Source organism: Solanum tuberosum, unplaced genomic scaffold, assembly GCF_000226075.1.
Source record: "Solanum tuberosum cultivar DM 1-3 516 R44 unplaced genomic scaffold, SolTub_3.0 scf00525, whole genome shotgun sequence".
NCBI lineage: Eukaryota > Viridiplantae > Streptophyta > Magnoliopsida > Solanales > Solanaceae > Solanum > Solanum tuberosum.
The window spans coordinates 48,925-121,013 of NW_006239456.1; the positions used below are offsets into that span (position 1 = coordinate 48,925).

The 72,089-nt window shown below is 36.9% G+C and overlaps 2 protein-coding genes across 2 annotated transcripts; both read left to right on the forward strand.

Moving 5' to 3' along the window:
- Positions 1–24,848: 24,848 nt before the first annotated feature.
- On the forward strand, positions 24,849–25,160 carry LOC107058520 (uncharacterized). The gene has a single exon (XM_015304331.1). The coding sequence runs from the start codon at positions 24,849–24,851 to the stop codon at positions 25,158–25,160; it is 312 nt and encodes a 103-aa protein (XP_015159817.1).
- Positions 25,161–48,556: 23,396 nt separating this feature from the next.
- On the forward strand, positions 48,557–49,153 carry LOC107058521 (uncharacterized). The gene has a single exon (XM_015304332.1). The coding sequence runs from the start codon at positions 48,557–48,559 to the stop codon at positions 49,151–49,153; it is 597 nt and encodes a 198-aa protein (XP_015159818.1).
- The last annotated feature ends 22,936 nt before the right edge of the window (positions 49,154–72,089 follow it).

Below are 72,089 nucleotides of genomic sequence, written 5' to 3' on the forward strand. Positions count from 1 at the left end.
ATAGGAATACCATACCTGGGTCAATATAACTGCTAGCTTTTCAGCTTAGCAACACTCCTCAACTATTCTCTTCTTTCCTAATCACCATACCTCATTGGCTGCAACTCATAGTTCCCACAAGGGTACGTGACTTATCTTACCAAGGTCTAAGTCTAACGACACACTCTTACTGTATTCAAGCTTAACCCAAATCCTAGTGTTCAGGTTCTATACCTCTCTATAGGGAATCTCATGCCAAGAATATTTCTCTTTTCCAGCTCATTTACTCAATGGTGGGATCATATCAAGAACCACATAATGTTTAACAATACCACATTCAAGCTTACTACTCTAACAACTCCATGGACTCCTATTAACTAGTTCCTTAAGAAGTTTTCATTCTCTCATCATCTTTGTCATACCTACTAGGATTTCCAGCAATACTACTCGGAACCAACTAAGGGCTCTCATTGAACTATTTCTCATACTACAACCTGATCCTCATTTTCCTCCCCATTTATAACCTTATATGAAATTATCAAACCATCATTATTACGATAAGATCATTAACCTTCTCCTAGTAACATCACTTCAGTACTAAAATGACCTCTAAAAACATATCTCCCGTACTCTTTTGAACTCATTAGTATCTTATTCTCAACACTTGCTTGACTTGATTTCTAATCTTATCATCTCCCCCTTAGGTCTAAAGCTGACACTTGAAAGCTATGGACCTATTCCATAATCTCTAAACTGGTTTGCATCCCCCTTTACTATAACACTCGGGAAATATTTATTTGATGACCGCCGAACTCTCCATAACAAGTTACTAATACATTTTTCTAAGATGTTTCTCTTGACCTCTTCTCATTGGCTCCTAAGTCTGCTTTATCTAACTCTTTAGGAAAATTACACTCGCACCAGCCTATCCCTCATTGACAACTCAATTATTCTATCTAGGCTCACATGGAAAATCATTAACTTAATTGGAACCTCATCTGGTAACATACCATCTTGGTACACCTCTTAATGGTCATGTTACTCTTATAACTTAGTGACAGTTCACTGCCTTCATCTAAAGGTTAGGGTCTCTCACTTGTACCACTCATATTTATTTTAGCTAACATCTCAATTCCTCACCTTCTCTATGTCAAGTCTACCAGATCAAATCTCAAGACTAAAATCATCAATCTTATGTTGCCATTCTTTTGATCATAACACTCATCTCAAGTTCAAGCTTAGTGTATAGTACTAAAAATGGTATCAATATGATTGCTCACACCTTATACTACTTGCGACTACCAGAAAAGGCAAGAAACACTCACCCACTAAGATCTCATGACAAGTAGGAAATCTTTAGCTCTTTGTCTACCTACCTTTAGATTACCTTCACCTTTCATTTCACAACTTAAGTACTATTTACTCACTTACTACGCATTACCTCTCAAATAGTTCTATTGTCTCTTTAATACCACGGGCTTTCCCCCTTAAAAGTTCATAAGCCTAGCTTAGGTTTATCACCTCATGAATACTCTACTCTCTTATTTCACATGTATATTTAGTCTTCTCTAACATGATGGCACATCGACATCAACGCTATTATGGTTAAAAGTATACTTTATATCATCCCGACGAGAATCTATTCCTCTTCCTTCTATCAAGAACTCTATACAACATTATTATTCTTTTTTTCTACTCATAAAGGAACTCATCACTTATAATTGACTGGGTGCATGATTGCAATAACATAATTTTCCCTATCACTGTCTCTCTTTCATAGATTTCTATACCTCTGCATGATTTTTTCTAACTTAAGGGCACTCTTACTACTACTGCTCGTAATCTCCAAGATCTACAACACACTTCCTCATAAGGATCTCAACTGAAACAAGGTTTACAGAAGAGAGTACATCTCACTTTTAGATCAAACCCACGATGCATAAAATTATGAATGCATTCTTTCGAACTTAATAGTTACCTCACTCATAGGATCCTCTCTAGGCCTTCTACTGTCTCATGACTTCCCAAGATTTTTGCTAAGAACAATTCATTGATAAAGTACTGACTTTGCTTTTTATTCACCTCTAGTGTGAGGGGTAGTTGAATGGATATGAGAACGCACTATTTAGAGTAAATTCCTTATGTGTGTAGTCCCTCATTTATAGAAGTGGGGCCCTCACAACCATTAACAAGACCCTACTGACACTGCTTCATTGACACCCTTTGGACACTTGAACTTTGTGATCTGATACAAAGTTTTTCACACCCCAAGTCTACACCTTGGACGTAACTAGCACTCGAGAACCATTGTTGGCCCTGAGAGAACCTTTTGCCTAGTTCAACTCCCAGCGGAAGACTTACTCAACATAAGATGAACTCAAATATAAAGCTTTAACTTAAATGTCTCAAATGATTAACTAAGTATATAATATAATATTCAACAAGCCAGATATAGACAACTCAATTATTTAAAACATTTAACAAATTAAATGAAATAGACTTCTTAAACTCTATTGTCTATCTATGAAGCCTCTAAATGACAAAGATGGAAGTCGACACAAGATCCATGACATCCTAACAAAAAAAATTAAATGGAATCTTGAGGAAGCAAGGAGGCTCACCAAAGCTAACTCGAACTGCAGGTAGTATTAACGAAGTGCCTATTGATGACCCTAAATACCTGTATCTGCATCATAAAAGATGGAGGCCAAATGGCGTCAGTACAAGGAATGTATGAGCATGTAATGGGAATTATAAAGCATAAACATAATCTTCAACTCATACAAAAGAAACATACTCACCTCTTCTCAAACTCACTCAACTCAGCTCAAAATCCCGTCAAGAATAGGATACTCAACTCAAGGATAAGATACTCACCTCGAAGGTAAGATACTCGGCTCAAGATACTCAACTCAAAGATAAGATACTCAACTAAAAGGTAAGATACTCAACTCAAGATACTCAAGAATAAAGCAACAATAAAAGATGCAATATATGAAAACCTTTTAAAAACAGTAGAGAATAACTCAATTACATGTAAAATACAATAATAACTCAATTGTATGTAAAAATACAATAATAATTCTTGTTTGGGAGATTCTCGAACCAATAACAATCACCATGAGCTATGTGATGATACATCGTCTCGCCCACGCTGCCAGAACTGTCATATACCTTGTCGGAGTATAAGACATCCTCAACTAAGTTGATCCACTAAGCTATGTTTTAAAAACAATAAGGAATCATCTTAAAAGTATGACCCTTTTTACCCATATTGGCATACATGGGTTATGAGGACTTTGAGTTTTCTGAACTCGTCCCCATATTGGTGCTCAATAATACTCCCAATAATATAACTCATGCTCATATATTTAAAAACATTTCCTCATCCTCAAACTTTGAGATTATTACTCAAAAGGTTCTTGTAAAAGAGATAGTGCTCTAAACTCTTCATGAACTAATTTGGAAATCAAAGTTTCCTCTCATCTTAAATGTAAAAACATTTATTATTGGGAATACTTAGTTCCCATATATTCATTTTGAAAAATGAAACTCACCTCTCCTTGTCATTCCCCGAAGCTACCCCTAAGGAGCGGACATGAAACCTAGGATCAGGAGTGACACCAAGCTAACCCTTCTGGCATATCGTAAACATACTTAAAGTTAATTTGAATCAATAAATATTGTGCGGAAGCTAATCATGAGATAATCTGAAATGATGGAGAAAACCCAAACTAAATCTGAATATATAAATACTGACAATTTAACAACAACTGAAAAGTCAAAATCAAATACTAAAGCTGATTCTAACTATGTTTGAAATAAGGCATCTACTGACTAAAAATGTTGGGACATACCCCATCTAGATCTAGTAAATACTGAAAACTAAAGACTAAAAGCAAGGAAAGATAATCATGGCAATCGTCCTCGAGGAATGAGGACTCACCACTGATGTTGCTGAACTGGAGATCGGGAATCGGTCTATGCATGATCTGGAAGCTGAGAACGTGCACCTACATAATGAGAAGATGTAGCACAGAGTATGCGTCAGTACTTGAAAGGTACTGAGCATGAAGGATAGAGTAACACTGAACAATAAACATAACTGAACCAAAGCATATATCTGAGCAATGATAAGAGATAAACATGATACTAAACTGAGAATACTAAACATGAACTAACTGAATGCAATGACAAAGTTTATAACATGCTAAGACTGAAATCTGACTATAACTGATAACATGGTCAATGCAATAGAATCTGACTGTAAGGGAGCTAATAATAACTGACATAAAACCACATGAGCTAAATATGGAGTCTGATGTATACACCCCATCGAGAGGACCCAATATACCCTACCAGAGATATAGAAGCATGAATGGTGTGATCACTAAAATGATGCCTACAGAAGGGACTTAAAACCTATAGTGCCCGTATTTCAGGGACTATTCGGGTACGCTGAACCCTAGTCCACTCGGTATTAAGCTACTCCCAATTGATTATGTGATTAACAATTTATGACTGAATTTCTGTAATACTAGATAACTCAAGATACTGACATGCTAATTGAAAATGCAACATTACTGTACTAATAATTAAACATTCAAATCTGAGGCATGTATATATGAAATAATTAACCTAGCATGTCTAATTTATGAACTAAAAGAACTACATAGCTAGGGATCTGAGTTTATGAAAGGATCTATGCAAAATAATACTAAAATTATAATAATTTGATTATGAATGTTATTGTAACTGATACATAATGATCTACTGAAATTATAGAAACCCTAGGTCTAGATAGTATTAAGGGAATCAAGAATCTCACTGAATTCTAGGGACCTAATGGGTGAAAGGAATCCACTAGTGAAATCCCACATACCTGGTGACGAATTCAACGAAAAAATCATTCGATTTTGGGCTTGAAACTAATGAAAAACTATTGCGTTCTTGTACTAGGGCTTGGTCGACCCTTTCTCATTATTTTCGTTCAACTTGATGAATTTTTGGACAATGAGTTGACTAGGGTAAGTTCTAATTAAGTTGCTAGGCTAAAACTGATAAAAACTACGCAATTTAGGGGTTAAACGGCGTAGTCTAGGGTTCCAACGCATAGGGAAAATACCAAACGACCCCTGACTTAAAAGCTTTCGGGGGTCACCGACGGAACAGGCCGACGGCCCGTAGATGGACTAACGGTCCGTGCTGGTAAATCGTCAATGGGCTTTAGAAAGTTTCAATCTAGCGTCCGACCTATGGCCCTGGAGGACGGACCGTGGTCTGACCAATGGTCCGTAGGTCCTGGTGTGGGTCAGAACTTAGAATAATTTTTCTTGGCCTTTTTAGAGAGGGTTGCAGTTGGTGAACCACGGACCACCAGAATGGACCGTGGGTCTCCTTACGGTCCGTGGGTGGAAACCGTGGGTTGCACCTGCAACTTCTGAAAAGCCTGCATTTTTGTAGTTCTAGCATACGGGGTGTTACATTATCTCTCCCTTGGGAACATTCGTCCTCGAATGAAGACTAAACTAGCTGGAGATGGAGGGAAAGAGCTGCAAACCCTACCACTAAATACTGGAAATTCATTTATGACTGAACTAAGCTCCAAAAACATGCAAATACGCTGAAAATGCAAGTACAAACTGAAGGAACATGATACTAAGACTGAATCTGCGCATGAATGACTGAAAACTAAAGAGGAACTATTACCTCAAGCTGCAATGGAATCGGAAGGAAAGAGATGAAGATACTTGGCCTTCATGGATCCTTCTGCTTCCCAAGAACCTCCCTCTACTAACTAACTCCTCCACAAAAGCTTAACTGAAGCGACTTCTTTGTTTCTCAACCTTCGAACCTGACGATCAAAGATTTCAACTGGCACATCCTCATAAGTGAGACTATCTCTCACAACCACACTTTCTAAAGGTACTATAGATGTTGGATCACCCACACACTTCTTCAACAACGAAATGTGAAAGACCGAATGCATTGATGCTAGTTCTGCTGGCAACTCGAACACATAAGACACTTTACCAACTCTTTTCAAGATCTTGTAAGGGCCTACATATCTAGGACTGAGCTTCCCTTTCTTGCCAAATCTCATAACCCCTTTTCCTTTCTATCCAAATTTCATCACCCACTTCATAGGTTACACTCTCAGAAAAACCCAATCATCAACTTGGAACCCTAAGTCCCTTCTCCTTACATCTGCATAGGACTTCTGGTGACTCTAGCTAGGTTGTCTTAAGTCTATTTCTAATGAGCTGCACTTTTTCCATGGCATCATAAACTGAATCTGGCCCTATCAAGGCTTCTTCACCTACTTCAAACCAACCAACTGGAGATCTACATCTACGTCCATACAATGCCTCATAAGGAGCCATCTGAATGCTGGAATAGTAACTATTATTGTATGCGAACTCTATAAGAGGAAGGTGATCATCCCAACAACCCTTGAAATTGATCACACAAGCTCTCACCATGTCCTTAAAGGTCTGAATGGTACGCTCTGCCTAACCATCCGTCTGTGGATGAAATGTTTTTCTAAGATTAACCTGAGTACCAAGACCTTTCTGTAAACACTTCCAGAAATGAGAGGTAAATTGAGGACCTCAATCTGAGATGATAGAAAAAGAAACCCCATGCAACCTAACTATCTCATTAATGTAAAGCGGTGTAGTTCTCCACCGAATGTGTAGTCTTAACAACCAAAAAGCGCGCAGACTTAGTCACTCTATCAACTATCACCCAAATTGAGTCAAGTTGTCTACGAGTTCGAGGTAACCCTTTAATAAAGTTCATGTTGATCACATCCCACTTCCAAGCAGGAATGTTGATCTCTTGATTCATCCTTCCTGGTTTCTAATGTTCTACCTTCACTTGCTGGCAACTAGGGAACTTAGCCACAAAATTCGCTATATCCCTTTTCATACTATTCCACCAAAAGACTTCCCGCAGATCACGGTACATCTTAGTGGCGCCTAGATTAATAGAATATCTGGAGTTATGGCTTCTACAAGAATCTTCTGTCTCAACTCTCCCACCTTAGCAACACATAATCGACCCTGGTAGCAAAGCACACCATCTCCTCCTTGGGAGAAATCCTCAACTCTCTACTTATGGACTGCACCTTTTAGTTGAAGCAATATCGAATCACTGTCTTGATTTTCCTTAACCTCCGCTACAAATGAAGATTTTGCCCCATTCTGAATTGTTACACCACCATCTTCTATGCTCATAAGGCGAACTCCCAAGCGAGCAAGCCTATGAACATCTTTTTCTAGTTCCTTTCTTTCTTTCTCAACGTATGCTACATTACCCATAGATAGTCTACTAAGGGCATTATCTTCTATATTGACCTTACCAGGATGGTAATGCACACTCATATCATAAGCTTTGAGGAACTCAAGCCATCTCCTCTGGCGAAGATCCATCTATTTCTGGGTGAACACCTACTGAAGGCTTTTATGGTCTGTGAACAGATCTACTTGAACACCATACAAGTAATCTCTCCAAATCTTAAGTGCAAACACCACTGCTGCAAGCTCGAGGTCATGAGTTGGATAATTCTTCTCATGTACCGAAGCATAATCTATAACCTTAATTCGATGCATCAACACACAACCTAGGTCGACTCTGGATGCATTACAATAGATCACATAACCATCTGAACCCTCTGGTAGATTCAAAACTAGAGCTTAGTCAACCTAGTTTCTAGTTCTGCAAAGATTTTCTCACAATCATATGAACACTGAAACTTGACCTTTTTCTTAGTCAACTTAGTCAATAGAGAGGCTATGGATGAAAATCCTTCCATCAACCTTCTGTAATGACCAACCAAACCCAAGAAACTTCTGATATCTGTAGCAGAGGTAGGTCTGGGAGGCCATTGTTTCACTGCTTCTATTTTTTTAGAATCCCCTCGGATCCATTCAGTAGACATAATATTCCCAAGTAAAGCAACATATTGCAACCAAAACTCACATTTGCTAAACTTAGCGAATAACTGGCGATCTTTGAGAGTTTGTGGGACAACCCTCAAATTATTCGCATGTTCTTCCTCATTCCTTGAGTAAATGAGGATATCATCAATAAAGACGATAACGAACAAGTCCAAATATTGCTTGAATACTCTGCTCATCGAATCCATGAAAGTTGCAGGAGCATTGGTTAGTCCAAATGACATAACTACAAATTCATAATGACCATACCGAATTATGAAGGTTGTTTTCGAGATATCACTATCTCTGACTCTTGATGATAATAAGATCTGAGGTATATCTTTGAGAAATGACTAGCACCCTGAAGTTGGTTAAACAAGTCATCAATCCTGAGCATAAGGTACTTATTCTTGATTGTGTCTTTGTTCAACTGCCTATAGTCAATGCATATTCTTAGAGAACCATCTTTCTTTTTCACGAACAACACTCGTGCACCTCATGGGGAAATACTAGGTCTGATGAAGCCCTTATCCAAAAGGTCTTTCAACTTCTTTTTCAATCCCTTAAGCTCAGCTCGAGCCATTCTGTAAGGAGGAATAGAAACAGGTTGAGTATGTGGAAGGAGATCAATTCCAAAGTTGATTTTCTTTTTGGGAGGAACTCTGAAATGATCTTCTCAAAACACTTTTGGGAACTCGTTAACTACTCAAACTGATTCAAGAATTGGGGTTTCGGAGATTGAATCCTTAGCCCGTACTATATGATAGAGATAACCCTTAGAGATCATCGTCTGGCCTTAATGTAAGAAATTAATCGACCCATAGGCGTTAAGCTACTACCCTTCCATTCTAAGATTGGTTCATCTGGAAACTGAAAATGAACAATCCTAGTTCTACAATCTACTGAGGCATAAAATGAATGTAACCAATCCATGCCTAGAATAATATCAAAGTCTACCATTTATAACTCTACAAGATCTGCTGAGGTGACTTGCTGAGAGACTGTGACAGGGCAATTTCTGTATACCCATCTAGCTATAACTGGGTCATCGTATGGAGTAGAGACAGAGAGGGGTTCTGAAAGTGTTTCTGGACTAACATTGAAGTTGACTGTTATATAGGGAGTTACAAAGGAAAGAGTACCCCCTGGATCTAACAAAGCATAAACATCTACGTTAAAGACTCGTAATGTACGAGTAACTACATCAGGAAAATCTTCCTGATCCTGGCGAGCCTAGAGAACATACAACCTATTTTGGCGCTGACTGCCACCTGTTCCAAATAGGTTACCCTGCTGAGTCGGGCAACTTGCTGGTGTTGCTGAAGTTGTGGACTAAGCTCTACCATTATTGCCCCCTTGACCCTATTTAGAAGAAGGACAATCTCTCAACGTGTGACCAGACTTACCACGCCCAAAGAACCCTTCCATTCCTACAAAACACTTGCCCATATTGTTCTTACCACACTTTGGACAAGTTGGGTAGGTTATGGTGCCGGAAATACTACCTTGAGAATTAGAGCTTGATGCCCTACCTTTCTGATCATTTTGGAACTTAAAGGATGGAACACTAGCTGATGAAGGTGCTAGAGCTCAGGACTTTTGCAGAAACTGCGAGTGATTTCCACCACCCAATTTCTGTTGAGAATAATCTAATTGCCTATTCTAGCCTTCTTATTCTCCTTAGCATGTTCCCTGAAGAAGGAGACGAAGAAGGACAAGAAGAAGAAGAAGAAGGAGAAGAAGAAGGAGAAGGAGAAGAAGAAGGAGAAGAAGGAGGAGAACAAGGAGGAGAAGAAGAAGAAGAAGAAGAAGAAGAAGAAGAAGAGGAAGAAGAAGGAGAAGAAGAAGGACAAGAAGAAGGAGAAGAAGAAAAAGAAGGATAAGAAGGAGAAGAAGGAGAAGAAGGAGGAGAAGGAGAAGGAGAAGGAGAAGGAGGAGAAGGAGAAGAAGAAGGAAAATAAGAAGGAGAAGGAGAAGGAGAAGGAGAATAAGGAGAAGAAGGAGAAGAAATAGGAGAAGGAGGATAAAGAGGAGAAGGAGGAGAATGAGGAGAATGAGGAGGAGGAGGAGGAGGATAAGGAGAAGGAGAAGGAGAAGAAAAAGCAGAAGAATAAGGATAAGGATAAGGAGAAGGAGAAGGTGGAGGAGGAGGAGGAGGAGAAGGAGAAGGAGGAGAAGTATAAGGAGGAGAAGGAGGAGGAGGAGAAGTAGGAGGAGGAGCAGGAGGAGAAGGAGAAGAAGAAAAAGGAGAATAAGAAGAAGAAAAAGAAGAAGTAGAAGGAGAAGGAGAAGAAGAATAAGAATGAGGAGGAGAAGGAGAAGAAGAAGAAGGAGAAGGAGAAGAAGAAGGAGAAGGAGAAGAAGAATAAGAATGAGGAGGAGAAGGAGAAGAAGAATAAGAATGAGGAGGAGAAGGAGAAGAAGAAGAATAAGAAGAACAAGAAGAAAAAGAAGAAGAAGAATAATAAGAATAAGAAGAAGAATAAGAAGAAGAAGAAGAAAAAGAAGAATAAGAAGAAGAAGGAGAAGGAGAAGAAGAAGGAGAAGAAGAAGGAGAAGAAGAAGGGGAAGAAGTTGGGGCAGAAGTTAGGGCCGATTTTCCTCTATTATTTCAAGATAGATTAGGGCTTTTAATTAAGGTATGTTAGCTTATTCACATATGGGTTCTTCCACCCATAGAGCCCCCTTAGATTTCCCCCATTTGTGAAGTCAAAAACCCAATTCTAGCTAGGGTTCTTCTTACATTGTGGGTAGTGTTTGAGTATGATTCCAACCTAGTGGATAATACCTAATTATGATTGTATTAGCATTGAATTATTATATTATGATGAATTCATGTGATTTCTATGGTTAACCCTTGTCTATTTGATGAATGTGATATTTTGTGGGTTTATGCCATTAGAGGTGAAATTGAAGGTTCATAGGTGATCTCCTTAAATCAATTTTGTGTGTAGTAATTGTTCATGGTGAGGATCATATAATCATGAATTTAAATATACTTTATTGAATATGAAGGATCATAACTAATAAAGTTGAATTTGAACCTTTATGATCAATTATGACTAGAATCGCCTATTAAAGAAAGATGTGATTAAAATACCTTGAAATCTAGGTTTAATGATGAGATGAAGAAATAAATCTTAAGAGTAAGGCTTGTGAGCATAATTAGTTAGGGCTTTAGAGTGAAGCTAATATGATTAACTAATGATGTTAAGGCATTGAAAGTAAAGTCTAACAAGTCTAAATGAGAATAGAAGCTTGATAAATAGAGTAATGGTGGAAGATCTTTACCTACCTAACCTACCTTATAAATTCTTGAAAGTTTAAAGTGATAGAATCACTTGAACATGGATTGATTATCAAGGACATCCTTCCATGAGACATGATGCTTGGCCTCAAGTGGATCTTGACAATGAGATGGAGTGTCACACATGATAGGGTCCGGGCTCCAAGTAGAAAGGAGAACCACACCTAGTTGATGTAAGGACTATCCAAGCTAAAGGGGGAACTCTTACATAGTAGAGTGTGGGTTTTCCCAAAGTTAGGTCGCATGAGATGTGAGCCTTCACATGGTTGAGTTAAGGTTTCTAGTAGCAATCTCCATATCCAATTAACTAAGACATGCTTGAAGAAGCATCTCAAAGTGTTCAAAAGCATAAATGAACTAAGACTTACTTAATGAAGTACCTCAAAGTGTTCAAGAGAGTAAATGGACTTAGACATGCTTAAGGTACTAATTCATAAGGTCCAAGTTAATAATGAACTTAGACATACTAAGGGAAGTATCTCATATGGTTCAACCTAATAATGAACTAAGATGTGCTTAAGAGAGTACCTCATAGTGTTCTAAAGTTAAAGAGAGGAACTAGGTTCCAAACCAAGAAGTATTAGTATGAGGACCTAAAAGTGGTACTTAGCATGAATATTATTATGGGATGCTATTCATGCATTGCACATGTATCACTTAAGGTTATTAAAGAATGTATTCTCTTGTATGATGTACCTTAAGATATGATTGTTTCCGCAGTTGCCTTTCAAGATGTGTTTGAACTAAAGGTGATAGTTCCCTTGTCTACATTAAGTAAGCCAATAGTGAGACCAAAGGGGGGTGAATATCACTAGGATGACTTCAAGGCTATGCTTGGTGTGAAGGGTAGTATGAGATGCCTTTCATGCATTGCAAAATTATGCTTTGAGGTTAATTAGAAGTATGGTACCCTTATGGTAGAAAGGCTTAAGACTTGACCATGCATATATACTATGATTAAGATGACCAAAAATGGATACTTGGCTTGGGTGGTATTATGTGATGTTATTCTTGCATTGCACATGTATGCTTTTAGGTTACTTGAGAGTAGTACTATTATGGTAGAGATGACTAAGAGTCAAAGAATGCTTATATGATGCTTATGTTGGAGACTTTGCTTATTATGATGATATTGTCTCTTATGCTTATTATTGATGTTTCATGAAGTATTTCATATGATTTTGGATTATGTCTTAAATTGATTAACCTTTGTCTTATGCTCTTATGATTATGCTAGCTAACATATTTCGTACATTTTGTACTAATGTATACTTTGCATACATTCTAATCAAATGTAGGGTTTGGAGATCATTTCTAAGGAGCTAAGGAGTTGAAGATCTTGGTGAGTCCTCATAGTTTCGAGGACAAAACCCACCATTTCCTTTATGTGTTTATTTTCATGTTGAGACTATTTTATGGATTGTGTCCCAAGAGTTTTATTCTAAAGTTGTATTAGATAGTTTGAGACAAAGTATAGAAAGAATTTCACTTGTTTTATGAAAATGACTTCGATTGTAAAAAGTTTTAAATTTTTCCGTACTTTTCTATTATCCTATCTTCATGATTTGCTAAGGGCTTGTATGAGGCTTTTCGGAGTCTTGTACACCGTGTTACATCTAGGGGGTACTCCTGGGTCGTAACAGTAGGCTAGCTTTCCCTGGAGACTTTTTAACTCATGAATATTTTGATGCTCAGGCATCTTTGATATTGCATAAATTTTGGCTTGATCAATTTCAATTCCTCGATGTCTCACAATAAAGCCAAGGAACTTGCCAGAAGTAACTCCGAAGGCACATTTCAATGGATTCATCCTTAGTTGATATCTTCAGAGCAACTTAAACACCATTCTTAAGTCTTTCAAATGATCAGCCCTCTTTCTCGACTTTACCACCAAGTCATCAACTTAGCATTCAACATTTTTATGGAGAAATTCATCAAATATATTTTGCATAGCCCTTTGATATGTGGCACCAATATTCTTTAAGCCAAATGGCATCACTTTGTAGCAATAAATACCCTTAGGTGTGCGAAATGTGGTGAGTTCTTCATCCTATTGTGCCATGCAGATTTGATTATAGCCAGAAGAACCGTACATGAACGACATCAACTCATACCTAGTGGTTGCATCAATCATCAGCTCCAGAATGGGAAGAGGAAAATCATCTTTAGGGCATGTATTATTGAGATCTCTAAAGTCACTACAAACTCGAATTTGACCATTTTTCTTCCTCACATGAACACTACTTGAAATCCATGTAGGATATTTGACCTCACTAATAAAACCTACCTCTATGAGTTTGTCAACTTCATTTTCTATCAACGAAACCAAGTATGGCCTAAAACGTCTTTGAGCTTGCTTAACAGGACGAGAACCACTTTTGACTGCCAACTGATGGACCGCTACTTTAGGATTCAATCCAGGTATTTCTTTATAACTCTAAGCGAAGACATCCATATATTCTTTGAGTATATTCATATAAGCGATATCTTCAGCAACTTCTAGAAAGGCACTCAAGTAAGTTGGCCTTGGGTCTTCATCAGTGCCAAGGTTAACTTCCTTCAAAGGATCTATTGTGGTCTTTACTCCTTCTTCAAGTTCAGGTGGAGCATCTCCAACATCTTCCTCTTCTAAAAGATCATTGTCATTGATAGATATATGACAACACCAGACAATATCTTCCAACTCTTCATCAAACTTCATTTGAGGCAAATAATCTTGATCATTTTGGATTGTAACATGATATGAGGAGCCTACACTTTCTTCATCTTCTTCGCGCTCCTTGGTGTAAACCACAGTGTGAGCGTTTGCCTTGGGTTCCTCTTTACATGAAACCACAAGTTCCACTCGTCGCCTTGTTCTAGAAGGAACAAACTTTTGAAATCCTTTCGAATCAAATGTGAAGTAGACGTTGTAACTTCTAAATAACTTCTCAGTTTTTTGTTATTCTTCTTCAATGGACCTAACCTATCAAACAAAGAAGTTCTTGTAGTCGATTCTAGAAGTCGATCAAAGATAGAAGGATTTTTATTGGGAGTAGTGACCTCATATTCAAAAGTTATATGGTTATTCCTTGCCCTTCTTATGGAAATGCGAATTGGCGGCAGTTGGTTATAGCCTAGGCCTTCACCTGCTTTCCTAGTTGTATCTTCTCATGGGAGTTTCCCTAACATTGATGGATCATTAGGTTTGTATCCAACTTTCACAAGTAACTTGTAAGCATTGTGATAAAAACCTTCTCTTGTGCGCTTTTTAGGAATTGCCTCATCTCGCACTTGATTTTGAGAGATTGACTTTCCTGGCAGTTTCGAAGACAAGTTTACTGCATCGATCCGTGTGATAGGAAGAGTTAGCCCTCTCAATACATTTTCTTGAAGGTAAGATGATTGACCTTCTTCTTTCTTCACTTTTGAGACATAGCGAAGTCCCGAAGTCAACTTCTTCTTTGAAGACATGATCTTCCCTTCATTAAGAATTGGAAAAAGTTGTTTAGTGTCAACTTTTACCTTTCCGATAACCACGTTGATTCTTTTTATTGTGATCTTATTAGACTTGATTGATTTGACATCATTAGATTTTGTCCCTTTAACAACATAACTCTTTAAATAGAATTTTTCATCGGCAAAGTGCGTCTCAACTTCGGTGAAAGGATTATCATCTGCAATTATCTTCCTTTCAATCCCACCTTCAAGATACTTCAAACATTGATAGTAAGAAGATGAGACAATTCTATTCTCGTGTCCCCAAGGCCTGCCAAATAATATATTGTATGAAGTCTTTGCATTGATCACATGCATCCATATGCTTGATCGCAAATCTTCCATGTGGATCTCTAATTTAATAGAGCTTATGGACCTCTATTCTCCTTGATTGAATCCATGTATCAACAAACGACTTTCACTAAGTTCTTCAGTCGTGATGCCGAGTTCATTTAATGTGTGGATAGGCAGAATGTTGATTCCAGATCCTTCATCTATTAAGATTTTATTTATCTTCTTCTCTAGTACGTGACCCACCATATACAAAGGACGATTGTGTAGTGTTTCACCAAATAGAAGATCATTATATGTAAATGTGATTTTTATATCACATGCATGTGCTTCTTGGGAAGAAGATTCAATAGATTTATCAAAAGATGAAGAAGACATCATTGATGAGATTTTCCTTGTTGCTTTTTCTTCATCACTAGGAGACACTTTTGGTGAGGATTCACTCGTTATTCCTTCTTTTTGTCAGTACGGGATACTCTTGTTGTTTCTTCTTTATCAGTATTGAAACATAATGCCCCGACATTTTCTTCAATAGACTTTGTGCAGAACGAACTTGGTAAGAATTCCTCTAGAGTTACAGGACGTCGGGGTTTCTGGTAGTGATGCACCTCTACCTTTACCATCTGTGGGCACTTGATTGATTTCTGCTTCTCCAATTTCCTCACCATCTTCCTTCTAATCGGTTGCTCGAATGATTCTTTTCGTAAGCTTGACTTGTTGCGTCTTCGCCTAGTCACAAGAATCCAACCTTTATTACCATCTATATCAACTTGCTGCTCCAATGACTCTTCTTCATGCTTTTTAGAGATATATATTTGGACCGTATCGAGTGAGCCGAACATGATAGAGATCTGGTTATAACTAGTTTTCTCATCATCAAGAACAATTTTTTTTCCGTTAACTAATCGCATCACTCTATCTTTGAAGACAAAACATATTTCAAGAAGATGACTCACAAGTCTATTATACTTGCAATAATTTGGGTCATCAGCTTTTGGAACTTCATCGGGTCGCTTCATCTCTTGTTAGTTAATGAGCTTTAACTCGAGCAACTCATCAAAAATCTCAGAAACGTCAGAATCCAAGAACGGATATTTTTTCCTTGCATCTCCCTTAGTGTCGACTTTTGATTTGAATGTGCTTGGAAAGTCGTTCTCACATTTTGCTTCATGATCTCATTCGTGGTGAACTTCGTAGGCGACACATTAACATTCATTGATTCTTTGTTGTCATTTCTGGGAAAAAATTTGCTCCATCTCTTGGGTTCCTGCTTGTGTCTTCTTTTGCGAGGATCATAGAGAAACGTCATATCTTTTCCGGCAGAGGAAATGCTCAACTCCATATCATGAGCACGAGTAGCTACATCTTCAAAGGATTTTGGTTTTTTTCCTTGTAAGATGTAAATAAGCTCCCAGTGCATTCCTTGGATACACATTTCTATTGCAGAAGCTTCACTAAGCCTATCCTTGCAATTTAGGCTCGTGTTCCTCCATCGATTTATGAAATCTATAACCGGTTCATCCTTTCTTTGGTGAGTATTCTTGAGTTCTACCATGCTCACTGTATGCCTCGTGCTATAAAAATAATTGAGAAAATCGTGCTCTAGTTGCTTCCAACTGTCAATAGAATTGGGCTCAAGATTTGTGTACCAATGAAAGGCATTTCCTTTTAGAGAGCGAACAAATTGTTTGACAAGATGGTCTTCATAGGTTCCAACATTATTACATGTCTCCACAAAGTGTGCAACATGTTGCTTCGGATTTCCTTTACTCTCAAATTGTTGAAATTTGGGAGGTTTATAACCAACAGGCATTTTAAATTTATCAATTCTCGTAGTGTATGTCTTGGAATACATATGAGAAGACTTAGTGGAGACTTCACACTTATCTTTGATAGTGCCTTCAATAAACTCCTTCAAGCAATCGAGTGGGATCATTCCTTCAGAAAAAAGTGGCATCTCATTAACAAGCAGTGCTTTCTTCGCAGGATCTCCGATCTCTTGAACTTCAATACCCTTTCCAGGCACATGAATCACTTCTCCATCTAAAAGTCCTTCCATCCTATCCATCAACTTATCAATTCGAGACTTTTGGTGTTGTACATGCTTTTTCAATCCTTCAACCAACTTCGTGAGATTTGCGAGGACTCACGTTATGCGATACATGTGGAGGACTCGTGTAAGTTAATCTTAAGAGGAATCACGTTACGCGATGCATGTGGAGATTATTCATTAGTTGAATCATAGTTCTCCCTTGTGGTAGAGTTCTTGGAACGAGATTGCTCAAGTAGAGCCAACGTCTTCTTGATCTTTTCAGCAACAGTGCTTCCTCCTAAAGCATTTGTGGAGGAACTTTCTCCTTTTAGAGTTGAAGACCCAAAAAACAGGAGTTGATGGAGACGACACTTAAAGTGTTTGTTGTCCTAGCGTAGCAACCTTGCTTCTCGTAACAGCTCTGAAACATCCAAAGGTAACACCAAGAATGCCTTAAGCTTCAGTAGAGAACTTGGAGCTAGTGGCCTTAGAGCCAGTTAATCGAGAGTTTCTTCATGGAAGTCATCTCGATATTCTTTGATGCTTGAAAAGTTGAGATGAGAGGTAGAGATTTTCCCACTGGGCGTGCCAGAATTTGTAGACAATAAAATTCGCGTTGACAAAACAATAATCAAGAACAGAAAATATCGCAACAATCGTATTTATTATTTCAAGTGCGAGTGTTACAATCTCTATGATTCCTCTAAATTCGCCTTTTCAAATATAAATTTAAGGGCTCTTGAGCTTGATCTTGAATTTGTCATGAACTTGATCTTGGACTTAAACTGAACTTTATCTTGATCTTGACTTTTACTTGCCATATAGAGAATTTTATGGCGTTTGTACCACGGATTTTCTCTAGCTTCTTGTTTAGAATTTTCAGTCGCTTTTTTGAATTATGAGGACCCCTATTTATAATTTAGAATAGAGGAGTTGCGATTGGAACATGATTCCCTTCGGCTAATCAGATTTAAGTCACATAGCATATGAGCTTTATGGAGCAGGCTTGCCATTTTTTACACATGTCATGATCCTATTGGCTTCTTGTTTGACTTGGCATGCCACATCATTTGCCCACATAGCACCAAAATGGGCCTCTAGAATGGGATGAAATTGGGTTTAGCAAATTGGGCTCATCTATTGTAGTCTAACTCAATTAATTTAGATTTTATTTAAATCCAGGTTTATTGGACTTAAATATTTAACCCAATATTATTAACTCATAATATTTATTTGGATTAATATATTTATAAATTTAATATAGTCCGAATCATTTTATAAATTTATATTTAATAATTTTTAAATGATTACACACCCCTATTATCAAAGTTATATGATATACTAACTTGCTTTTGAGTATTAATTTTGATACTTATATATTAATTAATATATTTATGATAATTATATAAATTATTGAATTTTGCTAATTGAATTTGATCATGAACATTAATTTTATCTCAAACAAATGTATACAAATTTGTTGATGAATATGATTCAATATATAATGATGTAAAATAATAAAAATAGTAATGCAAATAGATCTGTACCTATTTATTAGACGAGTAATGCCCAATGTATATCAATGAATATCAATCTCAATTTAAATAAATATATAGAAATTTTGTTAAGTAAATATGAAAAAATGAATATCAATTTCGATTTAAACAAATGCATATAAATTTGTTGGATCAGTACATACCAATGCATACCTACATAAAATTAGAAAGATACTAATGAAAACAAATGAATACAAATTTATTAATATATACAGACGAATGTATCCAACACAAATGTATATCAATATATAAGATGAAAATGGATCAATGAATACAAATGCAAATAAATGTACAGTTATTTATTAAGTAAATATAGATTGAGTTTCTCACCATAACTTATAGCAATCAGTTGAAAAAATAATTTGTAGATGGTGGATTAGTAGGAATACCCTTTAAAATAAGCTATAGTCATAATTAAATATCTTTTGCTAATTTTATGGAGGGATATACTTTTAAATAACCTTTTGAGAATTCTAAGGAGAAATAGTTGGAAGTTAAAAGAGAGATGATGATAAATATCTTTTACTATTTTAAATGATAAATAATTTAAAAAGAGAGATAGGTATGAATAGAAATTATCACTCCTATTTTTGTGCAGAATACAACGTACTAATATTAAATGTTAAATATTTTTATGCATTTATTTTCTAAATATAAAAATACAATAAAAATACTCTTCACTCTTAATTGGGAGATTCTCTAACCGACAACCATCACTATGACCAATGTGATGATACAACGTCTCGCCCACGCTGCCAGAACTGTCTTATACCTTGTTGGGGTATAAGACACCTCAACTAATTGGATCCACTAAACTATGCTTAAAAGCAATAAAGAATTATCTAAAAAGGTATGATTCTTTACCCATGTTGGCATACATGGTTATGAGGATTTTGAGTTTTCTAAACTTATCCCCATATCGATACTCAATACTACTCCCAATAATATATATAACTCATGCTCATATGTTTAGAAACATAACTCTTCCTCAATTTGAGATAATTTGTAACATCTCACAAATTGAAAGAACTAGAAAGGGCTAGAATTAGAAAGAGTAATTTTTGGAAATAATAAAAATCTGGAAAATTGGTTAAGTTAAGTTTGAGTTTTTGGTCAACTTCAAATGACCATAACTCCTATTTATGTTTGTTTCCAGATATCGTAGGAAATATCTTGAAATAATCTTTCCAACGCCACCGAGTTTGCACGATTCCGAGTTCATATGAGTGAGTTATGCCCATTGGAAGTTGGGTTGTTCAAATAAGGAAGTCCAACCCGAAATTTAGAAGGGCATTACGGTCTTTTCACCACCCAATTAATTAAATTCATTTTTGGTAATGAAGTTGGGGTCTAAACTGATTGGATTCAGTTTACGCTTTTGAGAAACAAGTTAGGGTTTTGTGAGAAGAGAAAAGAAGAGGAGAAGGAGCAAGGAATGGTCAAGTTCTTGAAGCTAGGATTGTGGATTTCGTCAAGGGTGATCCCTATGAGGTATGTGAGTCTTTAATAGCATTGGGTTAGTTTAGCCACGCGCCAATCCTGTTTATTACAACGATGTTCGTTCTAGAAAGTTAAAAGTTGATGAATCTTGAATGGTGTTCTTGAATTTACTTTCGTTCTTGAATTGGGATGAGATTGAGGAGTTTCTTGAGAATGTAGAGTTGATTATTAGAGTTATTTGAGTTAGATTCTTGTGTATATGTTATGGGTACCTGGATCTAAAGAGATATTGAGAAAAAAAATCGAATTTAGGCGAATTGGGGTTGAAAAACAAAGAAAGGAAAAGTCAGGTAAATCTGGTGCCCCAGGCCGCGTCGCGGACCTGCCCCCTAGTTTCGCAAAATTCATCCTCGCGTCACAGAGTGGTCACAGATCGTTCTGCCTCAAAAAGCATTTTCCCAACGAAAAATTTAAATACACCTCTGCGTCGCGGAGTAGTTTCCAAGCAGTGATTTATTGATCATTTCTCATGTTTAGCTATCTAAAATCATTCCTAAACATCATGAGATATTTCCTATCACAAATCACAATCCTTGCATCCATAATTCAATTCAAGGAAAGTTAAGAGTCAAGTCAAGAGAAGTTAAGAGTCAAGTCAAGAGAAGTCAAGAGTCAAGTTAAGAGAAGTTCATAACGTTTTCCGAAAGTCTTTTACAAATGTTTTAACTTTAATTTAAGACTTGAGTTTTGAGTTGAGTAAAGAGTAAATTTTGAAGTTCATTTCTTCAAAAGAGTATATCGGGACTATGTATTCCCAAAGAGTAAATGTTTTCACATTTAAAGAAGAAAGGAAACCTTGATTTCCAAAAGAGCTTTGAGCTAGTTTTCAATAAAGAGTAAGAGTAAAGTTCATTCTTCAAATATTATACGGGAACTAAGTATTCCTAAGAGTTAAAATGTTTTCACATTTGAGCAAGAAAGGAAACTGAATTTCCAAGAAATCTTTTAAGCTAAGTTTGAGTAATTATCTCAAACCAAATACAAAGTTTTGTTTTTACAAACATATGAGCTAAGTATATTTTGGGAGTAGTATTGAACACCGATATGGGGACGAGTTTGAGTTCAGATAACTCACGTCTCCATAAACCATGTAGCCATCATGGGTAGTAAAAGATCATACTTTTTAGATGACTCCTCAAGATGCTTTTAGCATAGACTAGTGGATCCACTTAGTTAAGGCGTTCTATATGACAACAAAGTATAGGACAGTTCTAGCAGCGTAGGCAAGATGTTGGATCACCACGTAGGCTCATAGTGGTGGTTGTCGGTTAGAGAATCTCCCACAGAAACTATATTACTTTATTATATGAGTAAAGTTGAGTTTGTTATTGCATTTTCTTTAACGAACTAAGTTGTTTTCTACTGTTTTAAAGGCTTTCTATATATTGCATGTGTTTTATTTCTTTAAATTGAGTTAAGTTATTCAGGAGTTGAGTAAAGCCAAGGTAAGTGTTTCTTTTAGATTCTTTTCGAGCCTATGCTATGATTAGCTTTCCAACTCGCATACACGTACATTCAATGTACTGATGCCAGTTGACCTGCATCGTCTTATAATGCAGACGCAGGTAACCAAGATCAACATACAGCACCTCGTTGATCCAGTTGAGCACTTAGAGTCAGTTGGTGAGCCTCCTAGCTTTCCAGGGGATCCTTTTAATTGCTTTCAGTATTTTAGTTCATTAGGATGTCGTAGGTATTGTCTCGTCGTCCATCTTAGTTGTTTAGAGGCTTCATAGACAGAGTTAGTGATGTTAGTTCATGAGTCTTTACTTTCCCTTTTCAGTTAAGTTGAGACTTGAGTTCCCACTTTGGTAATGAATGTTATTTATTACATTTTAAGTTGTTTATTGAGCAATTTAGTTTTTCTTTTAAAGTATATTTATCTTGAGTAAAGTCTTCCGCTGAGTAAGTAAGTCAGGCCAAGGGTTCGCTTGGAGCCAACAATGGTTCTCGAGTGCCAGCCACGTCCGGGGTGTAGGCTCGGGGCATGACATAATTATTCAAACTGTTTTGAACTGCTTTGAAATATCTTTTGTACTCATAAACTCTTTTTAGAAATCAAAGTTTCTCTTTTCTTAGTGTATAAAATGATACATTTGGGAATACTTAGTTCCCTTAAACTTTTCCTCAAAACTCAGTTTAAAACACAATAATCAACTTTCAAAGGCTCCCAAGACTTATAACTCAAAATAGGGTTCATTTTAAGGATGAAATTTTCATTTCAAAGGCTGAAATATAGACTTACTATCATTGTTTTCTCCTTTTGTTTGATATTAACAATATTTTAAGTAAGTGTTACCAGTAATTTAATCTTAATTTATACAGAGATAGTCTCTCACAAGAGGTCTTTGAAGCATAGATGTAAGTATGATATGATTAGATGTTGTACTTCAAAAAAAAGCTTTGGAAAAGAACATATTTGAGGATCTCCAATTTTGGATGGCCTTGGTTGGGGTTGGAGATTGTTGAAGATCTGGAATGATTTGTGAGTAATCCAACATAATAACTAGGTTGTATGTAGCATGAAATTATTCTGATTAATTTGTGATGAATTTAATTCTTTTTTCCCCTTGTACCTTTATTATTTGTGAATAATCAAACAAAATGAGTACGTTGAATATAATATGAAGTTGTACGAATATGTCATGACTTACATGTCATAATTCATTAGTTTTGATGTGATGAATTAAAAAAATTCATTCAATTAATTCAAAATTATTTTCTCAAATAATTTGATTAATCATCAAAATTTTAACCTATTCAACTTCTGTTTACTTTATATACCAGAGGAATGTGCGAGAAAATATAGGAAAGTAAATACATACCTAATCAAAGAAAAAGACCGCTATTTTCACAAGTTGTCTTACCATATCCAAAAGGGACTCTTTTTCAATATTTTACTTAATAGAGTTCTTTTTCATATCCCAAATTAACCTTATTACTTGATTAATCGGGTCAATTTGAGATACAGTAGATAACTTTGTTCAGTAAAATATTGAAAAAAAAATCTTTTTTAGATACGGTAAGACAAATTTATGAAAATATTAATAGTTTTTTTCTTTGATTAGATATGTCGTATGTATTTACTTTCCTATACTTTCTCTTACATTTTTCTTGTGTATAAAGTGAAGAGAAAATGATTTGGTTAAAGTTTAGTGTGTGATCAAAATATTTTAATTTGGTTTACTCTGAAATGGAACGTGAGTCGATAGAAAAAAAACATTCAAATCCAACTAGGTTTAGAGAAAAGAACGTAGACTATGCAACCTAATACATGTATTAGTCAATTTGGTAAGTTGCAATATATGGAGTATTTCTTTCCCAATTCGGGAGGCTTTGCGTACAAAAACTTTCGCTGTTTTTTCACCGACCTCCAAGAGATTTTAATTCTATTCCTACTAGTACAAATTAGGAAATAGTTATTGTAACTTACCTAGACTTCTATTACTTAAAGTACAAAATTTCCTCTAAAACCTACATATACATATTCCTTTTGTTTTTCTTATCTGTTTGTAGCATTACACTTTTTTGCATATCAGTATGATGAAAAAAATATATCATAAAATGTTAGTCAACGCTTTTATAATTTGACTCTAAAAATGAAAAGTATGACAATTAATAGTGGATGGAGATAGTAATACTAAATATTTTCCACTCAAAATTATTTTCTCATTTATTTTTTCAAAAATAATTTGATTAATCACCAAACTTTAACCAAATCAATTTCTCTTTACTTTATATACCAAAGGAATGTGGGAGAACATATAAGAAAGTAAATCCATACATAATTAAACGAAAAGACCACCTAGGGATGACAATGGGGCGGGGTGGGTGTGGAGCGGAGCGGGCTTAGGACTATGCGGGGCGGGTTGAAATGGATTTTTTCCAATTCTTAGCAGGGCGGGGTAGGTGCGGGTTTACAGCGCAAGTGTTGATGTTCTAGCCTAATCGCTCTAGCCTATACTTTACTGTGTAACTGCTGATTTTTTTTAAACTTTTTGTTAAATTGCAGCTTATGTTAAATTTTTAATTGTGTTTCATAATTTTAATTTATTAATTGAATATTCAAAAAAAATTATAGTTGAATGTTAAAGCTAAATAATTAAGTGAAAAATAATAATAAGAAAACTTATTCGGGGCGGGTTTATGCGGGGCGGGTTAATGTGGGGCAGGTGGGGCGGGTGGAAAAGGTAAATTAGTCTATGTGGGGCGGATTAACTTCCTCACGGATTTATGCGGGTTTGCCCCCGCAACCGCCCCGCCCCGCTCCATTGTCATCCCTAAGACCACTAATATTTCACAAGATTGTCTTACCAAATCTAGAAAGAACTCTCATTTAATATTTTACTTAATAAAGTTATGTACCATATTCCAAATAAACTCGATTTATTAAGTTGTATTTGGATGGTTTTACCTGGGTAGGTTCCAAAAAAAAGAAAGCATCCCACTAAGCTTGACGTACACGATCTAACCCAGCTGTCAATAAACTTGGGAAGTTACAATTACTATTTTTCTATATTATATTTCTTTCCCAATTCGGGACACTTACATACCAAAACTTTTAGCAGATTTTTGACCAAACCTACCAAGAGCATTCGATTCTCTTTCCTATTCAAATTAGGAATACTAATTATAATTTAAATAGTCAACTTGTATTTCCGAAGGTAAAAAATTCCCCCAAAACACCTATATATAGGTACTCATTCTTCTCAGGACTCTTCATCGAATCAAGATATGGCAGGAAAGAATGCATAAAGAGGAAATCAATGGAACTTGCAACTCTCTGCGATACCAAGGTTTGTGCTGTTATTACTGGTCCTAATGGGGAACTCCAAACTTGGCCTGACAATTTGGATGCCTGTAAAGATGTTTTTGATCTCTACTCTCAAAATCTGAAACCCAAAAAGAAGCACAAGGAATCATCAACACCAGTACCAGAACTAGAAGAAGAACAAAGAGAGAAAGATCTCCTAACGCTAGTTGAATCAAATATTGCTAATGTCAACAGTAGAATTTGTTTCGTGGAGAACAAGAATGTTGTTGTTGCTGATAATGGGAAAAGAAAGAGAATTGAGTGATTTATTTGTATGGGTTTTTTATTTTTGGTATATTTTCTGAATGTTTTAAATATTGGGATCGTGTGTTTTTTTCTTGTTTTTTCGAGGATTTACAGCAGCTGAAAGATTTATCTTTGATCTGCAGATCCTTTTTTCCTTTGTAGTGTTTGTTTTATCAACAGTTGGTCCAATTATGAATACAACCCATATTTTACCCTTTTTATTCTTATGTATGTATTGAATTGAATGCTAGATTAATCCCTCTAGTAGAATGAAATACCCAAATGATTTTAATTAAAATGCAATACTTACATGAAAAATTAATGTCAGATATTAGGTAGGGTAGGGTTAGGGTTTTCTAGTCCTGGGTGCCATGTACCATAAGACAATAACTTCATAGAAAGTTAAAAATTAACAAGAATGTTTTTATTGCACTAAGAAGAAACAAGGAATGAGCAGAAAGGAGCTCTTCCATCAAAGCTTACATTAGAAGGGAATGAGAAATTGGAAAATGTCACAAAGGGAAACTGATGAATTTAATCATTCCGAACATACAAAGACATGAGATAGCATGTTGGATTTAACCACCTCAGGTGAGTCAACTGCGACAAATGCTTTTCTTTAGCATTGATCACCAGGTGCACATAAAAGCTTAACAAGTCTTGATGTAAAAGACACATGTTGTAACAAGAACTAGAATCAATTAGACAGAATGAGAACAAACCCGTTGGAGGTGAGCACATTAAGGTCATCCAGATACAGTGGAAAAGAGTACTACTACTCACCCCCACCCCCCAAGAAACTTTGACCTTAGTTAGATTGTCCATCTTAAAAAGGAGATCATAAGGGATCAAGTCACAGCAAGCAGCATCATTTAAACTAACAAATACAATTTTATTTCAGTGCTTAGAGCCTAAGACAACCTTAATAATGAAGAGTACATTTATTCCTTTTGAAGTGATATAAAACATTTCAAATAATTATAGTAGAAAGGGGTCACAGGGAAGACAATTCTAGTTTTCCAAACAACTGGAAAATAAGGAAATTTATCATATTTATTGGTTCAAAGAAATTTAAGATTATCAGCAAGATCATTGCATTTCTAAAAAGCCGCAGTGTCTGGGCCACCTTCCGCGCACACCCTCTTTATTTCATCAGGTACTTGCTACCTCCCACCAGTTTAAGTACCAAAGAAATCAGCTAGCACTTTGTCTCTGCTGGAATTTTCACCCTGGTTTTCATTCACCGCTAGGCCACAATACTTGGCTACAACAAGATCATTCTATTTTCTTACCAAGAATTGATGTATTTGGGATGACCAGTGATGGAATGTATGCGTCCACTAACTACGATAGGACCTAGTCCTTTACACAGTTAAAGCACAGAAATAGAAATGCTAGAAATAGAAAGAACACACAATACTTTACGTGAAAACCTCCTTGCTCAAGTGAGTAAAATCACGACCTGTCTCACAGGATTTTCAAACTGTTTTTACTAATCTTCTCAAGCAAAAGTAAAATACCGTTTACACAACAAAATGAGATTAACCTCCTAATCTCAACACTAAGTAATACAACCTATTACTTAACGAGCCTAAGCAATGCCTGCATTGCCCACTATACTAATCCTCACTGATTAATATAGACTTTGACCGTAAGACACAAAGTTACCCTTAATTATGTTCTTACAATGATTAACAGAAGTTTTGAAACATTTCTATCACAAATGAAATGAATCCTACAAGTTAAGCACAAATACAAGCAATCAAAATAACAACAGCTTCAGGAAGCAAGTCTTCGGTCTATGAGGTCCCTTGTTGTTTTGTTGAAGCTTGAATTTTCTCTCTTTGAATGAATGAATGATTTGAATTTTATTGGATTAAAATACATACAAAATTTGAATTAAATCCATACTCATTTGGGATGAATGATTAATTTGGGCTTTACAAATAAATAAATAAATCCATTTTATTAAATTCAAATCCAAGATCCATTTCACTTTGACGCCAAAACCCATGCCATGTGTCATAGTTACTAGGCATACAAGACCAACAAGGTGACACCACGTGTCCAAATGATGTGGTAGTCACAGTCTAATGCAAGAACCAATCACAACATGCCAAGTGTCAAAATGACATCCTTTGGCCAATCATATGCAACCTTGTCCACCCCATACAACTATAAATAGGGGATGGACATAACATTCTGGGGACATCAAGAAAACTCTTCAACAAGCATTCCGCAACTGGAGAAAGCTACATCAACTACATAGCTCTTCGAAGGAGTGATCAACAAAGTTCTTCCCGGAGATCAACTTGAAATGACGAACTGCTTTCCGACGTTCCTAGAGATCAACAACATCTCAAGGAGGTCTAGATCATCCAATAATTCGAGAAGTACGCTACTGAAGGATCTCGAATCTTGGAGAAGCTTCGGAGAGAGAATCAAGAGAACAACAAAATTGTACTCTCACAACGATTCATCAATAAAAAACACATTTTTTTCCTTTATTTATTTTACTTGCTGTTGATTTTCAGCGCTTACGGAAATTTTTTGTGAACAAATTTGGCACGCCCAGTGGGACCGATTCTGCTCTTCAACTCTTTCTCTTGCAAACCAGAAACTACAAAGCCAACTACTGCAATGGCCTTCAGAAAGAGTAGTGATGTTTCATACAAAGGCTCTACTGGTGTCGTATCTACTCATCTCAGTCATGTTGCCCTGATTAGTCGACGTAATTTCAAGAACAATGGGCTAGATGGATCTGAATAATTCACTTATTTGGAGATGATGAAAAACAACAAATCTTATACGATGGTCGTAACTGCAACACCTAGGGGCAATCTTGCATCCGTGTTCTTTGGAGAATTTTCTCAAATTGGCTCCAACTTTGGCAAATCTGAAGATTCAATGGATTTTCCAACTTCAATGAATGTCAATGCTTTGATGGATAACTCAACTGACATTGAAGAGAAACTTACGATGATGGAGCAAACTATTAAGGCCTTGAAGAAATCCGTTGATGACAAAAATCTTCATATTGCTCAACTTAGGAATAAGTTGGAGGCCTTCTCACTTGGATAGTCAAGTCATGTCCCAACTTGTTCACCTGGGTTTGATCAACGAAACAAGGACGTTGAGTAATCTCTAGTGAAGTCAAAATTTCAAAATGAGAAACATTCTGCTTCGGTTGCATCGTTATCTGTCCAACATTTGCAAGACATGATAACAAACACTATCAGGGCTCAATATGGCGGTACACCACAAAGTTCCTTGTATTACTCCAAGCCATATACCAGACGGATTGATTGTCTATCAATGCCGATAAACTATCAACCACCAAAGCTACAACAATTTGATGGCAAGGGAAACCCGAGGCAACATATTGCCCACTTTGTTAAAACTTGTAGCAATGCTGGAACACATGGTGACCTTTTGGTAAAACAATTTGTTTGTTCGCTGACAGGAAATACATTCGACTGATATATCAACCTGGAACACGAATCCATCGATAGTTGGGAGCAACTTAAGAAGGAATTCCTCAATCGTTTTTACAGTACCCGTCGAACCGTAAGCATGGTAGAGTTGACTGCCACTAAGCAAAGAAAGGACGATCCTTTGGTGGATTGCATCAATCATTGGAGATCACTGAGTTTGGACTGCAAAGATCGTCTTTCAGAAATATCTATTGTAGAAATGTGCATTCAAGGTATGCATTGAGTACTTCTATACATACTACAAGGAATCAAACGTGAACTTTTGAGGAACTTTCTATACGAGCGCATGACATGGAGTTGAGCATCACGAGTCATGGGAAGGCGTCCCCTTTTGCTGATCTGACAAAAGAAAAGAATGATTTCAGAAAAGGTATGACCTCAAAGAGCCAAACTAAGGAATCTATGGCGGTGAAAGCAAGTTCTGTAAAGGTCACCACCAAGAGTGAACTAAAAGGGGAGGAAGCCCCGAGTCAATATCCAAACGAGGACAGGCGGCGTCCAACCTTGAAGGAGTTAGATGCAAAGGTCTACCCATTTCCAGATTCAGATGTACCTATGATTCTTGATGAATTCCTAGCTAAGAAAGTTACCGATCTTCCTGCATCAAAGAGGCCCGAAGAAATCAATAAAGTTGGTAATCCTAGATACTGCAAATTCCATCGTGTCCTTGGCCACCCGACAAGTAAATCTTATATCTTGTAGGAGAAAATCATGATGTTAGTAAGTGAAGGAAAAATCATCACTGATCAGGATGAAACAACGGAGGAAAATCATTCTAGTGTAGAACCAAATCAAAAGAAGTGCTCAAGGTCCACTTTCTTGCAATTTGGAAGTTTAACTCCTATTGAAGTTGATTTTCCAAGGAAAACTCTTGAAGGTTCACTAGAGATAGACAACAACGAGGAAAATGAAGTTGACGGTTGGACTTTGGTTACTCATAAGAAGTGGAGACATCAAGCAGTTCTTAGGATACGACTTCCCAAGACAAGGGCAGAAGGAGTGACGTAAATCAACTACAACCATAAAAAAGCGTCAAGCCTTGCACTAGACAAAAGATCAAAGGTTCTTTATCGCAGAAGGTACGAAAGCCCATTACATTAAATGAATTCTTTCCTGAAAAATTCTTTTGCGGTAGTCAAATTGGTGCAACAAATGTTATTTCCATCTCAGACGAAATAAAAGAAAGCAAAGGTGAGCATAATCCAACAATAACACAAGAACATCAAACTGATGAAAAAGATGCCCCATGTTGTGCTACAATTGCCTTCACAGATGATGACTTGATGTTAGGGTCTAAGCTACATAACATACATTTGTTTGTTGTAGGATCTATTCGGGAACATCTCAATCGCATACAACTCGATGCTGGTTTGACCGTCAATATCATGCCAAAATTTGTTTTGAAAAAACTTGGGATCTCTATTGATGAATTGTCCAAAAGTAACCTAACGATCCAAGGTTTCAATCAAGGAGGACAACGATCCATAGGGAAGATTCGCGTAGGATTTCCATTGGCGACGTGAAATCAAACACTTTGACTCATGTTACAGATGCCAAAACATTATACAACTTGTTGCTCGGACATCCTTGGGTTCATGAAAATGGAGTGGTGCCATCTACTTTGCATCAATGCATGAAGTATATGAAAGATGGTGAGGTAGTCAAAATTGATGCAGACATCAATCCTTTCACTGAGGCGGAGTCATATTTTTCAGATGGAAAATTCTATTTAGATTCTGGAAGATCAAATATGGAGGCATATGTAGAAGCCGACTCAATTGATCTCGAAGATAGTAAAGTTCAATGGTCCGGTATCAAGATGTCTAAGAAGAGAACAGAAGAGGTTTCCATTAAGCTTTCACCATCTAAAGGAGACATGCAGAACAATATTGGTAATGAGCAACCAATTTGTCGCTACATTCCACGTGAGCGTCAAAAAAAGGGACAATCGATGCTAGAGGAATGTACTCGCCAATTCCACCCACCTAGGAAGGAATTTACTCACATAGCATTCCATGATTTGAAGGAGAAAATTATTGTCCTAGTTCCACAAGTCCCTTCTATCGCTTTGGAGCACTCCAAAGGCAATACACAAATTGGTAAGATAAAAGGGAACTTTGATCAAAAGGTCTTCACATTGTTTGAAAAACCAAGTTACGAATTCTCAAATCCAGCGAAGTTAGGAGAACTCAGGGATGAAGTCACTAGTGAAATGATACACGGGCTTACAAAGTCTCAAATGCAGTTGAGAAAGAAAGGATATCATGTCGCTACACCTACGTTTGGGTTAGGATTTAGCTTGCCGGAGCCGGTTCGGATTTCATCTAAGAAGGGAAAGGAAATAGCTTCATCCCACAAGACCACTATATAAAAAACAAGGGAATCTAAGGAAGGTAAAACACCACGACGGACTTTGGTGTTTGAATGCATTGGAAGATTGACACCCCGTGTCTCTTCATTTGAAATATTGGGCCGCAAGGATAAAAGGGAATCCTTTAAACAAGTGGACGGATATGCCACCACCTCAAAGACCTTTGTATTTCATTGCTCAGAACTAAAAGGAAGTCATCATCAGAATGGAGGTTGTTGGAGCATTAAAATTAAGATTTCTTTTATGTAACCGATGACAAAGAGATCTATAGTGTTTTCCCATCACGCATGAAGAGAAAGTCTATATTGTCAATTACTACCGATGGTTCATTGAAGGTAAAAAGAAACACAATTGTTGTCACCAACCAATGTCATGGAGAAAATAAGAAGGAGGAAGATGAAGCCGTCACAATCTTCGTAGGAAGTCAGAAGGAAGATTCAAACTTGATACAATCATCGTAGTACATAACAGTGGAAGAAGGTCCGTACATTGATGATACAGATGATAATTTCCAAAAGGCTACCCCTCAACTGGAGGATGTAATACAATCAACCATAGACAACCTCAAGGAACTAAATCTAAGCTCTTTGGAAGATCCACGCCAAACCTTCATTAGTGCACTTCTTACACCAGAAGAAGAGAGGACATATTTGATGTTATTGGTTGAGTACAAAGAAGTTTTTGCTTGGTCGTATGAAGAAATGACGGGCCTTAGTCTTAGGATAACTATTCATTATTTGGGGATAAAAATAGGAACATATCCTATAAAGCAGTCACAACGAGTGTTTCGGCCTGAGTTGGTAACACAAATTGAAGCGGAGGTCAACAAGCTCATAGAAGATGGATTTATCCGAGAAGTGAAGTACACATTGTAGATCTCAAGGATTGTACCTGTTAAGAAGAAGAATGGTCAAATATGGTCTGCGTTCATTTTAGATATTTGAATAACCCATGTCCGAAAGATGATTTCCCTCTGCCAATGATTGATGCTACAACTGGAATGAAGCTATGTCATTTATGGATGGTTCCTCTGGATATAATCAAATCAGAATGTCTCCAAAAGATGAAGAATACACTGCTTTCTGCACTCCAAAAGGGATTTATTGTTACAAAGTGAAGCCCTTTGGTCTAAAGAATGTTGGTGCCACATACCAACGTGCAATGAAAAACATATTTGATGACATGCTTTATGAGAGGGGGGAATGTTACGTCGATGAATTGGTGGTGAAAACGAAGCAAAGGGAACACCATCTTGAAGACCTTCGAATTGTTTTTGAGAGGTTAAGGAAATTTGACTTGAAGATGAATCCACTCAAATGTGCATTTGGGGTTACCTCAGGAAAGTTTCTTGGCTTCATTATGCGTCACCGTGGAATTGAAGTTGATCCCGCAAAGATTGATGCCATTTAAAAAACGACTTAGCGAAAGAACTTGAGAAACCTCCGCAATCTACAAGGAAATTTGACATTCATTCGAAGATTCATTACTAACCTGGCTGGACGATGTCAACCCTTCAACCATTTAATATAGAAAGATGCTCCTTTCCACTAGGACCAATCAGGTCGAAATGCTTTTGAAAGCATTAAAAGATACTTGTTGAATTCACCTATATTAGGGGCACCAACTCCTGGAAATCCATTGATAATATACATTGCATCACAAGAACGATCACTTGGGGCACTTCTTGCTCAAAAGAATGAAGCTAAGAAGAAACAAGCATTATACTATCTGAGTCGGACCTTGTTAGGAGCTTAGTTGAATTATACGCCCATTGAGAAGATGTGCTTAGCATTGCTTTATGCGATAAAAAAATTGAGACATTATTTGTAAGCAAACACTATTAAGATAATTTCTCGGGTTGATCCCGTGAAGTTCGTAATGATTTGACCAGTTCTCTCAGGACGTCTAGTAAGATGGTCTATATTGTTTAATCAATATGAGATCATATACACACCTCAAAAAGCTATGAAGGGGTAAGCACTTGCTAACTTCCTTGCTGATCACACTCTTTCGGGAAAATCCAAAACTTCATATGAGTTTCTTGATGAAGATGCATTTTTTACCGAAGAACTCCCGGCATGGACAATTTTCTTTGATGGATCTACACGTCGAGATGGTGCAGGGGTGGGAGTCATGTTGATATCTCCAGAACGACTAATCTTACCATTTTCATTTGTTTTAGGTGAAACATGTTCCAACAACGCCGCAGAGTACCAAGCTTTGATTATGGGCCTTGAAATGACATCAGATATGAAGATCCCTCAATCGGATATCTACGGTGATTCTCAATTAACCATCAATCAACTCTTAGGGAATTATGAGGTAAAGAAGGAAGATCTTTTGTCATATCACCAATATGCTACTTTTTTACCTGAAAGGTTTGATCAAGTGTTCATGAGTCACGTCCCAACTAAAGAAAATCGCATGGTGATGCTCTAGCTAACTTGGCCACAACAATGGCACTCGGAGAAAATGAGATAACAAAGGTACGCGTATGTCATTGATGGTTATTCCTGGTTATCTTGATCTTCAAATCAACGATAGCCACGATATATCCGTTCAAGTGGTTGAAAAAGAGGATTGGAGAACACCACTGATTGATTATCTTGAACATGGAAGGCTTCCTGAGGATCCATGAGTAAGAGCAGACATTAAGAGAAGGGCACCGCGATTCATCTTTCACGAGGGAATATTGTTTTGGTGTTCTTATGAGGGACTATTCATTCGGTGTCTTGACAAAGATGATGCTCAACAAACAATGGAGGAGGCACATTCTGGCACATGTGGATCACACCAATCAGGGCCTAAACTTCATTTCCGCATCAAGAGGATGGGCTACAATTGGCCAACAATGGTATGGGCTGCTTAGAGCATGCCAAAAAGTGTCAAGTGTGTCAATTCCATGCTAGTTACATCCATCAATCTCCAGAGACTCTGCATCCAACTGTAGCCTCATGGCCCTTCGATGCATGGGGACTAGATGTTGTTGGACCTCTTCCAAAGTCGTCAAAAGGACAAATGTATATCTTGGTTTCCACTAACTATTTCTCTAGATGGGCTGAAGTTATACCATTGAAAGAGGTAAAGAAGGAAAATGTTGTTGATTTTATAAAATCAAAACATAATTTTTAGATATGGCATACCAAGATGTATAGTCACTGATAATGGAACACCTTTCAACAATAAACTCATCAGTAGTTTGTGCGAAAAGTTCAGTTTTAAGAAACATAAGTCTTCAATATACAATGCACCTGCCAATGGTCTTGCTGAAGCTTGTAAGAAGACACTTGGTAAACTATTGAAGAAAGTAGTTGCAAAGATTAAAAAGGACTGGCATGAGAGAGTTGGTGAAGCTTTGTGGGCATATCGTATAACCTTTAGAAGGTTATACAAGCGACTCCGTTTTCGTTGGTGTATGGCGTAGAAGCAGTCCTTCCATTGGAAAAGTAAATTCGATCATTGTGAATAGCAGTCCAAGAGGGACTTACAACTGAAATCAATGCTAAACTTCGTCTAGCGGAGTTGGAGGCATTGGATAAGCAAAGATTGGAAGCACAACAAAGACTGGAGTGTTATCGAGCTTGACTTGCGAGAGCGTTCAACAAGAAGGTGCGACCTCGATCATTTCAAGTGGGAGACTTGGTCTTAGCAGTCTGGAGACCAATAATCCTCAACAAACGCATCGGTGACAAGTTTACATCAAAATGGGATGGGTCGTATGTTGTGAAGGAAGCATATTCAAGTAGCGCTTATAAAATTGTAGACCAAGATAGTGTAAGAGTTGTTCCAATCAACGTAATGTTTCTGAAGCAATACTTCCCATGAAGGTTGTCTACGCTCCTTAAGGTATGAGCATAAACTGCATGTTACTCCTGGCCCGCAAGACTATAAACTGTGTACGGCCCAAAAAAATTTGAAATAAAATAAATAAAATGCATCATCTTGAACTACGATATGACTTAATCCTCTTCACCGAGGTACGTATGCGCTTGGAGTAATCAGTCTAAGCTCAGTCAAATGAGTAAAAAAAAGATTTGGTGGCATTTCGTGATCATCACACTAGCTCTTTAAAATCATGTAGCGAGCACATGAGTTCAAATGCGTCACAAATGAGCAAAGAAGAAGATTCTTGAAGCCCTCTCCACAACAAAAGAAGATGCTCGTAAAAAAAAACTCCTACATCGAGTCATGGATCTTCAACTATGATCGTTCAAAGTTGCATATAAAAAATGCTAGATTTGTAAGTCAACATCGGGTATTAATCTAATCAATTCAAAAGGAATTTTGATTTGAATTTTTGATATGCGGTAGGCTGATGAATTCCATTGGTATTGGATCAAGCGACCTGCGATTCAACTTGAGTTTTTTTCTTGCTTGCGGTAGAGATAATTTTGTGTAATTCACTGATACTTCAGTAAGTTACTCAAAACTAGGGGCATCTTTACGTACAACGTCAAATCAGGATATCCTTTGGATCAAAGCTCTATGTTAAAGTGGTGTACCCGCAAAGGTTATGATGTGAACACTCCAAGTTCAAGAGACAATTTTTTGTTGTTGTCAAGAGCGCACAAAGTTGAGGAATTATCATTCCAGGCGAATAGTCATGTCGAAAAATTTATTCTCATCAAATTGGAGTGAATCTTGTTGTAACCTCTACAAATAGTGTTGTTCTTGATACGCTCGTCGCAATGACATAATAATCTCATAGTTTCATCACTCTTACATCGAATTTTGGATTTCACACCAAAAACGTGTTCCTCACATTGAAACAAGAATCTCATAGTTTCAGAATTTGAGCTAAATTTAAAAAATACATCTGTACTAATCTGGAAAGCTTTTGGCTGCGATTTTTACATATGTTGTACGTCTGTGAGTTATGCTTCCAATGGAACAAGAATCACATCATTTCAAGGTTCCTACGCCGAGTTATCGATTTTTTCCCAAAGTTGCTCAAAGCTGAAAAGTTGTGCGAGAGAGAATTTGAGCTAACTCTAAAAATACATCTGTACTAATATGGAAAGTTTTTTACCGTGATTTTTCATATGTTGTACGTCTATGAGTTATACTTCCAACGGAGCAAGAATCACATCATTTCAAGGCTCCTATGCCGAGGTATTGATTTTCTCCCAAAATTGCTCAAAGCTGAAGAGTTCAGGGAGACAGAATTCAAGCTAACTTTGAAAATATATCTGTACTAATCTGGAAAGCTTTAGGCCGTGATTTTAATATATGTAGTACGTCTATGAGTTATGCTCCCAATGGAATAAGAATCATTTTGGGGCTCCTACGCCGAGTTATTGATTTTCTCCTAAAGTGGCTCAAAGCTGAAGAGTTTAGCGAGGCAGAATTTAAGCTGACTTTAAAAAATACATCTGTACTAATATTGAGTTCTTTTAGCCATGATTTTTTACATATGTTGTATTTCTATGAGTTATGCTTCCAATTAAAGAAGAATCATGTTATTTCGATGCTCCCGCATCGAGTTATTGGTTTTCTACGGCAGGTACTCAAAGCTGAAAAGTCGATCAAGGCAGCATTGGAGCTAACTTTGGAATAATAGTCGTACTAAATTGGAAATCTTTCGGTCATGAGTTTCACATATATTGTATTTGTGTGAGTTATCTTTCCAATGAAATGATACACTCATTGTTTGAATGTTCCTACTACGAGTTACTGAATTTCAAACATAGGAGCTCAAAGCTGAAATCTTGGGGAAAGTTGTCCGGCATGTAGAGCAAGTTACAAATTACACGACAAGCATTTGAAATAGAGAAATAAAAAAAGGCATTTGAGAAGAAGAAGACAACACTTTTATTCATTCAAGGACTACAAAAAAAAAACACAATAGAACAAAAAAAATGAAAGAGAATGTCCTTATGCAGGATAAAAGACTAAGGAAAAAGCTTATGGCTAAGGATTTGGTGGCAACTTGTCTCGGCATCCTCCTTTAGCTTAGCTAGTTCTTTTAATTCTGATTCCGACAAGGGAATGATTTTCTCAATGGCATGAATTTCATCTTCATGCTTAGTGGTAGTCTCTTGATTTTCAGACACCCTCTGTTGATGATCCTCAATAAGGGAGGTGGTTTTCTTCTTCTTTGAAGTCCACACTTTTTATCTCTTTTTCAGCTCTTGTAAGGACTTTTCGAAGCTCTTCCAACTGTTTTTCCATACTGATTCTTTCCTCATTTACGGTATCAAGACATTGTTGTGCAGGGGAAAGCAACTCTTGATGAGAATCTCTTGTTATCTTTTGAGAAGTGGTCAGCCTCGCAACATCGTAATCTCTATGTTTCTTGAAAAACTCTTCAAGAAGAACTTCCAAAGGAGAAAGATTGATGATGTTAACTTCTCGAAGCCCTTTATGAATTAAGGCAACACCTGCCTCCAACTCTTTAGGTTTTTCGAAGATTCAACAGAGAATTGATTAACACACTCACATAAGTTACGTCACATTCCAGAAATGTAAGATAATTTGAAGCTTCAAATAGTCTTTTGTGGTTCAAAATTCGAGGCAATCCCCAACAAAGGATGGATCAAATCCTTGGAGACATTTGAACATCCAATTTGATGTGGTCCAACCCCCACATTAGTAGTTGAGATATTTTGAGAAGTTTCAACCTTTTCAGAAAAAGGGACTGTCAACTTTGTCACTTGAATCTCATTTGCAGCTTGACTCTTAACTTCAACAAGTGGGAGGTGAGAACTCTTCGCCACATTGAGGGATTTAGAACTTGTGATACAATCTTCAAATACATCTACATCGCTAGGGATGTCCCCAAGACTCAAAACAAAATTAGTATCCAATGAGAAAAAAAGGCAAGTTTAGAGAAATATTCAAGAGGTGACTTTTACCTGATGTGCCAATTCTGACAAGGGAATGGTAGAACCAGCATCACCATCTTCAAAGATTGCAGTATCAATACTAATGGAATCCAACTCAGTGAACCGCATTGTTGATTGTTCAACTCCTTAGGCTTTTTCTTCAAACGCTTCCAATGTAGCTCTTGGCTAACACTGCTCTCGTTAGAGCTAGAGGCTGCACTATTACAGATGCCAATCTCATGGAGTGAAATGTATGTTTTGGAGGTGTTGCTACGAGATGGTGCAATGTCGAGTGAGTTTTCAACACTTTTGTCCGATGAGCTGGAAGGTTTCTTCCTCTTGAGAGTTACGTCAATCACCTCATTACCAGTGATGTTGGCTTCCTTGGGAGTCTTTAAAGGACTCTTAACTCCATTATCCACTTGTGTAGCCTTGCTCTTCAAAGTTTTAGACTTGGAAACAACTTTGACAGATTGCGGAGGGATATTTTCCGTCACCTTGGACTTTAAAGAGTGAGGAAGCTTTTCTTGAAGTTGTTCTCCTTTGGTTGGTAAAGAATCATCATCCTTTTTCGGACCTCTCAAAATTATGTGGGTAATTCATCTCAGCAGAATATCTCGAGGAGATGGCCACCATTTTGAATACTCATGAGTCATTAATGACCCCTTATTGGATGGACACTTTGGTATGATGATCTTCGAAGAGCTTCCAAGATGAACACATGAATCCCATAGTTGCACCAAAGCCAGCAGTGAACCATCAGAATGGTGATCTATGAGTGCACCAGGAACATCTTGACAATATCCAAATTGTCGACTGAATCAGTGAGGGCTATAAGGCTCCACAATCAGTTCATCATCCTCCCTCAAAGTGACAAAACTTGAAAAAAGGCCTATAAGGAAATCGCTCCAGGAAGTGGAAAATTTTCCACTATCATCAATATGCAGCTCTTTTCCTTGAAGCATGGCCAGATTGTGGAGGTTATACACATTCACTTGTTGAAATAACTTGCGAGCGTCAACAAGGTCAAAATGTTTTACCATCTTTTCTCCAGAAATCTGCCACATTCGCACTCCTCGTTGGGGGCGGGTAACACGGTAGTAGGTCTCAAAATACTCACATATCCATCCATATACATAATTAATGGGAAGTAGTGTGTTGCAAGCACCCAAGTTTGAAGAAGTGGATATATCCTGGAGGCCGTGATAGATGCTTGCAAGGACCAGAACCGCCAAAGAAAATATTTCTCCATGAACCATCAAGCTTGCAACTTTGAAGACACTAGCATGAATACAATCAGCTTTCTTGTTAGGAAGAACAAACTTGCAAAGCCAACATGCAAGAAAAGCCGCTAGCTAAGTCTCATCTCTGAATGATTCTTCTACGCCTAGCTCAACAAAAGGAGTATTCTCTTCTTCGGTTCGAGGTAAGAAGCTCATGCTAGTGTTTCCTGAAGGATCATGATTCATCCTTTGTTTCATACGATTCTTAGATGTCCGTGGTGAAGGCTCAACATATTTTCTCCGTCCCCTAAACCAAAACTTTGTCCATTCTCGAAAGGAGACTTCGTCAACGGCACCTTTGGTAAGTCGGTAGAACGTCGAAAACAAGAAGGAGTAGCTTCTTGGGAGAAAAGACTTCCCTTGATCATCTACATGTGTCAACTCCTTAGCCAAGGGTATAACATCATCGTAAAAGTAACCATGAACAGGAAGGCCTCTAATGGTTCTCAAATCCCATAAAGAAATAGATAACTCTCCGACGAAGGTAGAGACCGTGTTGGTGGATGGACGCCAGTTCTCACAAAAGGCCTGGAGAACATTTTCGTTATGGTCGTATGTGAACATTGAAGCAATGATATCATCATAAGTCTTGATGTTATCCAAAGTCTCCTTGCAGCAGGCAAGCACATCTTCTACCCACTCCCAATAGCCAGACATATAGAGAACCTCACCAAACCTAGAAGAAGGAACACGCCAACTGTTAAGATGTTCATCACGACGAGGAGGGATGGCAACAACAACATTTTGATGAGTGGAAGACTTCAAGAGGAGAACTTTCACAGTTGTGACATTGCCGGAGAAATTTTCTGCAACATCCTTCATTTTGGTTGACGACCACTATGGGAGATGATGAGATGTGTCCAGCATCTTTCTAACAAGTGGGAAGGCGCCGATCACCGGAGGATGAACTTTGTAGGTGAGAACTTTGGCGCGCGAATGTTGCTTATTCTCCATGATCTCAAGGCAAGGGTATGGCGCATTTTGGTCACTAAAGTCCATTGGCGCTTCTGGAAATCAAGATTGCACAACGTGGCTCTGGAAAAAAAAAAGGTTACACTGGCGAAAACACAATTGGAGTAATCAAAAGACAAAAAGATCTGACCATCAGAAATGAGTTCAACCTTGAAAATTAAAACTGTAGAAATTTAAAAGAAATTTGGCTACAAATATTTTATGTCTTAGTTCCATGTTTCTAGTTTCGGAAAGACCAAACGTCTTGCGATTTCGATTTTTCTACAATTAGATATGAATTTAACACTACAGACACACAAATCATTCAATCAGAAACGGGTTCAACATTGAAGATCAAAACTGTAGCAATTGAAGAGTAATTTGGCAACAAATATTTTATATGTCGTAGTTCCATGTCTCTAGTTTCGGAAAACCAAACGGCTTGGGATTTCAATTTTTCTAAAATTAGAAATGAATTTTATACTACGGATGCACAAATCTGTCAATCAGAAGTAGGTTCAACATTGAAGATAAAAACTGTAGAAATGGAATAAAATTTTTGCTGCAATTTTTTTCTATGTTATAGACCCGTGTTTCTAGTTTCGGAAAAATCAAACGACTTGTAGTTCATGCCAAGTGTCAAAATGACATCCTTTGCCCAATCATATGGAACCTTGTCCATCCCTTACAACTATAAATAGTGGATGGACATAACATTCTGGGGGCATCAAGAAAACTCTTTAACAAGCATTCAGCAGTTGGAGAAAGCTAAACCAACTACATAGATCTTCGAAGGAGTGATCAACGGAGTTCTTCCCGAAGATCGACTTGAAACGACGAAGTGCTTTTCGACGTTCCCGGAGATCAACATCTCAAAGAGGTCTACATCATCCAACAATTCGAGAAGTACGCTACTGAAGGCCCTCGAATCTTGAAGAAGCTTAGGAGAGAGAATCAAGAGAACAACAGAATTGTACTCACAACGATTCATCAATAAAAATCACATTTTTTTCTTTTATTTATTTTGCTTGCAGTCGATTTTCAGTGCTTATGGAAATTTGTTGCTTATCCCTCTCAAGAGAGAGTCCTCCATATCGTCCCTCGAGTGAATTAAAATAACAAAAGTCCTTAAGAGCACATCAAAATGGAGTTGCACATGACCTTCCTATGCAACTTGTTTCATTGCAAGAAACGAAGTCAAGCAAATGTCTTAAGAGTGGTATCGTTGGACTCATGAAGACTTCAACTCACTTTGTCAAATTCGGCAAACCTACACATTGACAAGTCTCAAAAAAGACAAACACATTCCTGAAGACCAAAACTCGTCGTTAAATTCGGGAAGCCTACACGTTGACAAGTCTCAAAAAAGAGGAAACCAAATTCATGAAGACTTCAACTCTCATCGTCAAATTCGGCAAGCCTACACGTTGACAAGTCTCAAAAATTGAAAATAGATTCATGAATACTTCAAGTCTTGTTGCCAAACTTCGGCAAGCCTACACATCGACAAGTCTCGAAGCAAGGGGAATTTGTAGAAACATAAATTGTATAGGATCAAATTCATACAAAATTTGAATTAAATCCATGTTTATTTGGGCTGAATGATTAATTTGGGCTTTACAAATAAATAAGTCCATCTTATTAATTTCAAATTTAAGGTCCATTTCACCTTGAAGCCCAAAACTCATGCCACGTGTCACAACAACTAGGGATCCAAGACCAACAAGGTGACGCCACTTGTCCAAATAAGGTGGTAGTCCCAGACAAATGCAAGAACCAATCACAATCCGTTAACTATCAAAATGACATCCTTTGGTCAATCACAAGCAACCTTGTCCACCCCCTACAACTATAAATAGGGGACAGACATAACCTTCTAGGGCATTAAGAAAACTCTTCAACAAGCATTCAGGAATTGGAGAGAGCTACATCAACTACAGAGCTCTTCGAAGGAGTGATCAACAGAGTTCTTCCCGGAGATCGACTTGAAACGACGAAGCATTTTTCGACGTTCCCAGAGATCAATAACATCTGAAGGAGGCCATCATTATACAATTTGAGAAGTACGCTAGTGAAGTCCCTTGAATCTTGGAGAAGCTTAGGAGAGAGAATGTAGAGAACAACATAATTGTACTCACAACAATTCATCAATAAAATTAACATTTTATTTTATTTATTTTTCTTGCAGTCAATATTCAATGATTAAGGAAATTTGTTGCGAACAAATTTGGCATGCCCAGTGGGACCGATTCTGCTCTTCATCTCTTTCGCTTGCAAACCAGAAACTACAAAGTCAACTACTGCGATGGCCTTCAGAAAGAGTAGGGATTTTTCATACAAAGACTCTACTGGTGTCGTATCTGCTGATCTCAGTCATGTTGGCCCGATTACTTGACGTAAGTTCAAGAACAAGGGGCTAGATGGATCTGAATACTTTACTTCTTTGGAGACGATGAAGAAAATAATTCTCATACGATAGTCAAAACTGCAACACCTAGGGGCAATCTTGCATCTGTGTTCTTTGGAGAATTTCTCAAATTGGTTCCAACTTTGGTGAATCTGAAGATTCAATGGATTCTCCAACTTCAATGAATGTCAATGCTTTAATGGTTGACTCAACTGACATGGACGAAAAGTTTGCAAAGATGGAGCAAACCATTGAGGCCTTGAAGAAATCTATTGATGACAAAAATCTTCATACTGCTCAACTTATGAACAAGTTGGAGGCCTTCACACTTGGAGAGTCAAGTCATGTCCCCACTTGTCCACCTGATTTTTATAAACGAAACAAGGACGTTGAGGAATCTCTAGCAAAGTCAAGATTTCAAAATGAGAAACAATATGCTTTAGTTGCAGTGCTATCTGTCCATCAGTTGCAAGGCATGATAACAAACACTATCAGGGCTCAATATGGCGGTACACCACAAAGTTCCTTATATTACTCCAAGAAATATACCAGACGGATTGATTGTCTATTAATGTCGACAAACTATTAACCACCAAAGCTACAACAATTTGATGGCAAGGGAAACCCGAGGCAACATATCGCCCACTTTGTTGAAACTTGTAGCAATGCTGGAACACATGGTGACCTTTAGGTAAAAAAGTTTGTTCGTTCACTGAAGAGGAATGTATTAGACTGGTTTATGGACCTAGAACACGAGTACATCGATAGTTGAGAGCAACTCGAGAAGGAATTCCTCAATCATTTAAATAGTAGTCACCGAACCATAAGAATGATAGAGTTGATTGACACTAAGAAAAGAAAGGATGAGACTGTGATGGATTACATTAATCATTGGAGATCATTAAGTCTAGATTGTAAGGATCGTCTTTCTGAAATATATGTTGTGGAAATGTGCATTCAATGTATGCATTGGGGACTTCTATACATACTACAATGAATCAAACCGCGAACTTTTGACGAACTTGCTACACGAGCTCATGATATGGAGTTGAGCATCACAAGTCTTAGGAAGGCATCTCATTTTGCTGATCTGACAATGGAAAAGAAGGAGTTCAAGAAAGGTATGACCTCAAAGATCTAGACTAAGGAATCTATGGTGGTAAAAGCAACTTCTATAAAGTTCACCACCAAGAAGAAACTAAAAGAGGAGGAAGCCCCAAGTCAATATCCAAACGAGGAGAGGCGACGTCCAACCTTGAAGGAGTTAGAGGCAACAGTCTATCCATTTCCAAATTCAGATGTACCTTTGATTCTTGATGAATTGCTAGCTAAGAAAATTATTGATCTTCATGAATCAAAGAGGCACGAAGAAAACAATAAGGTCGGTAATCCTAGATACTGCAAGTTCCATTGCGTCTTTCTCCCCCCGACAAGTAAATGCTTTATCTTAAAGGAGAAAATCATTGACCAGGATGAAACAGCGGAGGCAAATCATGCTAGTGTAGCACCAAATCAAAAGAAGTGCTCAAGGTCCAATTTCTTGCAATTCGGAAGTTTAACTCCTATTGAAGTTGATTTTCCAAGGAAAACTCTTGAAGGTTCACTAGAGAGAGACAACCACGAAGAAAATGAAGTTGAAGCTTGAACTTTGGTTACTTAAAAGAAGCGAAGACACCAAGCAGTTCTTAGGATACGACATCCTAAGACAAGAGCAATAAGGAGTGATATGAATCAACTACAGCCACCAAAAAGCGTTAAGCCTTGTACTAGCCAAAAGATCAATGGTTCTTTATCGCAGAAGGTTCGAAGGCCCATTACATTAAAAGAATTCTATCCTGAAAAATTCTTTTGCGGTAGTTAAATTGGTGCAACACACGTTATTTCCAGCACAGACGAAACAAAGGAAAGCAAAGGCAAGCATAATCCAGCAATAACACAAGACCATCAAACTGATGAAAAAGTTTCCCTATGTTGTTCTGGAACTGCCTTTATAGATGATGACTTATTGGTAGGGTCTAAGCTATATAACAAACCTTTGTTTGTTGTAGGATATATTCGGGAACAACATCTCATCGCATACTAATCGATGGTGGTTCGGTAGTCAATATCATGCCAAAAGTTATTCTGAAAAAACTTGGGATCTCTATTGTTGAATTGTCCAAAAGTAACCTAACGATCCAAAGTTTCAATCAAGGAGGACAACGATCAATAGGAAAGATTCGCATAGGGTTGTCCATTGGTGACGTGAAATCAAGCACTTTGATTCATGTCACAAATGCCAAAACATCATACAACTTGTTGCTCGGACGTCCTTGGGTTCATGAAAATGGAGTGGTGTCATCTACTTTGCATCAATGCATGAAGTATATGAAAGATGGTGAAGTACTCAAAATTGATGCAGACATCAATCCTTTCATTAAGACAGAGTCATATTTTGCAAATGCAAAATTCTATTTAGATTCTGGAATATCAAATATGGAGAAACATGCGGAAGCCAACTCGATCGATCTAGAAGATAGTAAAGTTCAATGGGCTGCTCTCAAGATGTCTAAGAAGAGAACGGAAGAGGTTTCCATTAAGCTTTCACCTTCTAAAGGAGACATGAAGACCAATATTGATGATGAGCAACCAATATTTTGTTATATCTCACGTGAACATCGAAAAAAGGGACAACCACAGCTAGAGGAATGTACTCCACAAGTTCACCCACCGAGGAATGAATTGTGTCACACAATATTTCATGATTTGAAGGAGAAAATGATTGTCCCAGTTGCACAAGTCCCGTCTTTCACTTTGGATCCTTCCAAAGGAAATACCCAAGTTGGTCAGATAAAAGGGAACTTTATTCAAAAGGTCTTCATATTATTTGAAAAATCAGGTTACCACTTCTCAAATCCAGCAAAGTTAGGTGAATTCACGGAGGAAGTTACCGGTGAAAAGATACATGGGCTTACAAAGTCTCAAATGCGGTTGAGAAAACAAGGATAATATGTCTCTACTCTTAAGTTTGGGTTAGGACTCAGCTTGTCGGAGCCTCTTTGTATTTCATCTAACAAGGGGAAAGAAATAACTTCATCCCCCTACACCTCTATAGAAAAGACAAAGGAATCTAAGGAGGGTAAAACACCACGACGATCTTCGGTGTTTGAACGCATTGGAAGATTGACACCCCGTGTCTTTGCATTTGAAAGATTGGGTCGCAAGGATGAAAGAGGATCCTCTAAATAAGTGGCCGAATATGCCACCACCTTAGAGACTTTTGTATTTAATCACTTGTGAACCAACAGAAAGTCATTATCCGAAAGGAGGTTGTTGGAGCATGAAAATCAAGATCCTTGTGATGTAACTGATGACAAAGAGATTCATAGTGTTTTCCCATCACGTATGAAGAGAAATGATGTAGTTTCAATCACTACTGATGGTTCTTTGAAGGTGAAAAGAAGCACAATTGTTGTCACCTACTAGTTTCATGGAGAAACTAAGAAAGAGGAAAATGAAGACATCAAAGTCTTCGTGGGAAGCTAGATGAAAGATTCAAACTTGACACAACCATCCTATCACATAACAGTGGAAGAAGGTCCAAACATTGATGATACCTATGATAATGTCCAAGAGGCTCCCCCTCAACTAGAGGATGTCGTACAATCAACCATAGACGACCTCAAGGAACTAAATCTAGGCACTCTAGAAGATCTATGTCCAATATTCATTAGTGCACTTCTTACACCAGAAGAAGAGAGGAAATACTTCAAGTTTTTGGTTGAGTTCAAAGGCATTTTTGCTTGGTCATACAGAGAAATGTCGGGCCTTAGTCCCAGGATAGCTATTCATCATTTGGGGATAAAAAATGGAACACGTCATATAAATTAGTCACAACGAGTGTTTCACCCTGAGTTGGTAACACAAATTGAAGTGGAGGTCAACAAGCTCATCGAAGCTAGATTTATCTGAGAAGTGAAGTACCCATTGTGGATCTCAAATATTGTACCTGTTAAAAAGAAGAATGGTCAAATACGTGTTTGCATTGATTTTCGAGATTTGAACAAGGCATGCCCGAAAGATGACTTCCTTTTGCCAATTATTGATCTCATGGTTGATGCTACAACTAGGCATGAAGATGTGTTATTTATGGATGGGTCTTCTGGATAAAATCAAATCAGAATGTCTCCAAAAGATGAAGAATACACTGCCTTCCAAACTCCAGAAGGGATTTATTGTTACAAAGTGATGCCCTTTGGTCTAAAGAATGTTGGAGCCACCTATCAGCGTGCAATGCAAAACATATTTGCTGACATGCTTCATAAGAGGGTGGAATGTTACGTCGATGACTTAGTGTTAAAGACGTAGCAAAGGGAACACCATCTTGAAGACCTTCGAATTGTTTTTAAAAGGTTAAGAAAATTTGACTTGAAGATGAATCCACTCAAATGTGTATTTGGGGTTTCCTCAGGAAATTTTCTTGGCTTTATTGTGCGTCACCGTGAAATTAATGTTGATCCTGCAAAGATTGATGTCATTCAAAAAATGCCTAATCCAAAGAACTTGAGAGAGCTCCGCAGTCTACAGGGGAATTTGGCATTTATTCAGAGATTCATTTATAACCTGGCTGGACGATGTCAACCCTTCAACCATTTAATGAAGAAAGATGCTTCTTTCAACTGGGACCAATCATGTCAAAATGCTTTTGAAAACATCAAAAGATACTTGTTGAATTCACCTGTATTAGGGGCACCAACTCCTGGAAAGCCATTGATACTATACATTGCATCGCAAGAGAGATCACTTAGGGAATTTATTGCCCAAGAGAATGAAGCTAAGAAGGAACAAGCACTGCACTATCTGAGTCGGACCATGATAGGAGCTGAGTTGAATTATAAACCCATTGAGAAGATGTGCTTAGAATTGCTTTATGCGATAAAAAAGTTGAGGCACTATCAAGCTAATTTCTCTGGCAGATCCCGTGAAGTTCGTATTGACTCGACCTGTTCTCTCAGGACTTCTAGCAAGATATTCTATATTGTTTAATCAATATGAGATCATACACACACCCCAAAAGGCTGTGAAGGGGTAAGCACTTGCTAATTTCCTTGCTGATCACCCTCTTTCGAGAAAATGGGAAACTTCAGATGACTTTCCTAATGAAGATTCATTTTTACTGAAGAACTACTAACATGGACAATGTTCTTTGATAGATCTACACATCCAGATGGTATAGGGGCGGGAGTCGTGTTGATATCTCCAGAACGACTAATCTTACCATTTTCATTTGTTCTAAGTGAAACATATTCCAACAACGCTGCAAAGTACCACACTTTGGTTGTGGGCCTTGAGATGGCATCATAAATGAAGATTCCTCAATTGGATATCTACAGTGACTCTCAATTGATCATCAATCAACTCTTGGGGAGTTATAAGGTAAAGAAGGGAGATATTTTGTCATATCACCAATATGGTACTTTCTTAATTTAGAGGTTTTATCAAGTGTTCTTAAATCACGTCCCAAGAGAAGAAATTCCATGATGGATGTTTTGGCTAACTAGGCCACAACAATGGCACTCAGAGAAAATGAGACTACAAATGTGCGTGTATGTCATCGATGGGTTATCCCTGGTTGTCTTGATCTTCAAATCAATGAAAGCCATCATATATCTGTTATAGTGGTTGAAGAAGAAGATTGGAGAAAACCATTGATTGAGTATCTTGGACATGGAAGACTGCCTGAGGATTCACGAGTAAGAGCAGAAATTAAGAGAAGGGCACCACAATTCATCTTTCACGAGGGAATACTGTTTCGTCATTCTTATTAGGGAATATTCTTGCGGTGTCTTGACAAAGAAGAAGCTCAACAAACAATGGAGGAGGCATACTCTGGCACATGTGGAGCACACCAATCAAGGCCTAAACTTCATTTCCGCATCAAAAGGATGGACTTCTTAGAGCATGCTAAAAAGTGTCAAGCGTGTCAATTCCATGCTAATTACATCCATCAATCTCCAGAGGATCTGCATCCAACTGTAGCCTCATGGCCTTTCGATGCATAGGGACTTGATGTTGTTGGACCTCTTCCAAAGTTGTCAAAAGGAAAATGTATATCTTGGCTGCTACTGACTATTTCTCTAGATGGGCTGAACTTGTATCATTAGAAGAGGTAAAGAAGGAAAATGTTATTGATTTTATCAAATCAAACATATTTTTTATATATTGCATACCAAGATGTATAGTTATTGATAATGGAACACCTTTCAACAATAAACTCATGAGTAGTTTGTGCAAGAAGTTCAGTTTTAAGCAACATAAGTCTTCAATGTACAATGCACCTGCCAACGGTCTTGCTGAAGCTTTTAACAAGACACTTGGTAACCTGTTGAAGAAAGTAATTGCAAAGAATAAAAGGGACTGGCATGAGAGAATTGGTGAAACTTTGTGGGCATATCGTACAACCTTTAGAACGGCTACGCAAGCGACTCCGTTTTCATTGGTGTATGGCGTAGAAGCAGTCCTTCCGTTAGATAAGCAAATTCCATCATTGCAAATAGCAGTCCAGGAGGGACTTACAACTGAAAGTAACATTCAACTTCGTCTAGCAGGGATGGAGGCATTGGATAAGAAGAGATTGGAAGTACAACAAAGGTTGGAGTGTTATCAAGCTCGACTTGCAAGAGCATTCGACAAGAAGGTGTGACCTCCATCATTTCAAGTGGGAGACTTGGTCTTAGCAATCCGGAGACCCATAATCCTCAACAAACGCATCGATAAAAAATTTACAGCAAAATGGGATGGGCTGTATGTTTTGAAGGAAGCATATTCAAGTGGCGCTTATAAAATTGTAGCCCAAGGGTGTAAGAGTTGGTCCAATCAACGCCAAGTTTCTGAAGAAATATTTCCCATGAAGGTTGCCTATGCTCCTTAATGTATGAGCATAAACTGCATGGTACTTCTGGCCCGCAAGAGTATAAACTGTGTACGACCCTAAAAAAAACTGAAATAAAATAAATAAAACTCATCATCTTGAACTACGACATGACTTGATCCTCTTCACTGAGGTACGTATGCACTTGGAGTAATCACTCTAAGCCCAGTCAAATGAGAAAAAAAAAAGATTTGGTGGCATTGTGTGATCATCGCACTAGCTCTTTAAAATCATGTAACTTGCACATGAGTTCAAATGCATCACTAATGAGCAAAGGAGAAGATTCTTGAAGCCCTCTCCGCAACAAAAGAAGAAACTCGTAAACAGAAACTCCTACATCGAGTCATGGATCTTCAACTATGATCGTTCAAAGTTGCATATCAAACATGCTAGATCTGGAAGTCAACTTCGGGTATTAATCTAATCAATTCAAAAGGAATTTTGATTTGAATTTTTGATATGCGGCAGGCTGATGAATTCCACTGGTTTTGGATCAAGCGACTTGCGATTCAACTTGACTTTTTTTTTTTGCTTGCGGTAGAGATAATTTTGTGTAGTTCACTGATGCTTCAGTAAATTACTCAAAATTAGGGGCATCTGTACCTATAACATCAAATCGGGATATCCTTCGGATCAAAGCTCTATGTTGAAATGGTTTACCCGCAAAGATCATGATGTGAACGCTCTAAGTTCAAGAGACAATTTTTTGTTGTTGTGAAGAGCGCACAGAGTTGAGGAATTGTCATTCTGGGAGAATAGTCAACTTGAAAAATTTATTCTCATCAAATTGGAGTGAATTTTGTTGTAACTTCTACAAATAGTGTTGTTCTTGATATGCTCGTCATAATGAGATAAGAATCTCATAGTTTCATCACGCTTACATCGAATTTTGGATTTCACACCAAAGACTGTTCCTCAAATTGAAACAAGAATCTCATTGTCTCAGAATTTAAGCTAACTTTAAAAATTACATCAGTACTAATCTGGAAAGCTTTTGGTTGCGTTTTTTACATATGTTGTACGTATGTGAGTTATTCTTCCAACGGAGCAAGAATCGCATCATTTCAAGGTTCGTACGCCGAGTTATTGATTTTTTCCCAAAGTTGCTCAAAGCTGAAAAGTTGAACGAGATAGAATTTGAGCTAAGTTTAAAAATACATCTGTACTAATCTGGAAAGCTTTTGGCCGTGACTTTTACATATGTTGTACGCCTATGAGTATGCTTCCAACGGAACAAGAATCACATCATTTCAAGGCTCCTACGCCGAGTTATTGATTTTCTCCCAAAATTGCTCAAAGCTGAAGAGTTCAGGGAGACAGAATTCGAGATAACTTTGAAAATATATCTGTACTAATCTGGAAAGCTTTAGGCCGTGATATTTATATATGTTGTAGTTCTATGAGTTATTCTTCCAACGGAATAATAATCGCATCATTTCGAGGCTCCTACGCCGAGTTATTGATTTTCTCCCAAAGTTGCTCAAAGCTGAAGAGTTGAGAGAGGCAGAATCGTGAGCTGACTTTGAAGCGATAAATGTACTAATCCAGAAAGTCTTTGGCCGTGATTTTTATACATTGTGTAGTTCTTTGAGTCTCTTTCCAACGGAAGAAGAAAATCGTGATTTCAATACTCCTACTTTGAGTTATAAATTTTATAATATAGACGCGTGAAACTGAAATGCCGAGAAAGACAAAATTGTGACCTGACTTTGAAGCAATATTTGTAATAATCCATATAGTCATTGGCCGTGATTTTTACACATACTGTAGTTATTTGAGTTTTTGTCCAACGAAACAAGAAGCTCATGATTTTACTACTCCTACTCCAAGTTATGAATTTTCTACCATAATCGTGCAAAGCTCCGAAAGAGATATCAAAATTCAAAAGCAACTTCAGAATTTAATCCTGAACAATGTGGAAGAAATTTTGATATGAAACTTTGACATATTGTAAGACATTGAGTTTTATCTCTCTTGGATCAAGAGTATTGCAATTTCATGGCTCCCACATTCGAAAATAAATATATTTTAAAAGATGTGCAAAGTTGGAATCACAAAGTGTAAGGAATTCGAGCTTCATGTGCCTCCCAAGAAGTCAGAAGATAGGTCCAAGATTTTCTCCAAATTGAGAGGAAGATGTCAATCCACACTACATCTTGAATAATGGGATTATCCGCAATCTAGTTCGTTGATGTTTGGAGGCCTACACCAAATGTTTCTCTCGTCATCCTCACGTCAGGTGCTTTCTCGTCAGAAATGAAATGAAAGTACTCCAAATGTTTCTCTCGGGGAGCCGCAAAAAAGGGATGAAAATGGAGGTGGCAAGTTTTCTTTACCAAGGCTACAAGAAAGGTGAATGCGTCGAGTGAGTTTTCTGCCAACATTGCTAGGAAGAGATGAGTGGTTCCACGCCAATCATATGAACAACTCGTGCAACTTCGAAGTGATTTAGGCTCTTTTGAAACCTGAAATGAAAAAAAAATATTGGAGTCATCGGTGCCAACTGCACTAATTTTTCAATTTTTCTTGGTTGATCTACTTATGATAACACATGTAGTAAGTGCATGACCCTTTAATATGGCATGACAAACATGACCAGCAGTACAACAATGTTGTTCGACATAGCAGTGCCAATAACACGAAGCTCTGAATTACGGCCAAATTGGATCTTGAACATCAATCTCCTGTTCTTAAGAAACATTTCAATACATAAATAAAGATCAACCACAACCATTATCTTCAATAAAGAGAAACAAGAAAATCCAACAGACACAAATCTGTGAGGAAATCAGCAAAATTTGAAGACCAACTTCAAAAAAAAAAATCATTTTTTGTCAATTCAAGAAGAGTTTGAGATGGGTTTTCGGATATACCGTATTAATAAGAGTCTATTTTCTTAAGAATCAACCCTCTCGTCATTTGAAAGCTCCTACACAAAGAAAATGATGTTTTGGTGGGACTATCCATAGCTGTGAGAAGAACTGCCGGATTTGGGGTCCAACTTCAAAATTTGATTCCCATAGATCCAGAAGGCTTCTAATGTTGATTTTTGGATATGTCGTATTACTAGAAGTTTAGTTTCTCCAGAGTCAAGCCGCTCATCGTTTGAATGCTCCTACACCAAGAAAATGATGTTTTGGCGAGATTGCGCATAGCTGTGAGAAGAACTGCCAGATTTGGGATCCGACTTCAGAATTTGATTCCCGTCAATCTGGAAGTTTCTAACGTTGATTTTTGGATATTTCATCGTACTAGAAGTCTAGTTTCTCCAGAATCAAGTCTCTCATCGTTTGAATGCTCATACACTAAGAAAAGGACATTTTGGCGAGATTGCACATAATTAATAGAAGAATTATCAGAGTTGAAGACCAACTTCAAAGATTAATTCCTGTTAATCCCAAAGGTGTTTAATTCTAATTTTTGGATAGGTCGCAGTACTAAAAATCTCGTTTCTTCCAAACCAAGCCGCTCGTCATTTGGACATTTCTACCCTAAGAAAACGAGATTTTGGTGGGACTGCACGAAATTGAGAATAGAAGACACCAAATTTGGAGTTCCACATTGATTTGGTTAGGAGAATTATTTTTTTCAATGATTCTCTGATCAATCCTTTGTACATGGGACATTCTTATATAGAAGTTCCTTTGAACAATTTTCATTCCTTGTACAAAGAAAGCTTTGGTAAAATTGGAAGAAGGAAATCATATCAATTCTTACTCATCTAAATGGAAGTTTCTAGCACTACAAAGGAAAACAATAAGTCTTAAGATTTCAAGAATGATTCTTACAAAATCAAGCAAAGGAAAGAAAATTTGGTGTGATTATTAAATTACCAATTGTTTCCAAGTTTAAGGTTTGCAAAATAGAAGAAGAAGAAGCAAATCGATCAAGTTATGTTCTTTTATTTAAAATTCAACTTTGAGGACTTGTGTGACACTGTAAGTGTTGGTGTCCAAATTTGTATTCAAATCTATGGTGAAAGTTTTTTTTTTTTTTTTAATATAAAATTCATACAACTTTGACACATTGATTTGCTTATCCCTATCAAGAGAGAGTCCACCATATCATCCCTCGAATGAATTGAAATAACAAAACTCCTTAGGAGCACATCAAAATGGAGTTGCGCATGACCTTACTATGCAACTTGTTTCATCGCAAGAAATGGAATCAAGCAAATGTCTTAAGAGTGATATCGTTGGACTCATGAAGACTTCAACTCTCGTTGTCAAATTCGGCAAGCCTACAAGTTGACAAGTCTCAAAAAAGGAAAACACATTCATGAAGACTTCAACTCTCGTCATCAAATTCGACAAGCCTACACATTGACAAGTCTCAAAAAAAGGAAACCACATTCAAGAAGATATCAACTCTCGTCGTCAAATTCGGCAAGCCTACACGTTGACAAGTCTCAAAAAATGAAAACACATTCATGAATACTTCAAGTCTTGTCGCCAAACTTCGGCAAGTCTACACGTCGACAAGTCTCGTAGTAAAGGGCATTTGTAGATACATAAATTGTATTGGATCAAATTCATACAAAATTTGAATTAAATCCATGTTCATTTGGGCTGAATGATTAATTTGGGATTTACAAATAAATAAGTCCATCTTGTTAAATTCAAATACAAGGTCCATTTCACCTTGAAGCCCAAAACTCATGCCACGTGTCACAATGACTAGGCATCCAAGACCAAAAAGGTGAAGCCATATGTCCAAATGAGGTGGCAGTCACAGTCAAATGCGAGAACCAATCACAATCCGCCAAGTGTCAAAATGACATCCTTTGGCCAATCACAAGAAACCTTTTCCACCCCCTACAACTATAAATAGGGGATAGACTATAGGGAATTAAGAAAACTCTTTAACAAGCATTCTGCAATTGGAGAAATCTACATCAACTACATAGCTCTTCGAAGCAATGATCAACAGAGTTCTTCCCGGAGATCGACTTGAAACGACGAAGAGCTTTTCGACGTTCCTAGAGATCAACAACATATCAAGGAGGTCTACATCATCCACCAATTCTAGAAGTACACTACTAAAGGCCCTCGAATCTTGCAGAAGCTTAGGAAGAGAACAACAAAATTGTACTCACAACGATTCATCAATAAAAATAACATTTTATTTTATTTATTTCGCTAGCAGTAGATTTTCAATGATTAAGGAAATTTGCTGCGAACAAATTTGGCACGCCCAGTGGGACTGATTCTGCTCTTCATCTCTTTCTCTTGCAAACCAGAAACTACAAAGTCAACTACTGCAATAACCTTCAGAAAGAGTAGTGATTTTTCATACAAAGACTCTATTGGTGTCGTATCTGCTGATCTCAGTCATGTCGGCCTGATTACTCGACTTAAGTTCAAGAACAATGGGCTAGATGGATCTGAATACTTCACTTATTTGAAGATGATGAAAAACAACAACTCTCATATGATGGTCACAATAGCAACACCTAGGGGCAATCTCGCATCTGTGTTCTTTGGAGAATTTTCTCAAATTGGCTCCAACTTTGGTGAATCTGAACATTCAATGGATTCTCCAATTTAAATGAATGGCAATGCTTTAACGGCTGACTCAACTGACACGGAAGAAAAGTTTGCGATGATGGAGCAAACCATTGAGGCCTTCAAGAAATCCGTTGATGACAAAAATCTTCATATTGCTCAACTTATGAACAAGTTGGAGGCCTTCACACCTGCAGAGTCAAGTCATGTCCCCACTTGCCCACCTGGTTTTGATCAACAAAAAAAGGACGTTGAGGAATCTCTAGCGAAGTCAAGATTTTAAAATGAGAAACAATCTGCTTCAGTTGTAGCGCTATATGTCCAACAGTTGCAAGACATGATAATAAACACTATTATGGCTTAATATGGCAATACACCACAAAGTTCCTTGTATTACTCCAAGCCATATACCAGACGGATTGATTGTTTATCAATGCCGACAAACTATCAACCACCAAAGCTACAACAATTTGATGGCAAGGGAAACCCGAGGCAACATATCAACCACTTTGTTTAAACTTGTAGCAATGCTGGAACACATGGTGACCTTTTGGTAAAACAGTTTGTTCATTTGCTGAAAGGGAATGCATTCGACTGGTATATCGACCTAGAACACGAGTCCATCGATAGTTGAGAGCAACTCGAGAAGGAATTCCTCAATCACCAAACCGTTAGCATGATAGAGTTGACTGATACTAAGCAAAGAAAGGATGAGCATGTGATGGATTACATTAATCGTTGGAGATCATTGAGTTTAGATTGTAAGGATCATCTTTCTGAATTATCTGCTGTGGAAATGTGCATTGGTATGCATTGGGTACTTCTATACATACTACAAGGAATAAAATCGTGAACTTTTGAGGAACTTGCTACACGAGCACGTGATGTGGAGTTGAGCATCGCAGGTCATGGGAAGGCATCTCCTTTTGCTGATCTGACAAAGGAAATGAAGGAGTTCAAGAAAGGTATGACCTCAAATATATCCAGACTAAGGAATCTATGGCGGTGAAAGCAACTTTTGTAAAGGTCACCACCAAGAAAAAACTAAAAGAGGAGGAAGCCCCAAGTCAATAGTCAAGGGAGGAGAGGCAACGTCAAACCTTGAAGGAGTTAGAGGCAAAAGTTTACCCATTTCCAAATTCAGATGTACCTATGATTCTTGATGAATTACTAGCTAAGAAAGTTGTTGATCTTCCTGAATCAAAGAGGCCCGAAGAAATCAATAAGGTTGGTGATCCTAGATACTGCAAATTCCATTGCGTCCTTGGCCACCCGACAAGTAAATGCTTTATCTTGAAGGAGAAAATCATGATGTTAGTAAGTGAAGGAAAAATCATCATTGACCAGGATGAAACAACAGAGGTAAATCATGCTAGTGTAGCACCAAATCAAAAGAAGTGCTCAAGGTCCACTTTCTTGTGTTCGGAAGTTTAACTCCTATTGAAGTTGATTTTCCAAGGAAGTCTCTTGAAGGTTCACTAGAGATAGACAACCAAGAAGAAAACGAAGTTGATGGTTGGACTTTGGTTAGTCATAAGAAACGGAGACATCAAGCATTTCTTAGGATACGACTTCCTAAGACAAGAGCAATAAGGAGTGACGTGAATCAACTACAGCCACCAAAAAGCATCAAGCCTTGTACTAGGCAAAAGATCAATGGTTCTTTATCGCAAGAGGTTCGAAGTCCCATTACATTAAATGAATTCTTTCCTAAAGAATTCTTTTGCAGTAGTCAAATTGGTGCAACATATATACATATTTCTAGCACAGACAAAATAAAGGAAAGTAAAGGCGATCATAATCCAGCAATAACACAAGAACATCAAACTAATGAAAAAGTTGCCCCATGTTGTGCTGCAACTGTCTTCACAGATGATGACTTATTGTTAGGGTCTATGCTACATAACAGACCTTTGTTTGTTGTAGGATCTATTCGGGAAAAACATCTCAATCGCATACTAATCGATGGTGGTTCGGCAGTCAATATCATGCCAAAAATTGTTCTAAAAAAACTTGGGATCTCTATTGATGAATTGTCCAAAAGTAACCTAACGATCCAAGGTTTCAATCAAGGAGGACAACGATCCATAAGGAAGATTCGCTTCAGATTGTCCATTGGCGACATGAAATCAAACACTTTGATTCATGTCATAGATGCCAAAACATCATACAACTTGTTGCTCGGACGTCCTTGGATTCATGAAAATGGAGTGGTGACATCTACTTTGCATCAATTCATGGAGTATATGAAAGATGGTGTGGTAGTCAAAATTGATGCAAACATCAATCCTTTCACTGAGACGGAGTCATATTTTGCAGATGCAAAATTCTATTTAGATTTTGGAAGATCAAATATGGAGAAACATGCGGAAGCCGACTCGATTGATCTCAAAGATAGTAAAGTTCAATGGGTTGCTATCGAGATGTCTAAGAAGAGAACGAAAGAGGTTTCCATTAAGCTTTCACCATTTAAAGGAGACATACAGACCAACATTGATGATGAGCAACCAATTTTTTGCTATATTCCACATGAACGTCGATAAAAGGGACAACCACTGCTAGAGGAATGTACTCAACAAGTTCACCTACCGAGGAAAGAATTGAGTCACACAACAAGTTCACCCACCGAGGAAATTATCTCTCCTATTTATTTTTTTGCAGAATATAACGTACTACTATTAAATAGTACTAATGTTTTTAGGTATTTATTTGCTAAATATTTTTAATAGCTAGAATATGTCAATTCAATCTAAGGATTGTATGTATGGGTCAAGGTTATCTTTTAACATAAAATATGAGGAGATTGAATTTGAACAAAATCTTTTGTTGTGGGAAAGTTTATTCACTCTCTATTGTCTCGTCAACAAAGGCAACAATTCCTTCCGAAAGTGATGGTATGAAATATTTTAGAACAATTTTGGTTTGTCATATGATTTATTTTCTTCCTCTTGTTCTTCTATTTATGTTGAATTATAATTTTGTGTCTTTACTAGTTGATGTTCGAAATGGAAATAAAAATGCATCACCAGGTCGTTACTTGTTGAAGTTTGAATCTTTTTCGGTGCTCTCAGCTAATGGCAATAAGAAATATGAATCAAATGTGTTCAAATCCAATGTCTACAAATGGTACTTTTCATCAAGTCATATTTTTTTTTATCTTTACTACAAATAGTCTTGATGATATGGGTATGGTGTTTCTCAAGAATAATGATATGCAAACATGGATTTTATCTTAGATTATTTCAATCTTTAAAACATTACACTTTTGAATTAGTATAAAATGTGATAATATCGAAATATAAAATTGAAATAATATTAACATTATTATATCTGAAGGACCTATAATGTGAGTGGAGGCACAACTATGATGTTAAGTTAATGGATTTGGATCATAATTTTCTTATTATCTAGTTTTAAATAGATTATTTATGTATATTAAATAAAATTTTAACATAAATATAAATTTTGAATCAATTCTATTGAATTTTATGGAATTCATAGTTGCTATTGTGGCTCTGCCACTGAGTATAATTATTTCCAAGTTATAACTTGTCCTCCAATTTTAGCTCCGCAATTTGAGCAGTAAAACATATCCTATCATAATCATAGGTTATATGCCATTTTTTGCTGAACAAATTCAAAAATTTCTTTTTTCATAAGTTTGAACTTTCCAAAGCTTTCTTTTTTTTGTTCAAACTATAATGTTTATTCTATAGACAACATTTTTTTGATGCTTCTATTTTATAGAATCTTTAATTTGTAAGGCCGCACATCATAATTAAAATATAAACTTGCAACAATAGAGAATTTATATAAAATACAAAATAAAAAAAAATCATAAAGAGAACTACAAAAAAAGTAACATTATTCCTACATCTTAATCAATAATACACAATCTTTCGAGCTCTTGTCGACATCCATTCCCACAAGCTGAGCACCCATTCCCACAAGTTGATCCCCATTCAATAACATTCATTTTGTTCTTCAAGTCAAACTAAAGAATGAGTAAAATAAGTATTGAAAACATAAAAACTTAAAAGACTAATGTGATCATTTCTCCAATGCCTTACAATGGTTCTATTTATAGGACTATAATATGAATAACAAATAATTTCATGAATATGACTATTAATTATTTTAGAGGTTATGATAATAAAAATTATGGGAGCAATGAAAATAATGACCATTAAGTTTTTCATTAAAGAATAAGAATGAACAATTAATTGATATATTCATTATTTTTGATAAAAAATAAATAGAAAGACTGTAAAAAAAGATATATATATATATAAGAAAATAAATAGAATTCTTAGCCAAAGATTATAGTAGAGATGGAAAACTCAAGAGACTCGAGATATTATTGTGTAAATTTTAGTGTTATTTAAAACTTGTAGTGAAGGATATGTAACTGAAAATTCATAGGGAACAAAAAATATTTAGATATTCCTGAAGAAGTAAAAGGTCAAAAAAGAGTAAAGAAAAAAGAGGAGATAATTATGTCCAACAAAGTCATAAGTTACTATCTTGAACCAAAAGAAATTTTAAACTTACGACATCAAAACTTTATATAAAATACAAAATAAAGAGATGAGAGAACTAAAATAAATAAATAATACAATATCATTCTTACGATTAAATCATTAAAATATTTTTAAAAAATATGATATCAATGTACAATCTTCTGAGCTCTTGTCGATATCCACTTCCACAAGCCTAAATCACCATTAAATAGTCTGAAAACATGACAACTTAAAATGTTCATGTGCTCATTTCAACAAAGTTTTACAATATTTCTATTTATAGGACTACAGTATATAATACAAAATAATATTAGGAATATGACTATTAATTATTTTAGATGTTATAATAATAAAAAGTCACGAGAGTAATGAAAATAAAGATCATTAAATTTTACATTAAGAGAAATTTAAAAAATGACTTTTTAGACATTTCACACTGAGCTTTTGATATAAAATCTGCATTACTTGAATTTCTTGTCAAGCTCTTAAAAATAAAATTCAAGTAATAAAAAGTACAACTTACATGTAAATAAAATTCTACCAGTTTATCAAATGTCATGAAAAAGATGAACTTTTTCCATTCAACAAGAAAAGCATTTGCAATAATAATCAAATATCATATAAGTAATAAATCTGAAAGCAATGTATAAGATATAAAATACTATTTTATAAAGTTGTAAAAAAAGATTGAGATTCTTGGCCAAAGAGATGAGATGACTTCACCTAGTTATAAATTTGTAGCTATATATATATATAAATAAATTTGATCATTTCTTTTAGAGAAAAGATATAAAGTCACCACTGAAGTTGTCTCGAATTACACCTTAACTTTGTGGGTGTCCTATTACCCCATTGAACAATTTAAGAGTATTATAAATATCTCACTTTTCACCCAACCTCAATTGCAAGAAAAGAAGTGCAATCACGCACCAATTGTTGTTTGTCACGTATTAAATTCTTTTAATTTTTAGTTCATTTTCATTTTTTCTAATTTTATTAAATTTATTTTCATTTTTTCCCACTTTCTTCTTCAACCTTCATTACTCAAATCCTTTGTTCTTTGCAGTAAATCCTCCAAAAGTACCAGCCATTGTCGCCTTCAACGTAGCCTTCATGATGCTTCCCTGTTACAACACTATTTCCGCCACTAAATCATCACTAAAAAAATTTCAATTCAACTCTCAAGTTACTAAAGCAAAGTAATGGAGTTCCATAATCAGACCAAAAATAAGAATTAAAATGGAGTTTCATAGTACTCTCTAATCAATCGAATAATGGAGTTCACATTTGTTTTTTATTTATTTTTTAAAAATAGGATAAAAGAAGAAAAAGAAACAAAAAAAGCAAGAGACAAGAAAAAAAGTGATAAAAATGGATGAAGTAAATGGATCTTCTATGTTGAAGAAAATGAAGAAAAGGTAATTGGGATTTTGAAATTGGGTGAAGAAGATAATGGAAAAGAATGAATTGAGAGAGTTCAATTAAAAAAAAAAAAAGTAACGAAAAGAAAGTAATATTTCTAATTAAATAAATGTTAAAATAAATATTTATTTATTTTTTGGCTTGACTCACGCACCAATGGCGATTGAACTACACTCTACCTGCCACCTAGGCTCATAATGGGACAATAAATTCATTATAAATAAGAAAAATTGGGTAATAGGACTCCCGCAAACTTTAAATGTCTTTTGAAAATTCAGGACAACTTCAGCGGTGACCTTATGTCTTTTAAATTTTTTCCATTCAAGAAAAAAAAAGCACCTGCAGTAAAATAACCAAATCTCATATAAGTGAAAAATTTGAAAGCAATATGTAAGATATAAAATACCATTTTATAAAGTTGTAAAAAAAAATTGAGATTCTTGACCAAAAAAATAGGATGACTTTACCTAGTTAATCCCTAGCTCTACTATACATATAATTTTGATCATTTTTTTTGTAACAAAATTTTCTAATGTCTCTCAATATCTAAATATATCAAAAGTGTTGTTGTTCCAAATAATTTATGTTTGTGTTCCAAATGGGAACATTGAAGTTAACTAGTTGTAATTATAGAGAAGGTAATGATTCAAGAAAACTATAATCATTTCAGGATTATAGGAAGTTAAATTTTTCTCTCTAAAAGAATTGGAAGGGTGAGTAATTTTAACAATTGAGTTTTCCACAACAAATTTTGATTAATTTTACTATTTATTGCATTTTGGACTGGAAAATGATCATCTATCCTGATGTAGATGAAAGTGTGGATGGACATAATCATATTTCTGTATACTTAGCCATTGCTGAGACAAGCCCTTTACAATCTTGTTGGGAGGTGAATGCCACATTTAGCTTCTTGATTTTTGATCAAATTCATGGAATGTTCCCTTTTCTCAATGTTTTCTTCTTCCAAAATATGAAATCTTAAAATGACTTGATAATATATATGATGCTTTATTGCAGGAATGGAGCAACGTTTTCATAATATCAAGACTGAATTGGGTTTCTGAAAATGTATTTCTCATAAAACATTCAGAGAGCCCTCTAACGGTTACCTTGTTAATGACAGATGTGTCTTTAGGGTCGATGTATATGTCATCAAGAACCATGGAGTAGGCGAATGTTTGTCCCCACCTTTGAATGGGATCAAGTCTAATTATAAGCACGAATGGAAGATTTCTGAATTCACAAAACTGAAGAACATAGTGTATTATCAAGAGTTTACTATTGGGGGTTAGAAATGGTATATTATTCATAACCTTTTTATTTTTTATATACATGTATTCTTTCTTTAACAAATGATTCTCTTGAGTTGTGTATGTAAAACTTGTCGCGTTTGTATGCACATGAAGCTTCGTCTATATCCTAGAGGTGACGCTAATGAAAATGGCCAGAACATTTCCATCTTTCTTGAATTAGTTCATGCTAATGAATTTGATTCCCGCAAAAGGGTCCAGAAAAAATTTAGCATATCTATCAAAGACCAGTTTGGTGATGTCCACCGCAAGTTAACTAGTATCTTCTCTTGTTCCTTATTTTTCGAACAAATTCTGGTTCCAACGTTTGCAATTAATACAAGTAACCAAATAAGTAATTCTCTTTTTTTTTCCAGCATAAATTGTAGAAGCAGTTTTATGATCCTTTCTGACACTACTGTTAGTTTCTATTTTGAGTTTCTTATGAGTAATTTGATGCATTTTTCTCATATAGCTTCTGCAGGATATTGGTTTGCAACTCCTCATTTTTGTTGGGATGGGCGGAATTTAGGCCACTAAATGAACAAAAGGATCCAAAGAAAAACTTCATTGTCGGAGACTCCTGCATTGTAGAAGCAGATGCTTCAGTGCTTCATGTTGTCAATTGTTTATCATAATCCTTAATTTATGATGATACAACAATAAATAAATATTTTAAATTCTCCCAAAATAATTTCCTGTGAAACATCTTTTGGTGGATTGTCACGACCCAAAAATGGACGTGATGGCACTCGTCTTAACCCACCAAGACAAGTCAGGCTAAAACTAAACCATTACAATAAAATGTGGAATTTTTTATAATAAACTCAAAAATACCCCCAAAATCTGGTTGTCACGTATACAAGCCTCTAAAGTATTACAATTGAATCAAAAGAAAAATACAAGTCTCATATGACATTATTTCTAGAGTAGAACAAGATCATAAACAGGAGTAAGAAGGTCTGCTGAGTTGACAAACAGCTACCTCACAAATCTCCAAGAAGCCTCGAAAAAGAAGAGAATATATCACAAAGGTCCGGGCTAGTAACCTACAAAAAAATGTAGTAGCAAGGGGTGAGTACCAAACCACGCGGTATTCAACAAGTAAATGGGATATTTGGATTGTTTCCATCAACCCAAATCACTGCAACTTGATCCACCGAAGGTTTGTTATACACCCATTGATCTAAAGAAGCATTTGCAGCTATGCGTATTTCTATGTTCTGAAAACTTGAATGGTGTTTTAGTTGTGTAAAAAATTCAGCATATGGATTTTGCTCCATTATTTTCCTGATTGTTTCCATGACTTCCTCTGATAAATTTGCATCTTGTAGTATTGACATTCTGTTGGCCACTTCATGATCTGTATCGTAGAAGTATAGCTGGAAGAAATGTGGCATGTCGTCCTTTGGGATTAATGAGGGTAGATCGTGATAGATTTGTCCTTTCGCCTTAAATCTATAAATGCCTTTCCTTGAAGACGCTAGTTCTTTGTTGAGTTGTACTCCAAATGATGTAAAAGAAAGGATGCTATTATAGGCTCGAATGTGTTTCCGAAATAACTTGGCTTCTTTGGACTCATCTGTAAATAATTTGTATAAGTCCTCTCCAACTTCGTTGGGTGCCAACTTAATATATCCAGTTGCGCAACAAAATGTTGGTGGCTCATATTCAAGCCTCCTGGCATGACAGTAGATGCAATCCAATTGTTTTTGCAGCTTATGAGTAGATGTTGTTGATAAGTTCACATTTGTTTCCCCTGCATTCACAATTCGAAATCAACCTTTTAGCATAGAATATTTCTTTGCTGACTCCACTTAAAGGTCTGTAAGTCTTAAGCTACTATATTTTAGTCAATTTACCTTCATTATAGTTCTCATCTGATAAAGCTTCAAGTAGCCCACTTCTTCAACTTTGGTACTATATATCCAACTTCCGATGGCTTTGTTGAGGCATCATATTTTTGCACCCTTCGCAATACCCTTTCTACATCTGTCAGTATTTTTTGTTTGTGTCCTATTGAATTTGTGATGTGAGCATGTTAGTATTTTCTTATTTCGAAACGGTCTTGCTTTCTAAAGTAACAGTTATATTTAGGGCATGTATATCTGACCTGTTGTTTTGATCCCCTGATTAGATTGGCATTTCATGTTTGATTATCCTCCCTTTCAGTAAAGACTGACCTGTTTGAATATTGTGACTATGTAAATGCATCACTTGTGTCTATTCTTTTCTTAAATAGTCAATCAGGTAGAAAATAATGAAAGTAATACATTCAATGTAAACACTGTACCACGCATTGAAGTTGTTGTACACCATATAAAATAATTTAAAGGACATCTTCATCATGGTCTGCCATCACAAGCTTTTTACTAAATATTGATTTACGTATGTGTGCAACTGGGACGGGGTAATATTATTGTGTAGGAGTATAGATGTACATATTTAGTTAAGGACAACTCCATACATACGTCAGCATCTATGTATTTATTTATTTAGTCAACTTAGCCCTCATCAACCAACAATCAGAGCGTTGTTGGTTTAGTTAGTTGAACATTTTCAACTAAGGTCTTCTTTGTAGCATTTACTTATTGTATTTTCATCTTCTTCTTATTTTTTGTGTGTGCATCCCTTAAGCGTGTGTGCAGGTTCCTTTGTAACCCTTGTCTTAGGTTACCAGGGAGAAGCAAGTAGTAGTAATGTTCAATAGATTTATCGCAAACATAAATCTTGGGTATCTCGAAAGACTTACAAGTACCCGTAAAGTTCATCAGGTTCAAGTTTAGATCGTGTAAATAAATCTTCACACCCAGAGCCTACACCTTGAACGTGGCTGGCACTCGAGAACCATTGTTGCTCCCCAAGCAAATGCTTGGCCTGACTCATTACTCAGCGAAAGACTTGCTCAATCAAAATAGGAACTTTAAATGCAAAGATTAACTCATAAAGTCTCAACTATAACTCAACTCAGTATAATTCTTAGAAAATATTCAAATAGCCATAAGAAGCTAACTCCAGTCTCAAACAATAACAAGAAATGGGAAAAGACTCATCAACTACCACTGTCAATGAAGCCTCTAATAATTATGATAGATACCAGGACAAAACCCACAACATCTTCACAAAATTGGAATAAAATATAAGTGGAACCGTCCGAAAGCAAGGAGGCTCACCAAAGCTAGCTGGAACGCAAGTGATATCAACGGATTGCATGTTGATGAACTTGAACATATGTATCTAAATCATAAAATGATGCAGGTCGAATGGTGTCAGTACATTCAATGTACGAGTATGTAAGGGGAAAGTTGAAACATAAGCAATTGAACTGATACTCTGGGAAGTCAGACTCACCTTATCTCAACTCAACTCAATATGAAAACAACAATAAGCGATGCAATATTTAGAACATTATAAAGCAGGAGATATACTCAATGATGTATAAAAATACAATAAAATTACTCTTTACTCTTAATCGGGAGATTCTCTAACCGACAACCATCAGTATGAGCAACGTGATGATACAATGTCTCGTCCACGCTGCCAAAACTATCTTATACCTTGTTGGGGGTATAAGACACCTCTACTAATTGGAGATACTAAACTATGCTTAAAAGCAATAAGGAATTATCTAAAAAAGTATGATCCTTTACCATGTTGGCATACATGGTTATGAGGATTTTGAGTTATCTGAAGTTATTCCCATATCGGTGCTCAATACTACTCCCAATAATATATATAACTCATGCTCATATGTTTAGAAATATAACTCTTCCTCAATTTGAGATAATTACTCAAATTATCCTCTTAAAAGAGGTAACTACTCTTAAATATCTTTTCAACTCATAAACTCTATTTAGAAATTAAAGTTTCTCTTTTCTCAGTGTATAAAATGATACATTTTGGAATACTTAGTTTCCTTAAACTTTTACTCAAAACCGCCTCTTTAAAACGTTTGCTCAAAACTCAGTTTAAAACACAATAATCGACTTTCAAAGGCTCTCAAGACTTATAACTCCAAATAGGGTTCATTTTAAGGATGAAATTTTCATTTGAAAGACTGAAATATAGACTTACCATCATTGTTTTCTCCTTTTGTTTGATATTACCAATATTTTAAGTAAGTGTTATCGGTAATTAATTGTAACACCCCGAATTTTTGAAACGTCTAAATTGACTTGTATCTTCGTGGAAAGACCAGGATGGTGGGTAATAAATTAAGAATGATGTTTTATGTTATATTTTAAGTGTTCAAGGGTTGTATCTCAAGTTTTGAAGTTAGGTAAGTGGCAAAATAAAAGTTGGCAAAAGTTACTGTAAATTACTTTTTAAGGATTTGTCTGAAATTTGGGTCAAATGTCTCAGAAATTTTCTCCCAATCTATAAAGAGTTATGATGCCCACGACCTATGAAATAGAATTTCTACGAGTTTAGTTTCCAGCTGATCAACCCGTTCGTTCATACAACTTCAGAATGAAGAGATATTTGCGCTTTTGCAAGACTGTGCAAGCAAGTAGGTGAGGTGTCGGTGGAACTTTATACATATCTTCTTCTTCGACTTTTCTTCATTTTCCTTCATTTTTCTTAGCGAATAACCAGAAAACTCACAAAACCCATTTCTAGGATCAGCCAAGTTACAGATTTTCGTGACTTAAGTCCTTTACAAAAATTGTTCTACGCGTTGAGCTCGTCAACATGGTATAATTTGTTTTATCGATTTCCTAGCATATCGTACTTTGGTGGTTGGACAACAGGGGTTTGGGCATATTTTAAAGCTTTGAGGTGTACTACGAACATAAAATAAAGGTAAGACCCTTCTCTCATCGAGTCTAGCTTTGATAAGTCACGAATAGCAATTTGCGATGGAAATACCTATCTTTTATCGGATTATCGTGGTATCCTCTATTTTTTTGTATTGATTATAGTCCTGCCTTGTTATAGCATCGAGGGGGCTAGTGAGTAAATTCGTTAGGCCAAGTGAATTCAGCAAAAAAAGGTATGTTAAGGTTATTCCCTACTTATGACATGTTTCCTTAAAGCGTAGGAGCAATATAATTGGGTTGTTATCCTTGTAAACTTGTAGTCATTATTGTTGATTGTTGACTGCTCGAGTTGATATAATCCTCCCTTGTTGGGATTCTTTTTCAGTTAGTAGAGTCCCTATGTTGGACATGACTTAGAGGCTATTTGTATAGGTTGCTCATAACCAAATTGCTCGCTTTTAGAGATTTGATTGTTATTGTTGCCCTTTGGGCTATTGTGGTTAGCTGGAGGAAAGTGATCTATGCCTAGAAGGGCTATGTTCTTCCTACGAGGTTATTTGGATGCCTAAGAGGGCTATGAGTTTCCTACAGGGCTATATTGATGCCTAAGAAAGCTATATGCTTCCTACTTGTCGATGTTGTTGCCTAAGAGGGCAATGAGTTATCTATAAACTATGTTGATGCGTAAGAGAGCTCTGTGCTGCATACGGAGCTATATTAATGCCTAAGAGGGCTATGTAACTGCCTATGAGGCTAGGGGACTACCGATATGGGTATATAGACTGATTGGTACCTTCCTGGCTTATGGGGGCATGAGTAGGTGGTCTTGTGTGCTGTTTGTACCTACCAAACTTATGGGTTCTTGGTTAGGTTGTTGTTTTATTGTTTTTGATAAGTTAAGATTTAGGAGCAGGTCGGTACACTTATCGTTTTCTTGATCTATTTATCGAATTAGTCCAGTATATTAAGATACCTGCTCATAGTCTGTTGCCTTTCATACTCTGTTTATTATTTGGTACTTACGCCCCATTGCCTGGGGGCGCTGCATTCATGCATGCAGGTCCCGACAGACGATCCAGTAGACCTCCTCAGCAGCAGGATTGACTTTTATCCAGTTGGCTAGCCCCTTTCCTCCGGAGCTGCCAGAGTTTGGAGGTTTTTTTAGCTTTTGTTGTATATATTTTTAAGGGTAGGCTGGGGCCTATCCCGCCAATCTGTACTACTCTTAGAGGCTTGCATACTAGTATGTGGGGTGTATAACTACGTTATGGCCATGATGGCCTAGTTTGTTGGTTTTCTGCTGCTTGTTAGTTGTTTGATGTATTGTATTGATATATACTTGCGTTCAATTTCTCTACAGAGCTCATGGTGGCCTTGACGGCCCAATCTGGACTTTGTGCTAGTTGGCTATTTCTTTATATGAACTCTTGGGAGTAGCTGTTTCTTTTATAGATCTGTTGACAGGGGCTTTGCCGGCCGAGGGCTTAATTTTAAGTCGATATATACTTGTTTGTTTTCTTGATTACGTGTGGCTGCCATGCTCTAGTAGAAAATGGTTCAGCAGGGTCGGCTCGAGCCTTAGTTCTAGCATTATGAGCCAGTTGCGCTCCTTGAGTTTGGGGAGTGACAAACTTGGTATCAGAGCAACGTCATATCCTAGGGAGTCTGCAGGCCATGTCTAGTAGAGTCTTGTTTATAAATGTGTTGTGCACCACATTCGATAAGCAATAAGCTACCGGGCATGCTAGAATTAGTATCCTTATTTTTCTCACCTCGTGTTATAGAGCAGTTTCTTAGGGGTTAAGGTTTCTGGCTTATAATTGATATTTGTATGCAAATAGAAATGGCTGACACCAGACAGACCACAGCTAGCCAGGGGCTAGATACAGCTCCAGACGAGGGAATTGACAAGGTACGACAAGTGGAGGTAGCCCATTGTGAGACCCAGTGGGATACATCTTCTCAGCCCCCTATAGCTTCTCCACCACTTCAGGGGCCTCTGAGGCCTACAGGACCCCCAACTCCACCAGCAGTACCACATCTAGTTCCTCTTATTACATCTGACCAGGATTTCAAGAGTGCAATATGTATGTTAACACAGTTAGTAGCTACACAGCGCCAGCCAGTTGCGCCAGATGTTGCCGGACCTTTTAAAGGGCCCGGAAGTTCGAGAATTCATGAATTTCTTACCTTTAATCCTCCACAGTTTATAGGGACAGATCACAGAGAGGACCCTCATCACTTTATTGATTAGCTTCATAGGATCTTTAGATTCATGCATGCCTCAGCGACTGAGTCAGTTGAGTTAGCAGCATTTCGATTGCGCAATTTTGCAGTATTGTGGTACGAGAGTTGGGAGAGATCTAGGGGAAAAGATGCATATCTACCCACTTGGAATAGCTTTACAGAAGCTTTCATATATCACTATTTGCCTCGAGAGATTAGGGATGGCCAGGTGGACCAGTTTCTGAACCTCCGATAGGGAAGCATGAGTGTCCGAGAGTACGAGCTGAGATTTGATTCACTGGCTAGATATTCACCAGCGTTTGTTGATACGATGCATGATAGAGTGCGTAGATTTGTGGGAGGGATCGACTAAGACTATATTGATGCTTGTTCTACCGTTGCACTAAATAATAATATGGATATCTCGCGAATTCAGGCGTTTGCACATGGCATAGAGGATCGCCGACATTTACAATATATGAGTGACAGGGTCGAGAGAGAGAGACAGAAGAGGGCTAGGCCCGCTGGTTCACAAGGATATTTTCAGGGTGGTTCTACACCCCGATATTCTATTAGGCCACCTAGATCTCCACTACAGCAGTTCCAGGGTAATAGATTTGATCGTCAGGGACAGTTAGGCCCATGAAAGGTGTTATAAGATTTGGCAAGAAAGGCAAGCTTAGTCCAAGATTCATTGGGCCATACCGGATCCTTTGAAAGGTAGGACAAGTGGATTATGAGTTAGAATTGCCTTCGGGGCTAGAATCTGATCATCTAGTTTTCCATGTATAGATGCTACGGAAGTGTGTAGGAGACCCTTATTGGGTTGTCCCAGTTGAGGATGTTTAGATCATAGAGGATTTGTCCTACGAGGAATCTCCAATTGCCATATTAGATCGACATGTCCGTAAATTGAGGACCAAGGAGGTGGCATCAGTTAAAGTATTGTAGAGAAAGAAGAATAGATAAGAGGTGACCTGGGAAGCTGAGGATGGCATGAGGTCCAAATATCCTCACTTATTTCATACCCCAGGGTGATAGCATATTAGTTTATATTAGTGAAGTAAGATAAGATACCTATCTAATTTTTTTATATTATTTCTTATTATTATGGTTGTTGTCGTTGTATTTTTGCTCGCACTGTTACTGCGGAGCTATAGTGCTTAGTTATTTATGTCATCCTGTGAGACGCCTAGGTTAGAATTTCTGCGTTCCAGGTTCCTGGATAGTCACATTTAAAAAGGATAATCTACCTAAATTTTGGCAATTCCTAAGGACTTAACCGTGTGACTCAGATTTTTCATTCGAGGACAAATATTTCTAAGGGGGGAAGGATGTAACACCCCGACTTTTCGAAATGTCTAAATTGACTCGTATCTTCGTGGAAAGACCAGGATGTTGGGTAATAAATTAAGAATGATGTGTTATGTTATATTTTAAGTGTTCAAGGGTTGTATCACAAGTTTTGAAGTTAGGTAAGTGGCAAAATAAAAGTTGGTGAAAGTTATTGTAAATTCCTTTTTAAAGATTTGCCTGAAATTTGGGTCAAATGTCTCAGAAATTTTCTCCCAATCTATAAAGATTTATGATGCCCACGATCTATGAGATCGAAGGTCTACGAGTCTAGTTTCCAACGCATTAACCCATTCGTTCATACGACTTCAGAATGGAGAGATATTTGCGTTTTGCAAGACTGTGCAAGCTGGTAGGTGAGGTAGGTCCCCTAGGTCGGTGGAACTTTATATATATCCTCTTCTTTAAGTTTTCTTCATTTTTTCCTTCATTTTTCTTAGTGAATAGCCAGAAAACTCACAATACCCATTTCTAGGATCAACCAAGTTACAGATTTTCGTGACTTAAGTCTTGACAAAAGTTGTTCTATGTGTTAAGCTCGTCAACATGGTATAATTTGTTTTATCGATTTCCCAGCATATCATACTTTGGTGGTTGGACAGCAGGGGTTTGGGCATATTTTAAAGCTTTGAGGTGTATTACGAAGTCAAAATCAAGATAAGACCCTTCTTCCATCGACTTTATCTTTGATAAGTCGCAAATAGCAATTTGCGAAGGAAATACATATCTTTTATCATATTATCGTGGTATCCTCTATTCTTTTGTGTTGATTACAGTCCTGCCTTGTTGTAGCATCGAGGGGGTTGTGAGTAAAATCGTTAGGACACGTGAATTAAGAAAAAAAGGTATGTTAAGGCTATTCCCTACTTACGACATGTTTCCTTAAAGCGTAGGAGCAATATAATTGGGTTGTTATCCTTGTAAACTTGTAGTCATTATTGTTGATTGTTGACTGCTCGAGTTGATATAATCCTCCTTTGTTGGGATTATTTTTCAGTTAGTAGCGTCCCTATGTTGGACATGACTTAGAGGCTATTTGTATAGGTTGCTCATAACCAAATTGCTCGCTTTTAGCGATTGGATTGCTATTGTTGCCCTTGGGGCTATTGTGGTTAGCTGCAGGAAAGACTATGTTCTTCCTACGAGGTTATTTGGATGCCTAAGAGGGATATGAGTTGCCTACAGGGCTATATTGATGCCTAAGAAAGCTATATGCCTTTTACATGTCCATGTTGTTGCCTAAGAGGGCAATGAGTTATCTATAAGCTATGTTGATGCGTAAGAGAGCTCTGTGCTGCATACGGAGCTATATTAATGCCTAAGAGGGCTATCTAACTGCCTATGAGGCTAGGGGACTACCGATATGGGTATATAGACTGATTGGTACCTTCCTGGCTTATGGGGGCATGAGTAGGTGGTCTTGTGTGCTGTTTGTACCTACCAAACTTATGGGTTCTTGGTTAGGTTGTTGTTTTATTGTTTTTGATAAGTTAAGATTTAGGAGCAGGTCGGTACACTTATCGTATCCTTGATCTATTTATCAAATTATTCCAGTATTTTAGGATACCTGCTCATCGTATGTTGCCTTTCATACTCTGTACATTATTTCGTACTAACGCCCCATTGCCTGG

Bases quoted from the DNA above. Each gene is read 5' to 3' on its own strand.
- LOC107058521 (XM_015304332.1), top strand. From the start codon at position 48,557: ATGTATATCTTGGCTGCTACTGACTATTTCTCTAGATGGGCTGAACTT.
- LOC107058520 (XM_015304331.1), top strand. From the start codon at position 24,849: ATGGAACTTGCAACTCTCTGCGATACCAAGGTTTGTGCTGTTATTACT.